At 51.1% G+C, this 71,331-nt stretch overlaps 1 protein-coding gene and 1 pseudogene across 1 annotated transcript; one reads left to right on the forward strand and one right to left on the reverse strand.

Annotated features, from left to right (window-relative positions):
- Positions 1–20,175: 20,175 nt before the first annotated feature.
- Positions 20,176–47,498, forward strand: GRAP2 (GRB2 related adaptor protein 2). The gene is made up of 7 exons (XM_075552674.1): positions 20,176–20,259; positions 28,594–28,685; positions 31,533–31,652; positions 40,876–41,044; positions 43,651–43,869; positions 46,554–46,676; positions 47,319–47,498. The coding sequence occupies exons 1-7, from the start codon at positions 20,182–20,184 to the stop codon at positions 47,496–47,498; spliced, it is 981 nt and encodes a 326-aa protein (XP_075408789.1). The 5' UTR covers positions 20,176–20,181.
- Positions 34,608–35,020, reverse strand: LOC142450701 (RNA guanine-N7 methyltransferase activating subunit pseudogene; annotated as a pseudogene).
- Positions 47,499–71,331: the final 23,833 nt, after the last annotated feature.

Here is a 71,331-nt window from a genome sequence, read left to right on the forward strand (position 1 = left end):
GACTAGACAGAGGAACGGAAAGTCTCACTTTCTCACTCTTCACGCAAACACCAGGAGGCACTGCCAGTCTGCCTGTTTTAAAGGTGAGGAAACTGAAGCTCAGAGAGGTTATCTCACTTGTTCAGGATCACCCAGGGAACCAGGGGCAGAGCTAGGATTAGAACCCTCCCACCCCTAGCCTGATTCCAAGGCCCATGTCCTTGCCCTTTATTCAACATGGTGTCAGTGCCACGCAAGGGATGGAGACTCCTTAGGCTCCATCATAAGGAATGAGGAAGAACTAGAACAAAGGGCATGGCAGGCCGGCCCTGAGCAACACCTTGGAGGCTCTGCGGCGTCTGACTAGGTACTTCCATTTAAGCAAGGAAAATGTGTCCTTAACCCTTGGCAGATGCAGCCCAACACTAGCGGGGCTCACAGTGGATTAGCAAAGGGTTGGATTGTATCCCCCGCCACAGCCTCCTGCAGGGGTCCTTAGAGAGTGAATGCCCTGCACACCTGTGCACAGCAGCCTGAATTAAACAGGCAACGCTGTAGATGGGGCTGTGCGGGGAGCAACGAGAACCATTTGGTACAGCTTGTTAGTAAGGGGCACGTGGTGCTCGCAAGTCGATGTGAAAGATTGTGGAGGGCGATGAAAGACCAGCGAGGCCTGGGTGGATGGGGTGAGTTAAGCAGACATAACATCATTGGTAAATTTCAGAATAGGAAAATGACCCTCAGCAGGTGTGTGTCTCGAAGCTTCTGCAGGGGCCTCTGTTCCGTCCAGCAGGGAGGCCGGAGTGGAGGGAAAACAGGGCAAGGCAGGCAAAGGGACAGCAACCTGAGAAAAAGACAGAGCAAAAGGGACACGACGGACTGGATGTGGTGACAAGGCAGAAGGAGCCGCAAAGACAATAGAGAGAGAATAAGTTAAGGAGATGAATTTCTTCCACTTTAGCCTGGCCCCAGGCCTGACTCTGGAGGAAGAGGTGACCCTGTAGTGTTTTCTTTTCTTGTCCTGTGGAGTGACGAGGCTGGCGTATCTGGAAAGGGTCCCTGACGCCGCACTGTTCGATTCCAGCCAAGCACGTGGTTACAGTTCTCATGATACCGTAGAACCGCCGGGAGAGGCTCCAGCTTATTGGTAACCACTTAACCCGGTGGTGTTGTAGTTAGTGCTGAATGGGTGGAGGCCAATCTGGAGGGAGTTCTGAGATCAAGAACCTGAGTTCAGAGATACTCAATTTGCATAAAGTCACACTGGGCCTGAGGGAGCCAGGATTGGAATCCAGCTCTGCCTGACTCCAAAGGCCGTGCTCCACTTCTGACGGGATAAAGACCACAAAGGGCTTCCGTTGGCTTAGGAATGAAGAGCTGAGAGGGCTGACCAGAGGTCCGGGTTCAAATCCATCCTCAGATGGATTATGCTGGACTAAAGGAATTGCCCAGAGCAAGAGGGTGGAGAGCAGACACGGGAGGAAGGTTAGCCAGGAAGCCTTGTGTTTGGGTTCCCAGACGTCCGCTGCAGAAGTGAAGCGGCCTGGCTTTAACCACCACCTGTCAGGAAATGTTTGGGTTCTGGTGTTTGGCTCGCCAACAGTCAGCCATGAAGCCTAAGTATAAAAATCTAGTGTACAGAGCACCAGTGTACAGAGCACCAGTGTACAGAGCACTGTGCAGTCGATGGCTCAGGTGTGTTAGGGTAGTACTGTGCTCCTGGGGGCTTGCACTGGACGATTTTGAAAAAGTAAACCACCAGGTCTTTCTTCCGGGAAACCTCGGAATAGACCTGGCCCACCAACCTCTGAGCTAGTAGCCGATTACTTAACGATTCGTGTCACCCAGGAACTTCGGTGTGCAGATAAAGTACTTAAATGGTCGTATTCTACCCAGCTCAGCTCAGAGTCTGATGAGGATGCTGGCTTCCATTCTAGGTAGCCTATTTTAAGAAGAACATTGAAACCCAAAATCATGGCTTGAGACAAATGACCAGGAGAGAAAGGAGTCTGAAAACTTGGCGACACGTGGAGATAACAGAGGGCTCGGGAAGGATGTAAGCTTAGAAACAGGAACTTGGGACTTGTGATCTCCGTTTTCATATCTCTAAGTAATGTTTTCTTCTTAGGATCAAGACAAAATTATACAGAGTGCTTAGGGTTTCTATATAACTGATTCGCAAAGCTGCTCGCCCACTCCTTGCAATTCTGCTCCTTCCCCCTCTGCCCCTTTTCTATCAGCTCAATGAATTCAAGAAAGACTGGACTCCCCGGGTCACTTCCGGCATCACAAATCTAGGGTTTGGGGCCCTGCCTGATCAATTAAACTCCATAGCAAAACTATAATAAGTAACAGTAATAATAGAAGGATTTTGAGACTCAAGTGAATCCATGTGTGTAAAGTGTTCAAAAGAGAGTCTGGTATATAATAAATACTTGATAAGCTTCAATTCATGCTATTTTAAAAATTAGCAATAAAAAAAGAAAGAAAAGTATCTTAAATGAGGCAAAAGAGATGTACCTACCGGCATGAAGCAGGGAACCAAGAGTGACAGCAATCTCTCCCCGCAGAATTCATTTCAGAGGACAGCACTGAAGCGACGGCTCAGAGAGAGGGACATGTCTGATCAGAGCACACAGGAGCAAATGAAGGGAAAGGAAGAGAGTGGAACACATCCTGGCCCACCCAGCCTGAGGACAATACTCCCACTGAGAGCAGCCAAAGCACAGAGAGGAGGACCACATAGGGCCACCCCCTCCCCCACTACAAGACACAACGGCCCTCACTGACCCATAGTGCTACAGGGCACAACACTGGAGACACAGTGCAGGAATTGCCCCTAATCTGACCCCACCACACTGAGGCAAAACACTACGGTGTGCAACAGAACAGCAAGGGAAACAGAGCAATGAAGTCCCCAGGGAATACCAAAAATAGACTTCGGGGCACCCCATCAGACTCTACCAGAAAATACTCCTAAAGGTCAACAAACAGACCTTGAACGATTTATAGATTTTTCTTTTTTGGGGGGCCATTTTTGTTGTCATTGTTTTGTTGCTTTGTTTTGCTTTGCCTTGTTTTTGTGTGCATATTATTATCTCTGCAGATCTATCTAGATAAGATAGGTGGGATAAACAATCTGGAGGAGAAAACAACGGGACCGACGGTTCTGGGGGACATGCAAGAAGGGAAGGAAGGGGAAAGGAAGTGGTGCTAACAAACCCAGGGACAAGGGAACAAGTGATCCAAAATCGATGGCAGGGAGGGTGTAGGAGGCCTGGTAGGGCTTGATCAAAGGCAATGTAACCAAGAGGAATTACTGAAACCCAAATGAAAGCTGAGCATGACAGTGGGACCAGAGGAAAGCAAAAGGAAATAGAGGAAGGAACTAGGAGGCAAAGGATCTTTATAGAGGTCTAAATACAGGCATGTACATTTGTAAATATATTTAAATATGATGATGAGAAAATTGCTCTATGTGCATATATATATATATATATATATATATATATATTATCAAGGTAGCATATGGACATTAGGCCTCTACTCAAGTACTCCCTCAATGCAACAACATTTTGTTCTATTAAACTGGCATTCCATGATGCTCACCTTCCTGACACAATCACTGAAGACAAAGCGAGTGCATAAGAAAATGTGGTGAAGGAAGCTGATGGTGCCCGGCTGTCAAAAGATATAGCTTCTGAGGTCTTAAAGGCTTGAAGATAAACAAGTGGCCATCTAGCTGAGAAGCAAAAAAGCCCACATGGAACAAGCATAGGATCAGGTATCAGGCATCAAAGAACAAAAAATCATATCATTATGAATGAAGGGGAGTGTGGGGTGGAGATCCAAAGCCCATCTATAGGCAACTGAATATCCCCTTACAGAAGGGTTACAGGGAAGAGATGAGCCAGTCAGGGTACAGTATAGAAACTTACAACTTTCCTCTAGTCCTTTATTGCTCCACCCCCCACCCCCACTATCAAGATGCTAATCCTACCTTACAAATCCAGTTAGACCAGAGGAGGTACACTGGAACAGATAGGAGCTGGAAACACAGGGAATCCAGGAAAGATAAACCCCCTCAGGACCAATAATGAGAGTAGCGATACCAGGAGGGTAAGAGGAAGGTGGGGGAGAAAGGGGAACTGATCACAATGATCTACGTATAACCCACCCTGGGGGACAGACAACAGAAAAGTGTGTGAAGGGAGACATCAGACAGTGTAAGACATGAAAAAATAATAATTTATAAATTATCAAGGGTTCATGAGGGAGGGAAGGTGGGGGAGGGAGGGGAAAAATGAGGAGCCGATCCCAAGGGTTCAAGTAGAAAGAAAATGTTTTGAGAATGATGATGGCAACAAACGTACAAATGTGCTTGACACCATGGAAGTATGGATGGATTGTGATAAGACTTGTATGAGCCCCTAATAAAATGATTTTTTAAGGAGAGAGAGAGATGTACCTCAGTTTAAGCAAACTCAAATTATTAGACCCAACCTTTCCCCCAGCAACAAACACCCAAAGACTAATTGTGAGATCATCCTAATTAATCACTTGGTGGAAATAATTCCCAATACTGTCCCTTTGGTTGGCAAGCTTTCAAGTACCTTTACAGGGTGACTTGTTATCTAAAAATATAACCACCTCCAACCTCCAGATGTAATCAGGGATCCCACTGCCAGAAAAATCAATCCCGACTCACTGTAATTCTGAGACTATCAATCTTTACTGAAGCAGACAGTCTCATCTTTCTCCCACAGAGCAACTGGTAGACTTGAACCACCGACCTTGCATGCCAACATCTAACCCACATTGCCATTAGGGTTTCATTTTTCAGGGATAGACATAGTGAGTAAAGCAAGGTTCGCTGTTCTACAGGTTAATGTCTACTTTTTCTAACTTTAAAAAAAAGAACTGCATTCCAATAACAAACAGGGGGCCTGGGAATGTAAATAAAAGTGACCCCAAAATAGAAAAGCCATTGTGCTCACACAGCCCACTGCTCTCCACTCTGGTGATGTGCCCAAATAAGCATGAGGTGGCCCAGAGTCCCCACGGGGGGGAGGAGGGGAGGGGGGGAGAGCATGTTTTCACCATTCGTACACAGCGCTGCAGCCCTGCTGACTGTGGAGAGAGAAGATGGAGGCTTTCGAGCATAAGATAAATAGGCCAAGCGTTTAGAACCCAAATCCGTAAAAAGCTGACATGAAGTGAACAGAAGGGAAGCAAGAAGGAAAACTTGAACATGAAGGGATCATACAATCCCGGTAATATATTCGAGGGGAAATCATGATGTGAATAGAAAATGGGAAGTAGGAAAAAAAAAAAAAAGAAGAAGCCTGTGGATTCGTAAAATGTCTTCTCTGTCTGTCCGTCTGTCTCTTACTCTCTGCTCACGTCCATCCTTCCTGTCTCCCACCCTCCTTCCAAGGGCTCCTTCAAAGATTTCTGACTCTGGGTGAGTACTCGCCTTGCTTCATTTGTGGCAGGGATTGAGGTGTCTCTGTAAACAATTGGCATTGCTTTGGGAGACAACAGGGATCCAAAGAGGAAGCACAAAATGGCAAAGGGAGCGAACTGCCTCCTAGCGCAGCGGGCTAGGAGTGACCTCGCCAGGCAGACTGGTGGGCTTTGGTGGTGGTGGTAGTTGTCTTGGGTGGGTTTTTATGTGTGGGGGAAAGGAACCGGTTGTGAAAACCAACACGTGTGCAAAGGCTTTTTCTTACCAGCCCCATGGTGAGTTGGCTCGTGTTTCCGGGAGAAAAGGAGGGAAGCGGAATAGATCATCAGGAGAGTTTGGGACAGAAAGACACAGACATCTGCTGTAAGGGAGAGAGAGAGAGAGGGAAGAAAGGAGCAGAAAACAAGAAAGCAGCAGCTTGTGTCTTTGCTGAGATTGTTCCCGTTTCTGCGATGGCTGTAAGGCGCATGATTGCTCAGTTCAAGGGCAGCGGGTCTATTCCAGCCACTGCCTCTTTCACTCAGAAATAATGGCCTTGGATTTGGGGGGTCAGTGAGGACAGCTCAATTTCTTGAGCAGAAGGATGACACCCTGGAAGGTCCAACAACCTAAGCTAGTTAGGAACTCTGCCGAACTGACCACAGGGCTTGGATGCCGCTGCCAGGACCAACAGAGGTAATGCCGTGAAGTGAGAAGGCACGGCCTTCGGAGCCACCAGGCATCTCTTGCTTCGATCTCCCGTCTTAGAAGACGCAGGCACCTCAGGTCGTCAAAGACAGCTGCTGGCGCAGCACTACTGGTGCGTGACACCCAAACCCACCCCTGCGGTTCAAGGGTTGCTCGCGTTGACCCCAGCCACGGCCATCGCACGTAGTTCCGAGGCAAACTGGGGTTTCCTGGCTATAATCTTACAGAAGCAGATCATCAGCCCTGCTGGGTGGGTTTGAACCGGCAACCTTTTGGTGAGTAACCAACTGTTTTGCATGCTCCCACCCCCAACCCAGGAGCCTTGGTATATGATAACCCAAACTAAGCCCATTGCCCTTAGGTTGATTTCAACCTGTAGCCCGATAGGAACGCATAGACCTGCCCTCTATGGTTTCCCAGACTGTAGTGGTTACAGGGACAGGCGGCCACATCCTTCTCCCGCGGAGAAACTGGTTAGAGTCCAACCACCAACAGTTAGTAGCCAACTGCTTAAACATCGAGTCTCCCTAGGCTCCCTAGGCACTCGAGTCCCCCCCAAACCCAGACCTACTGCCATTGAGTCTATTCTGACTCAGAGTGACCTTCTATACGGGTTTTGAGACTGTAAATATTCATGGGAGCAGCTAGCCTCATCTTTGTCCCAAAGAGAGACTGGTGGGTTTGAACCGCCAACCCTCCCGTTAAGGGTCCAATGCTCCCCCAACAGCACCCCCAGGGCTCTTGGGCACTCGGTGGAGCCCATCAGTAAATAGAGCCTCTCGTGTTAGCAGACTCTTGGCGCTAGGTGCTGGGGAGGCTTGATGGCTGTGTCCTCCGCAGAGGGTTGTCCTTCACTTCCTGTTTAAGGCAGCGGAGCCCTGAGTGAGCCCTGGGCAGGGCTGCGAGGTTCGAGGTTCGGGGGCACCTCCGGTTTGTTTCTCTCGCACTTCCCCTCCACGTCCTGCGTTGTCCCGGTCGCCTTGTTTGCTACCTTCTAACTCCAGGACTCCAAAGTAAGGCAGGAGAAGCCAGCCGCGGCCTGGGAGGGGCTTTTCCCACTTTTGAAAAACACGCTTGAAACTCTTTCTCTGCCAGAAAAAAAAAGGCAAGCCTGCATTCGTGAGCGGGACATTAAATAGCTGAACAGCAGCAAAGGAGCCTGTGCTCTGCGTCTGCTTCGCTGTCATTCTATGGGCTGAGGGCGGGGACCTGGATTCCTGGGGAAGCCACTGAAGCACCGTGAGGTGAAGGGACTTCTCTGGTTACTTCTCTCCCAAGTAAACCACAGGCCTGAGATTTAACACCGGGCTCTCTGACATCCAAGTCCCACTGTGTGTGCTGCAGCCTCCCCTGGCTGCGTGCCATCGGTTAGGGCCCAAATTATTCCTTTGACTTGCATTTAAGGGAGCATATAGGGAGGTCTCTGGGTTGGGCAAACCCTGTGGTCAGTCAATAACCCATAAGTGGGTGGCGCTTGTCCCCCCAGGGCCACTGCGGCAGCAAGCCCTGGCAATCTGCCTCAGCAAAGACTGTTATCCAGAAACCTCTCGGGACCACCTGGGCGCGCCGTGAGCTGGGACTGAAGCGACAGCAAGGGGTGACATTTGTGTTTAATAGAACGTGTACGTTGCGCTTAAAGAAAGAGAGACTTCTTTTTTCCCCCAATTTGAGGACAAATGAAATTTTATGTAATGTGCTTGAACTAAAAAAACCTTGGATTATATAAACCAGACTGGTGATTAAAGAAGAGTGAGTGAATGAGGTAATAAATAATCAGGCGGGAGCAGAGCTAAGACCGGCTGCCTTCACCAACCCCCAATGTGCCCCTAAGGCAGAGGAGGGGAGGGTCTAGCCAGAGACAATCTCTGGACTTCTCTCTCCCTGCACCGACCGCCCCCTGGTCCCTGCACGAGAGAAAGAACAAAAAAAGCCTACGCAGGAAAAGAGGAGCTAATTTTAAGAAAGAAAAGCATCTTGGAGCCCAATAAAATCTCTATAATCCATAGTGACAGAAAGAGACCGGCAGAACAGCAATTTGATTAAATAAGGACAGAGGGGATTTTCAAGGGCTCCTCCAGTTGTGGAAAGTTTGCACGCTGTTGAAAAATCTTATATTGGTTTGGCTTCCAAACCTGAAAAGTGGGAGATGGCTCTCACTCGGTAGGGAGGAAGAAAGAGCAAGACCATGTCAAAGGGTCCAGGGGAGGCTGGAGATCCCAGGTGTGACTGGACCCTCAGGGGCGGACAGAGGGTCTCCAGCAGGTGCGTTGGTGAAGAAAGGCGTCGAAAGGTAAATGCAGATAATCCAAAGTAAAGCAACGGGTCTCTAGTTGCCGGATGCGGCAAAGGAAGAAAGAAGATGAGGATATGTATCCGATTGCCTCCAGGAACAACTAACTGCTTTCTTTTGCCATGAGACCAGAAGAACTAGATGGTGTACCGCTACCGATACTAACCATTTGGGTCACAAATTCTCTAGCAGAATCCTGATCAAAAGGAGAGGTGGAATAAGAAACAGCATTTCAAATACCCAAGGAATCCAAACTTCCTGGAGTCATTGAGGCCTGTGACTTACTCCCCCAAAACTACTGCTTGGAGAAAAACCTTTACTCTTGAACTGAAACTCTCCCCAGAAATTATCCGTGGACCAAACAGTAGTTTGGCTTAATGAGAAACTGATGCCTGCACAAAGCATCATACTCTTTCAAGTAGTTATCGCTATGTGATCAGTCTTTCAGGCCACAATAATGGGTCCATCAAACCATGACCCTGAATCACGAAGCCAAATCCCACCAGGAGTCTGCTTGTACCCGACCAGCTTCAGGAGCCCTGGGGGTGTCGCGGGCCACATGTCAGGCTGCTAGCCACCAGGTCAACAGCTCAAAATCACCAGTAGAAAGCGAAGGCTTTCCACTGCTGTACAGATTTCCAGTCTTGGAACCCCACGGGAACAGTTCCACTCTCCTAGAGGGTCACTCGCTGTGAGTCGGAATCAGCTCAGTGGCAGTGAGTTTGGTTTGGGAGTGGCCTTCCTTTGTGGCGGATTCCGTTTTAAAGCCAGCAGCTGCTTCTTACGTTGCTGGTGTTCTAAAATATCTATTAGGCAGCTCTTGTCAATTCAGCTTTTTACAGGGAGACAACCTTTCGACATCAGTTCTGCGCACTGGCGGTGCCATCCTCACTCAAGGAGAATTTTCGATCCCTACAAACAGAAAACTCTATCATCAAGTTGCTGCCCACAGCCACTCTGGGGGCTAGATGCGAAGCTTAAGGGGGGCGCAGTGGGACGGGCAATGAATCTGTGTTCATGATGGAGAAACCGTCTGGGAACGGTGGTTGAGGGAGGCGGCACAGCTGGGCTTATATAGCTAATGCCACTGGATTAGAGGAACTGTGGAAGTGTATCTTCACAAGGAGAGGAAGGTGAAAACAGGCGAAGGCAGTCTCAATTCCGGGTTTAGGCTGAGTCTGAGCCTATCCCAGACTGGGAGGAGAAAACAGCACAGTTGCCAGGCCCCCGGCTCAGTGTCTCCCCACAGCACCAGCCGCGCATTGAGGTACTTGTCATCAGAGGCAGCTCTGTTGGCCACCTCCAGCAGCGAGGATGAATTGCTGTGCAGAGAACACACCTGCGCACAGGACAGGAATGGATGGGAGGTGGGGAGCGTCCTGATGGCTCCTATTCAGAAGCCGTTTCCTTGTAGTCTCTAAGACTGGCGTCAGCAGATCAGCCTCCAGTGAATTGTTGTTCTCTGAAGAGCTGCCGAGAGCCCCCCCCCCCCCCCCGCCGCCAGTGCCTCCTGTTTGACCCTGCTGGTTATGCCGGGTGGCGGGGGGGGGGGTGTTTACCCTAGCCTGGGGCTTAAGAGAGGGGTGAGCATGAGGCACCTAAGGACAAGAGAAAAATAAGAGTGCCCGATATGTGCAAAATCATTTCAGATGAGAACTTTTAGCCAGGTAGCATAACATTTCAGCAAAAGGTGCCCCGGGGGATGGGGAGGGAAGGGGCAGTGCTTAAGTGCCCTACTCCTAGCCTAAGAGGTCAGTGGTTTAAACGCACCAGCCACTCCCCAGGAGGAAGTCGTGGCAGTAAAGGCGACAGTCCTGGAAACCCTACTTGGTCCCATGGGTTGAGTGTGAGTTGGAACTCAGTGGCAACCGCTTTCATGCTTTGGAAGAATTTTGCCAACTGGCCAGAAATGATTTACCCACTCATTGCCCTCAAGTCGATTCTGACTCATATAGACCCTCAATCGGGTTTCTGAGACAGTAGCTCCTTAAGAGAGTAGATGGGCTCATCTCTTTCCTGCCAAGTGTCTGGTGGGTTTGAACTGCCGACCTTGCATTCAGTAGCCCAACACCTGAGCCACCTCGCCAGCAGCGCTCCTGAAGAATGGTTCGGAGGAGTGTGTTTGCTTTTCTTTGTCAACTTTTGTTACAGTGACATTGGAAATGTTTCTGTGCTACATTGGGGGGTAGGGGGGGGGAGCTGGGGGCGCCACGTCTTCCCAAGAAGGCTGTCATTCCCGAAGGATGCTGAATCCAAAGAGCCACCGGTCTTCAAATGCCAATCGCTCCCACCTTCGTGGGTCTCTACAAGCCTGACCTGGTGAAGGCTGAGGGGGGGTGCACATGTCCCACATGGATTGGACAAAATTGCTATGAGCCCAACGCCCACTGCACCTTCTGCACCAGACCTCAGATCTGTCTCCAGGAAGAGAAGAGGTCGGATCCTACCAGCAAAGGAAATGAGGGCCTCTCTTTGAAAGGCCCCAGAGAATGAGTCTAACATCATTCAAGGGCAGGTGCAACAATGGAATTGTTTCAGATATTCAGTGAAGGAGCCCTCATGGCATAGTGGATTACACATTGGGCTGCGAACTGCGAGGCCAACGGTTTGACTCCACCAGCCGCTGTGAGGGAGAAGGTGGTGACCATCTCCTCCCATAAAGAACTACCATCTTAGAAACCCACCGGAGCTGGTCCACTCTGGCCTAGAGGGCCAGTGTGAGTCAGAATGGACCCAATGGCAGGGAGTTTGGTTTTGAGATTATGCCTTCCGTGAAGGAGCCCTGGTGGCCTATCAGCCTACCAACCAGAAAATCAGCTGTCCCCAACCCGCCAGCTGTGTGACTGTCCAACCTCACCAAGAGTCACGATGAGTCAGCATCTCCTCCAGGGCAGTAGGTTTGGTTTGGGTCTTGGTTGATACATCTGATGGGGAGGTGCACGTTTTCAACCTGGCCAACTGACCAAAGTGTTCCTGCCAAGGATGAAAACAGAGAAAAATGGTTGCAATCGAGAGCCGAAAATGTGACCAAGTGCCAATGCCTTGACCCTGTCCCATCTCTTCCTTCCAATCTCTCTCTCTCTCTCTCTCTCTCTCTCTCTCTCTCTCTCTCTCTCTCTCTCTCTCTCTCTCTCTCTCTCTCAACTGCGGTGAATACAACTGTGGGTTCAGGCATAAGAACAAGTGTGAGGGCAGCCCAGGAGCGGGCAGTGTTCCATTCTCTAGGTTCCCTTGTTACGCAGCCAGCACCTTTCCAGCCTCTTGACTAGCCCCGGCCTCTTTGAACTCTCTTCTCAGGATTTCTATGAGCAGGAACCGACTCGAAGGCGCCTAACAACCACAACCAACAGACACATACGAGAACGTTGGCCACCACTTTCCACAGGTGCCTTCGTGTCCGTGGCCTCAACCACGCTCGTCTTGTTACGCAGCCAGCACCTTTCCAGCCTCTTGACTAGCCCCGGGCTCTTGTGAACTCTCCAGATCACGTCGGCTTTGGGCTCTAGAAGAATATTTAGAAGAATACCAAAGCCTCTTAAATAAAAATGAAAGGATTCAGCAGCTGCTGGCACAAAACTAGAAAGTTCCATTCGCTGTCCATCCTCAGGTTAGGAAATGCTGAGAAGAACCGTCTGTAAGTCTCCCCAGTGGCCAGGGAAAGGAGACAGGCTCTGCCTACCACAGCTAGAAGGCCCGGATGAACAGACTGAACACGCAAAGCAGGGCCTCAGGAACCGAGAAGCCGTCAGAAGCAGACGTGAGGGACGAGGCGCTGTGAGAGGAGTAGGGACCGCCTTTCCAGGAAGCTCGGCAGGCATGTTGGCCGCAGTTGGCAGCTGGTGCATTAGTCCCCGACCCACGGCGAGCCCACACATGACTGAATGAAACACTGCCTGGTCCTGAGCCAGCCCCGCCATCAGCTGTACATCGGACTCTTGCATTCGGTCGGATTCTCGTTGCCCAGTTTTGCAGAAGTAGATCCGCAGTCCCTTGGCGAGCTTCAGAAACTATGTGGAAGAGATGACGTCTCCTTCTTTCCCATCTAAGCAATTCCGGATTTGATGGGTTTCAGTCTCCTTACGATGCGGATGTGTCTATGCCTTGAAACTCATCTGAGACGATGAAGACAGTCGCCGAACCTGTCTAGACGAAGGTTACGGGGACGCAAGAGGCAGCCGAGGCTGCACCAGGGAGCCGTGATTTGGGGAGCACCATTGCCCTCTATTGGATTAAACAAGGCAGGCCTCGGAGCGAGGCGGTGTGTTTCATGATTGCGGACCGTGTCTGCCAAGAAGTCAGGCCACCTTTGAGGGGGAAATTAATTAGTCCTTGTAAATGGGGCCTTCTATCTGCTGCCCCTTCCCGGAGGGAATCAATTACCGTCGTCACTTGGATGGCAGGTCGTTTATCATGTTTTCATCCATTCAGTAGTAACTGGGGGCCTTCTAAGCACTGGCGAGGCCCTGCGGGGACTCTCAGAACTAGCAATAACAACAGCGACCACCCTGCATTGGACACACACCCCCCTCATGGTGCCAGTTCTTGGTGCCCGTGAGCACACAGCAGGCCCCTACAGGAAGTGCGTGGCTCCCATCCAAGGGAGAGAAAGGCGGACGCTTTAAAAAAGTCAGTAGCCCATCTTGCAGGGTCAGCTCTTCCCCAAACCCAAACTCCATTCACTAAGCAACCCTTCTTGCCCTCATATTTACCTTCGGGGGGGCGGGCGATGACAACTCTGGGGAGCAAATAGTCGTAAGGGCTACACAACACGGTAAGCGCAATTGTACACCTGTAATTCATTAAAGTGGCATGTGTGTGAAAGTCACGCTAACAACAAAAAGCACATTGACAAACTAGCGGAGGAGCTCCAGCCCTACACCACGGCACAGAGTCCATGCCAGCTCCCAGTGACCCCAAAGGACAGCGTGGAACTGCCCCTGGGGGGAGCTTCCAGGACTTTAAATCTGGACGACAGCAGACGACCTCATCTTTCTCCCCCAGAGCAGCTGGTGGGTCTGAACCGCTGACTTTGGAATTGGCAACTCAGTGGTAACCCACTACAACACCAGGGCTCCTCATTAGAGGCGAGAGGGTATAGAGACAACCAATAGAAGGGGCTGGTGCACTAAGGTCTCGGGGTGGGGGTGGGGGTGGGGGGTGGATGTAGCCTGCCACCTGTTAGGGGATGATCTGCAAAGTTAAAATGGTGTTTGCGTTTTTAAGTGGCTGGAAACATGCAGAAAATGGAATCATGTTCTGTGACACGAAGGGGATATGAAATTCAAATTTCAGTGTCCCTAAATAAAGTTCCCTTTGGACCACAGCCAAGCCCACTGACTTACCGATGTCTGACGGCACTGTTGAGGAGTCTCAACAGAGACCACGGGCTCTGCGAAGCCACAGAAACGAGCTCTCAGGTCCTTTCCGGAGAGAGACCCTGGTGTGCACGTGGTTAAGCACTTACCGGTAACCGAGAGGTGGGTGGTTTGAATCCACCCAGAGGCACTTCAGAGAGAAAGCCTGACAAATGTACTTCTGAAAGGTCACAGGTCTACCTGACACACACAGGGGCATCACAGATTGGAAGCACGGACAACTGGTTTGATGTCATCTTTGATAGGGGGTGGGCGCCTTCAGAAAAAAAACTTGGCAGCCCTGGACTCCACTCCAAGGTAGAATGTTAAATCCCAGTACAGCCTCCAATCACTGCCTTAGGGTCCGTTCTGACTCAAGGTGACACTTTGAAAGAGGGTGGAACTGCTCCCTGGGGGTTCCAAGATTGGAACTCTGCAGGAGTAGAGAGCCTCGCGACTCTTGAGAAGCAGCAGCCAGGGGGTTCCAACTGCAGACCTTGACGTGAGCAGCCCCGTGCATAAGCACTACACCCCCGGGGCTCCTGAAGTGCCAATAGGTAATGTCATTTTGTCAATGTGTGCTTGAGAATATACGCAGCGAAACTTACGCCAACTCGGGGCTTTCAACATGTCCCAGGCTGACTTTGAGCGTCTTCTGGGAGGTAATGGAGCCCACCTCACCCGCCTCTTCAGAGTCATTCCTCCTCAGTAACATAAACGCGCTGCCCCTCAAGGTTCTGGGCTGATCTTGTGAGTTGCTGTCATCAATTTGGCCCCAGGTGGATAGATAGTCCTGAAAAGAGCACTGGATGCTCCAGGTGGATATTCCTGCCTAGTTAGGCTAAGCGACTCTGGTTTTGCAGATTTCAAGGGGAGGTTTTTGGTGGAAAGTTTAAAGGTGACCTCGGGGTCATTGTTTCAGGGTTCATCTGCCATCATGGCGCTAGGAAATCTGGAGCCCGTGAGAATCTGAAATTCTGTCCCAAATGTTCCCCCCTCTTGATCAGGAGTTTTCTATGGAATCTCTGATCCAAGTGTTCGGTAATGGCAACCGGGTTCCATCCAGGTCCTCTGGTCTGATGGCAAAGGAGAGAGTTGATCGTGGAGGGAGGGACTCACAGGTCCTAAGTCCTGACTCTCGGGAGGAGAGGGCTGTGAAAGGTTCTTGGGGAGTCTTAAGAAGAGGCAGAGCTGGTATCTGTTCAGCCCCCTCCCCCCATGTGTCACGCAGGTGGCGATATACAGGTGTGCTCTGTTTTAAGACTCAATGCATGAAAACCCAGACTTTAAAACAGATACATTAGGAGGTAGTTATTTGCATAACAAATTTTTCCCTTTTCATTTTATAAAGGTTGCACCGCGGGGTCTCTTTATAGACCCAGCCTCCGTAGCGCATGCTAATTTGTAGATTCCATTTACAAACACTCTCTTCATAATATCTTTTCAAGAACATACCTATTGTGTGCCGCAAGACTTAGCCAGAATCATTCTTTTCTTCTTTTCCTGGCTCTGTAAGGTTTCCAGCTTCTGGAAGGTAATTGAGCTGACCTTGTCAATACCGGGCGGGGAATGCTCCCTTCTCATTGTCTCCAAGAGGGGCTGTGCCCGGCGAGGACAAAGCCTGGGCAGTCTCCATCTGGGCATTATGTGAAGCGAGAGAGCTGGTATCATGTTGCATGTGTGGCTAAGCTCCTCTTGGTAGCTGCCGCAGAAGCCTTAAATGTAAGCTCACGATTCTAACCACTTATTTCAAAACAAACCGAAAGGAAGAAGCCCACTGCCTACTGTCAAGTCCATTCTAATGATGGCAACCTCACAGGCCACTGAGGACAACTGCTCCACCGTGTTTTCTTGACTGTCCGCTGGATAGGAGCAGGTTGCCAGGCCTTTCTTCCGACATTCAAACCACCCACACCTCGCTATTTATACAGCCAGCTTACGAAGGTCCTGGTGGACATGCCACAGGCAGTGCTTAGGAAGAGTTATTTTCCTCTCCTCACCTTGTCCCACGCCACACTCCCCACAACATGAGATGAACATTAGCAAGTCAGATACGTTTCGAACTGGAGCTCTCCCCAGGAACACCAGGAAAAGGTGTTCCTGACTCCATTCAGGTCCCATCTCCCTCTTTGGCTGTGTCCAGCACCTGACTCCTCCCACAGTGTCCCTGTATTATTACGAGCTGCCCCAGGCAGGAACTCTAGCCAGTCAGGGGCAGCTTCGGAGGATCAGAGATTGTTCGGGAAGCTGCTCACCCGGTGCCATGTGGCTGGCACCCCGGAGTCTCTGAACAAATCCGGTGTTGAGTGCTGCGTCACGTTCGAGAGATGCCGCGTGGCTTTTGCAGCCTCTGTGCTGACTCGGTGCGCACAGGAGCCCAGCCTTCCCTGCCCGCACTCTGCGTGTTTGTCCCGAATCCCCCGGGTGGGGACAGCAGCTTACAGAGGAAACTCATCCCTGGGAAAACCGTGTGGTGCCCGGTGCCCGGTGCCCAGGCAGGGCTGCGGTCGGGCTGCGGGAGGAGAGGCCCATGGAGGGAAAACACGGAGAGCTCCTGAGAAGCAGTGCGTCCCGGGCCAGCAGGCACCATAATGGCTGAGGGAAGCCGCTGACCGCTGTTGCTTTTCCCAGTGTCTGGCCTGCAGCTGCTCAGCCATGTCCAACAGTGGCCATTCTCACAGATGAGCACGGTTTGTCCATCGGGTGGGCTCTCTAAAGAGGTGGCTCTTCATTTGCCCCAGCAGTCAGACCCGCTGGAGTGTGGAGCCTTCTCTCCATCTCTCTCTCTCTCTCTCTCTCTCTCTCTCTCTCTCTCTCTCTCTCTCTCTCTCTCTCTCTCCATCTCTCTCTCTCTCTCTCTCTCCATCTCTCTCTTTCTCTCCATCTCTCTCTCTCTCTCTCTCTCCATCTCTCTCTCTCTCTCTCTCTCTCCATCTCTCTCTCTTTCTCTCCATCTCTCTCTCTCTCTCTCTCTCCATCTCTCTCTCTCTCTTTCTCTCCATCTCTCTCTCTCTTTCTCTCCATCTCTCTCTCTCTCTCCATATCTCTCTCTCTCCATCTCTCTCTCTCTCTCTTTCTCTCCATCTCTCTCTCTCTCTCTCTCTCTCTCTCTCTCCATCTCTCTCTCTCTTTCTCTCCATCTCTCTCTCTCTCCATATCTCTCTCTCTCTCTCTCTTTCTCTCCATCTCTCTCTCTCTCTCTCTCTCCATCTCTCTCTCTCTCTCTCTCTCTCTCTCTCTCTCTCTCTCTCTCTCTCTCTCTCTCCATCTCTCTCGATTCATATGTACGCTCCTTCTCTTCTCTCTGTGCCTGGGTTTTAGTTGGTTTCCACGGGGCACATGATGGCCACGGGTGCAGATTATAAAGCAAGCAGATGAACACTGTGTGTCCCGGGGGCCACGGTGGGTCAGAGGTAAAAGTCCCACCTCCCCTGCCTGAAAAACCCGGTTCAATTCCCAGCCAGTGCCCCTCATGTACTGCCGCCACCGCCACCTGTCTGCAATGAGGCTGGAGGGGTGCTGTGATGCTCAGCGGGTTTTTGAAGAGCTTCAGACTGAGGTGGACTAGGAAGAAAGGTCTAGCGATCTGCTCCCAAAACACGGCCAGTGAAAGCCCTCCAGGTCGTGAATGCCTCGTGGTCCCACGGCACCTGAAGTGGACCTGGGTGGGCAGGGCTGACAACCACAAACGCTAGAAAACTGGATTAAGTTTCATTTGGGATTCATTTGGCCTGCTTTGTCCCTGGTGGTAATTGAAAACACAAACTCATGGGATACAAGTGCAATGAGCTATCAAATATGCCTTTTTAGATCACACAGAAAGGTGAGCCCTGTGGGTGACGGGCTGGGGGGACATTTCCCATGCTCCACTTCTGGGGGCCATTCACAGGAAGAATTGGGGGAACTCTGTGATGGGGTGACACATTGAGCGCGCGCACACACACACGTACACACACACACAGCTCTTACATCTCTCTCCCTCCAAACGGCATCTGGACAGATTTTCACTTCACAAATGGAAATGGAATGAAAGCAAATCTTTTTTCTCTCAGCGGTTTTATGATACGTGGGCATGTGGATGGTAGAGTGGTAGGTGGGGGGAAGGCAGTGTGTGAGCTCAGATTAATCTGATCAGCTGGAAGCTCTGAGATGCACCCCTGTCCTGGGCTTGCCACGTGCCGCCTGCCTCCTGGGGGAAGTTCAGTGAGAAGCACCGCTATTTTACAATAATTAGAAACGCCACTTCCCATCCAAGTGACCCGCCGCTAGCCTGAGCCACGTTTCCAAACCTGATCTGAGGCCCCTGTGTGGTGTCCACAAGGCCGCTACCCCATGCTCATGGCTTCCCATCTCACATTTCTGTGGCTTCCTACAATGCTTGGCGATTACCCTCCCCCGTCTCCATTCTGCTTTTTAAGGTAAATTTTCATAGAAATCGGAACTTGGTTTCCAGGCCCATCCATCTGGCCCTTGACCTCTTGAGGTGGGCATGGTCAACTGCTGATCCCATAGGGGCGCCTAAGGCAGGCAGGCCTCCCATCAAGCTGGAGGCAAGGCCTTAATGAGGCTCTGCTTGGCATTTCTAAGGCTAGGGATGAATCAAGTCAGCACAGCCCGTTAGCATTAAGGAAGGGGAAGACAGCTTCCTGCTGAGTGGGTCATTCTGGGTCACAGCCCTTCGAATTGGCCTTCGATGGACAGACCTTGAAGTGTCTAAAAACTGGTCTTTCTGTTATTTGAAAAGAACTCCTGGCTCAGAAAGCTTAATGACAACATCTTACTTGACTCCTGACAATCCCCCCCTTCCCTTCCGATCTCTCTTTGTGGTTGGGGCGAGGCATCTCTGCAAATGCCCTGGAAAAGGCCCAGCCCAAGTGGAACATCAGAGATGAGGTCCTCCGTTTGGCATCACCTCCAAGGCAGTCCTTTTCAGCCCCTCATCTCCGCCCTCCGCCCCCCACGCCTTCCCCCAGACAGCCACCACCCTGCTCCGCCCTGCATCTCGTCTGTGCAGGCAGAAGTCACCACTGCTAGAATTGCTGTGTCCTCAGCTCGCTGGGGACTGGACGTCTCTTAGGCTTGAGGATTCCCTCTAAGCTCACCTCAAGGGCTTGGGACTTAAGCGCATTTTGAACAGCGTAAAAGGCCCAAGAGCATTTGACACGCACAACCAACTATATGTGTATGGGGGGAGGGGGGGAGTCCAGCCAGGCAGTCCTCCCAGCTGAGAACGGGAGGGTTAGAAGGTTACATTTGCAGGAGATGGGAGGGATCTGAAGAAGGTGCGGGCTGCTTTGGGCCCGGCTACCTTTGCTGGAAGGATCGTGTGCTCCACAAAACGATCTCTTTGGTTGCTTTGTTTGACTCCACAGCAGAGAAGGTCCACTTCCGTTAGCACGGTCTGGTGCTTTGCACTTTGCTTTGCTTATACTTCATTGACTCACAACCCCGGTGTTGACTATTGGGATCCGTGCCCTCTCCCAGATTCACCAGTGAGGAAACTGAGGCTCTAAGGGGTATAATCATTTGCCCACGATCTGTAGCACCTGGTGACAAAGCCAGCTCTCTCCCTGTTATTCCCCCCCACCCCACCCCATTCCCAGTTGACCCCAATTCAGGGAGACCCCACGTGTGTCGGACTAGGACTAGGTGCCATCTGGTTTTCAATGTGGAGGTTTTTGCATAAGGAGATGTCCAGGCCCTTCCAATGCGTCTCTGGGTGAACCTGAACCTGAACCTCCATCCTCTCAGTTAGACACCGGAATGACTGGTGTGCAGTGCCTCCTGAAAAAACAATACATCAATAAAAACTAACCCTTCTGTTCCATACCAACTAGAGGGTAGAGACAGCCTCGTTCTTTCAGGCACTCCCAGGTCTTTGAACTCAATCCAGAACTCTTCCAACTGAAATTCCCCCAAAGGTCCTTAGCTTTGCTATAAGAATAGAAATGAGGCCTCTGACCAGTTCAAGACTCCCAGCTCCAAGACCAGTATTCATTCTGCTCTCAAGCCAGGCAGAAGGACTGGCTGGGCTCCCCACTGGCCAGGGCTGTCTAATTCTCTTAAATGATTCAGATGTAAAAGAGAAAATGGCATCTGTTTAATTAGCACTGCCTGGTTAAATATAGCTGCCAGGGGACAGCTCCGGACACTGTTTACAGAAGAGTCTTTGCAGCCCCTCGGGCCTCAAGTGAGAGATGAGAGCTAGTCTTCCATCCTTATCAACCGGAAACAGATGCCCCCAAAAGAGAGCCAGGCCAGCCTAGGCCCCGGACATGAAAGGAGAAGAGAAAGGCTGGGGATTCAGAGGATGGCCCCTGGAACCAGAGCCTCCAGGCTCCCGCTGCCCTTCTACCGGCAGACACAATGACCGCATTCTTTCTCTCCCAGCTTCACCTTACAACATGGAAGCCGTTGCCAAGTTTGACTTCACTGCCTCCGGTGAGGACGAGCTGAGCTTTCACTCTGGAGATGTCCTGAAGGTAAGCGACATGAGGCCCAGTGGCTGGAGGGAGGGCACCACCGAGTTTGTCTAGCCATGGACGACACCATCGTCTCTTCCGAACCACACACGGTTCCTTGTCAGCCTTGGAGATGGGTCTGGTGGAGGTCCACGTCACCCAAAGGGCTCCTGGGTAGCAGACAGGTGGGGCTGGGGAGTGGAAATGCAAACACAAGGAAGCCACCATTCTTCTCTCCAGATGTTTGTGACCGGGAGGGGAGGTGGACGGGGAACAACTTCAGGCCAAGGACTGTTAGCCGGGCACTGCCCAGGGGAGGGAGACGGAGGTCCCCCACCATCACCACTAAATGTGGAACCAGGTCAATGTCAGCAAGTGCAAAGAAGGGTGCTGGGGCTTTTCCAATGAACTCAGCGTGCAGACGGAGAAAGGGCCTGCGGGATTGAGGTCATGAGGTGCAGCATGGCACCACCTGGAGAGGGCAGCTGGAGGACAAGTGGCCCCACCAAGACTATGCATTCTCAAGCAGCTTAAACTTGCACTTGGGTTATAGTGGCCACTCGTTGAGCTGAAGAGGGCTTGTCCTCCTCCCTTGGCTCATGCAGCACCCTGATACTTTGCACCTCCACCCTTACATTTTTCAAAAGAGCAAAGGCCCTTCAAGAAACTATCAGGGAGCACGGGGGTGCCCTGCTCCCTGTTCTCAGCAGCCCAGCTGGGCCTTCTCAGACTGCCCAGGGGTCCTGAGACCACCAAGGGCTCATCATGCAAAGTTCCACTTGCCACAGAAAGAACCTTCTTGGCCTGAGCCAAGACAACTCAGGAAGTGTCTGAACAACCTGTTTCAGACGGAGACCAGCCTGGCCTTGAAGCTTCGAGCGCTTCTCAACCTGCAAAACCTACTGAGGGGGTTGCCAAGGGCTGGCCTTCACTGGGGAAGCTTCACAAGGTCAAAAGATTCATCAGGTTACTGACAACCCACCCAGAAAAAGCGGCTTAGTGCCTTGGGATCTTACCAAGGTCACAGAGTGAAGGGCCCCGACTGGGACATCCCTTCCTTCTCTGCAGGGTCCTGTGACCATTTGATGGGTTAGCACCCCCACTGGGGCATCTTCTGCTCAGGAGAGGCTGGGCCAATCCCGATCCTTATCTTCCATTGCAAACAGAATCTCTTATCTCCTGGTGTTTTTTTCCTACTCTCTAGAAAAAGGAAAGAAAGGGGGGGGAGGATGCGTTCACCTCTAGTTCCCTGCCAGTTCTTAACATCTGGTCTCACCTTCAGGGCCAATGTTGAGAAGACTCCTAGACACCATGTCCTCCACCTCCTTCCTGCCTTCCCGCTCTTCTCCGCTAGACGCTGCCTCTTGTCCCCAACATTCTCACACTGTCCACCCGAGAGCTCCCTACTTCGAAAGACACTGCCCCTTGTCTTCTTCCGACTCAAGTGCCTGCCGGATTTGGCACCCTGGACGGCTCCTCGCTGCTCCTCGAAGGTTTTGCTCGCTTGCTTGGGCAGTGCTACAACGTTGGTTCTCTTCCTCCTTCGTGAAGACACCTCCACCTCTTCTGAGAGCGCTTCCCGCCCTCTTTCTATCCCGACACACTGAGCTGCGCTGCAGACACTGCCCTCGGCTTCCTGACGTTCCCTCTCTCGGAGCCAGCCACATCTCCGGCTTCCCCTCTTAGCTTTATACCAAACGGAGGCCCTCCAGTCTGTGGTTCTTGCTCAGCTCTGACCCATCTCTCTTGAACCCCAGACTCACACCCTTTTGAACAGTCTGCTGCGTGTCACGATGTGAACCCCCACTGCCGTAGACTCAATTCTGACTCAGAGTCATCCTCCCGAGGGGTTCTGAGATTGTAGATCTTTAAGGGATTCGAGACCCTCAACTTCCTCCCATGGAGCACCTGATGGGTTTGAACGCCCAACCAACCTTGCAATGAGCCCGTCTAATGCTTACCAGTCAGTGCCACCAGGGCCCCCTCACCGTGTGGACACGAGCTCCTAACTCAGGCTGCCCAGATCAAAATCAATCTCCCGGATGCCTGCGCAAATGCCATTGGAAAAATAAGGTCATGCCTCCACGACCTCAGGGAAGCCCCTTCGTCTGTACAGATCGGTGGTTTGAGGTCTGCAGGAGGGAGACTTAGAGATCTGCTCCAACCGAGAGGATGGGACGATTCTACTCTGTCACCTAGAGTTGATGTGAGTCGAAAATCAAGTCAACAGCATTTAACAACTGTGTGTGTGTGTGTGTGTGTTCCTCTTCTTCCCTACCAAACAGCATAGTGCAGTGAAAAAGAGCAAGCGGGGGAGCCAGAAAGACTGACAGTCCTCCCAAATCCCTGCTTCTTGGTTGTGTGGCCTTGGGCCAGTCACGTGGCCATCCCTGAGCTTCGGTGGCTTCCTTTCTGCACGGTGTAGACCAGGGATCCTCAAACTATGGTCCGCGGGCCACATGCGGCCTGCTGAGGGTATTTATCTAGGCCGCTGGGTGTTTTTGCCCCATTTTGTTTTTTACTTCAAAATGAGATGTGTGCAGTGTGCATAGCAATTTATTCATAGTTTTTTTTTTAAACTATAGCCCAGCCCTTCAGCGGGTCTGAGGGACAGGGAACTGGCCCCTGTTTAAAAAGTTTGAGGAGCCCTGAGGTAGACTCTGTCTGGCAGGCTGTGGGAAGGATTGGAGGTAATTGGCTTGGCCCAGTGTTAGGGCCGAATCCTGCTCACCATGTTACCAGCATTACCCATCCTGCTGCCTCTGACAGTGCAGACGGCTGCCACAGCCCTTAACTGACCTCTCTGCTTCCTGTCTCTTCCTTCTTCTGCGTACTAGTCCCAGGGGGAATCCTTCTGGCAGGCAGGTCTGATTGTATCACCTCCTTTGCTCAAAAGCATTCTTTGTGTCCCTATACCAATCGCTTGAAACCTAAACCATCTGACCCCGACTCCGCGTCCAACTTATTCTTTACAGGTGCGTGTGATCTCTCTCTCTCTCTCTCTCTCTCTCTCTCTCTCTCTCTCTCACACACACACACACACACACACACACACACACACACACACTCCTTTACCTTTGTGTACCAAAATGCCCCTGGTTCACACTGTGATATACACACTGCATACATGATCTGTTCCAGCCTCTGCCCTACACTCCAAATGTACACACACACACACACACACACACACACACACATCAGCCATGAAACCTTCACTGATCCTCCCCACTTCCTACCACCCCCACCCCATCACTTCCTCGTCAGCCCTCACCGCGGGTCACAGCCACCTCATTCAGGACACTTGGGGTCTTCCTTCAGTGACAGCATTCATGGGCATTGGGCAGCTCCCTGCCCCCATGCTCCCTGCCCACCCATCCCCCATCCTGCCCTTACCCTGAGATCCTAACTGCCATTCACACTGGCTATTCTCCTAGCCAACGCTCTGGAAGGGCAGAGGGTGAGTCTGCCTCAGTGTCTCGGTACATCCCAGGTATTTGATAGGAAGGAAGGAAGGAAGGAAGGAAGGAAGGAAGGAAGGAAGGAAGGAAGGAAGGAAGGAAGGATTCTGCCACTTGTCTGTAAGCTCTTTGGGAGCAGAGTCATTCTGGCTTCATCTTAGCAGAGAAACTGCATGACTCATGGACCCACATACATGCTCAGTTCATAGCTCCCGAGCTGTTCAGCCGCAACTCTGCGTGTTTAGTTAGACTTCTCTCGGTGAGCCAAATGGCACCTTTTCTCCTTCTTCTTCTTCTTCTTCCTCTTCTAATTCTGCCCATGGCAGCTGGAGCAGCAATAAGGAGAAACATGGAGGGCGGCTTGATGGTGGAACGCTCCAGAGGTGGCCAGTGTCCCCTGCCTGTGGTTCTGTGTGTGTCCCTGGATGTCTGTCCCTGTCCTCTAGCGATGGGTGACATGGCCCAGGATCCATGCGGTTGTTCTTGAAGGCCAGCTCCGGGCTCCCCCGGCTATTGCTCTTCTCTCTTGTCTGTCCTTCGAGGCTATGGAGTCAACAGAGACGTTCATTAGCAGGTGAAAAAAAAAAAGTCTGGCTAGCTGGCCAGCCACCCCCTTCCCCATCAGATTGTAAGGTCCCTACTCACATATTCATCTCCATGTCCCCAGCCCATAAATGCCACCAGCAGGTGCTCACACAGGGAAGAATAAAAAGATGGCCGCCTGTGAGATGTGACGTATGTGGGTTACCATCTCCACACCTGCAATCGCACACAAGCCCATGGTGCCCATTGCCCGGTTGAATTTGCCGGTTGTTCTGAAAAATGCCTCTTGCCCCAGTCCGTTTCGCTGGGCTTCTGTAACAAACGGGACCAGCCTGACCCCCATTTCCTTCTGCTCCAACAGTGCCCTCCAAGCTCTAATTGCTAATCCTACATAATTAGCTTCTGCCGTGCTTCCAATTTCTACTCGGCCTCCACGAGCTCTAATTCCATCCAATTTGAAAATTCTTCCAACCGAACACTTGGCCCTTTCTCTGCCCATGCTTCACTGATCCCCAGAGACCCTGTTCCCCAGGAAATGATTCTCTTCATCCACAGGGAAGAACAGAGGCCCAGCGAATTTCAGGACAAAGCCTGGTGGGTCTATGCTGTCCTTGGCTGTACTCGAGGCTCACAGAGATCTCGGGGAGCAAGGAGGTAGAGAGATGGGAAGAGCAGGAAGTTCAGGGCCCTGGGCCAACCACGGCAGAAAGAAACCTCATGTGTCCCACCCTCCAATAACGTTTCTTTCCAGAAGATGTGATTTAAAAAACAAAAACACTTGCTTTCTCTACGCCATCAAACGCCTCTACATCTCACTGCCTGGAAACAATCTCAGCTGCAGGCTGACCACTGGGTGGTGGCGTGAAGGGGCTGAGGTTGAAGGGTCATCGTGCCCTTGCTGGAGAAGGTGGATGGGTGAGAGCTTTTGTGCTGACAATGACAGCTGGCTGCAGGTCAGGACGCTGAAGGCGCAGGGCAGTCGGTACCCTGAGGAGCCAATTTCCAAGTGCTTTTTGTTTTTGTTTTTGTCCTACCTGGTTCAGCCTCACTTCCATACATGCCATCTTCTGCCCTGGCAAAACACCCGCGGCCCCAGGTGATAGGAAAATGGAATTGCAAGGTCATCCGTCCGGGAGAGATGGCAGAGGGGAACGTCACTGAGTGCCTTCTAGGAGTACACAGCCCCAGTCCTGTGTTTCCTGATTCTGCTTTTGACCTAGATTCTCGGCTTCCCTCTCCACCCCCAGTACCCAGCCCCACACGCCCTCAGCAATACCAACAGTCACAGTTGATGTTAGAAACGACACCATTCTCTGTTCTGAGAATTTCTAGAACTTGAATATGGGGTGCACATTTATTTCCGCTTCAGAACCAATGATGAAACTGCAGACACACACCTCCCGTGCCTTTCAGAGCTCGAGTCCTTCCTTGTAAGAACACCCCTTCTACAGAATTATCTAGCCTCCGTGTGAAGAAAGAGCAGACCCTTGCTAAAGGACTTGCTCCTGCCAGGGCTGGTGTGATGCTCAGCTCCATCCGCTGGGTGAGGTGCTAGGGATTATTACGATCCCATATTTCAGATGGTTGCTCAGGGTCACACAGCTAATGAGTGTCGAGCTAGAAAGCTGGCCTCCTGGTTCCCAATGCCTAGCCCTGTCCCATTCTTCCCCTTGGGAGTGATATTCAAAATAGGTCATCATTGCCTCTCCAGCTGTTCACAGGAAAGGTCAACAGTTTGAGCCCATCGGCCGCTCCACGGGAGAAGATGTGGCAGTCGGCGTCCACAGAGATGATAGCCATCAAGATTCCACCAGAAAGAAGCCCCACAGAGCACCGCGACTCTGTCCTATAGGGTGGGCTGTGAGTCAAAATCGACACGATGGCCAGGAGGCTCAATTACTTCGCTCTCTGCACTCCTCTTGCTAGCCTCTCTCCAGCAGAGAGAAACTGTGAATCCCGGGATCCTCAGCTCTACCTACGCTTGGATGACTCCCAAATCCCAAGCTCCAGTCAGACCTCCCGAGTCTAGACACACGTTGGGCATTGGGTCTTAACACAGGCCCCCGGGCAGCTCAAACTCACCCACGTACCATCAGAAGTCCCCAAGTTCTCCTTCAGAACTGTGCCTCTTCCTGGGTTTTCTATTTCAGTCAAAGGGAGCAGCACCACCCACTCAAGCTCCCGCAAGATCCAGAGTCTTCCCAGAATCCCCTTCTCCCTTAGCCCCCACTGACAAGCCCCGAATCCTGTGTCGTTATCACGTAGGCTCCTCATTGGTGGATTTGGGATGTCTGTCTTTCTAGTGTGTCTTTTTGTCTGGACGCTCCACTGAGGCTTGTTCCACTTCAGAGCAATGCACCACCCTCCACGGACAGCCGGGCTGTGGCTATGCGTGAGGTATATTGGCCGCATGAGGGGAGAAGTCTACCACTGAATGCCCCTGCCACCCACCCAACTCCTCTGAACTACATCCTTGGCTCTTCTCAGCCCAGCCCCCGTCGTTTCGTGCCTGGGTGACTGCACTCGGGCCCCTCCCTTTTCTACCCCAGTTTCATCCCTCCAAGCCACCTTCTTGCTCTGATACAGTCCCACCTCTTAAATCGCATTCTTCTGGAAGACCTCAGAGTCTTGAGTCCAGGAGGCCAAGCACCCATCTCATTCTTGTCTACTGAAAAAGCCTTTATGGATTACCAATTTTTCAGCATGAACCACGAGGTTCTGAGACTCTAGACTGCCCTTTCTCTTCTGCTGGATTCCCGGTCAGACCTCCAGCCAGCCTGAATGTCCCACGCTGTCTGAGAGCCTAGCAGTAACTCTTTTTGTCAGCAGACTTCATCTGGGAAACGCCTTGCCCTGCTTGGACAATTCAACCCACCTGGCCTTCCCTCCAGCTCACAGTAGGCTGACCCTGTAACCCAATCCAAAGGACTTGGGCTCTAAGGAACAGGTGCTTGTGCTCATACAGCGTCCAGAAGGAGCCTGGCTCCTAGGGGGCTGAATTCAGTGGCTCAGGGACCTGCCTCATCAAGGTCCTGCCCATCTCCTCTGCTCGGCCATCCTCATTTCCAACTGTCGTTTGTGGCTCTGACACATACTCTAGAGACTTCCTTGGGGTGGGGGAGATGGTACGTGTGTCTTTTAAGGGTGAACCTCGTTTTCTGAAGGGACACCTGGTGAGGAACATGAGCCATCCAGGTATGTCACAGCCAATGGGGCACCATGGGCCTCATTCAAGACTGACTTTCCAGGGTTGCTTGTGAGCTGACTCTTTAGCAAACTGGAAGAAGCACTCCCGCGTATCTCCAGCTACATCCAGACTGTTTGAGAACCCCCTAGAGTGTGGATCCCAAGAGTTCCGAAGCCAGCTTCCGCTTACATGTTTGAGGCACTGACCTGCTGGTTTTCACATATTTAAAACCATGATAATAACCCCTTTTCGCATTTCCTGGCTCCCTGGTGGAGAAGGAAAGACCCCTGAGAGAGCACTCTTTCTTCCCAGATACAGGTCCTATGGGGCTGGGATCCAGGGCCCATGACTTGCCAAGAGGAGGAAAGGGTTCCGGGCGATCCCTATGTCTCAAGTCTAGGAGACCAAGTCACAGGTTGCAGGACAGATGGACAGAAAAACCTTGGGGTCAAGCGAAGTCGGACTCCACAGATAAATCTGCTGCCTAGCTAGAGCTGGGCTGGCCCCTGGAGCTGTCTTGGCGGTTCCTTGAGCTGGTTCCCTCCACGTGCAGACACACCAGGGCACACCTGTTCCCTCCACGTGCAGACACACCAGGGCACACCTGTTCCCTGCACGCACAGACACACCGGGGCACACCTGTTCCCTCCACGCGCAGACCATCAGGGCACACCTGTTCCCTCCACGTGCAGACGCACCAGGGCACACCTGTTCCCTCCATGCGCAGACGCACCAGGGCACACCTGTTCCCTCCATGCGCAGACGCACCAGGGCACACCTGTTCCCTCCACGTGCAGACCACCAGGGCACACCTGTTCCCTGCACACACAGACGCACCATGGCACACCTGTTCCCTCCACATGCAGATGCACCAGGGCACACCTGTTCCCTGCACGCACAGACACACCAGGGCACACCTGTTCCCTCCACGCGCAGACCACCAGGGCACACCTGTTCCCTCCACACGCAGACGCACCAGGGCACACCTGTTCCCTCCACGTGCAGACACACCAGGGCACACCTGTTCCCTCCACGTGCAGACCACCAGGGCACACCTGTTCCCTCCACACGCAGACGCACCAGGGCACACCTGACCCTGAAGCCTCCTTCCCTGGTTTTGTGGCCGTCCCCTCATGGTGTCTTTGTCCTGCATCCTCTTCCTCATAGATCTTGAGCAACCAGGAGGAGTGGTTCAAGGCGGAGCTGGGGAGCCAAGAAGGATACGTGCCCAAGAATTTTATAGCCATCCAGTTTCCCGAGTAAGTACTTCCTGCCTGCCGAGCTGGGCCTACCCACACACTCGCCCCTGCCTTTTGGTCATAGCTAAAATTATCGATGCCGACACAAGACACCATCAAAAAGGGCTGTCTCTAGAGAGGAGAGCGTGAAGCTGAAGGCCAGTGATGGAGGGGCGGGGTGTGGGGGGGTGGGGGGCTAAGACTTGCAAGTCACTGTGTTCTCTTCTGAATTGGAGACCATGCTGTGGGTTTTTATAAAATACGCAAATGTACCAAACGCATCGATAACGCTCACAATCCAAGAGTTTCCAAGAATTCTGAAGCTCCTTGGAGATTTCAGTGCGCCCCCCTCCCTCCACTCCCCTTTCCACCCCTCCACACCTTCCCTCCTCCTAACCAGGGGCCCCAGACAAAGCTGTGAATCCAGCGTGTGTGAACGCCCCCTGCCGTAGGCACAGATGAACTCTGTGCCAGAGAAGTCAGAGGCAGGGGAAAGGGGAAATTCCCTTGCTAAGGAGGAAATGAATATTTGAGATTGGGCCTCCTTTGTCTCAAGAACTGACCACAAGGGTGAGATAGCAATCTGACCTCCGCTCAGAGGGCAGGCAGGTTTGTTAGAAAGCCAATGGCTGGCTGCTGCCTGCCTGCCTTGTGAGACAGCCAGCACTGACCTTGGCCAGGATTGACCACTGACCTTGGATGGGGGCTGGTGGCCGCCTGGCAATCCTGCCTGTCTGCTTGTCCCGCGGAAGAGCAGCTCCCCACTGCCTCTAGACCTCAGCCCACTGGCTCCCCAACCCCCATTCTCAGCTGCTGGCCTAGCTTCCAGGTTCACTGGAACAAAGGAAGCCACAGAAGAAAGGCTCCCCTCTTCCCCGCCACTCACTGCATCCACCCACCTCCCGCAACTGTGCTCAGATCCGCTGCCGCCTTCCCTGCAGCTGTTTGGAGGAGTTGTCTGTGCTCCTAGCAGAAATTCTCTCTCCCTCCTGCTCATCAACTTCATTCCCCAGTTCTCCTGGGTCATCTTTTCTCCTACCTCACCAGAGACACCAGAGAAACCTCCTGGTGCCAAATCCCCTCCTCAAAAGAATCCTCGCACTCACCATCTCCAGCTCCTCTCTTCCCCATCTTTTGAACCCCGCCCCCTGCCACTCCCCCAGAACTTTCAGGGTCCAAGTCCCCAAGTCTCAGCAGGAGTCCACCAGGAGGTTGTCTCCCTGAGTGCGACACACTTTCTTCCTTTGACTTCCTGGACCCCTCTCCCTCCTCATTCCCATGCTGGTCTCCTCTCCTCTCCCCCTTCCTGGAGGTTAGAACATCCCTCCTAGGTGAGGCCTTGCCTGGCACTGTATGTTAAACCCCCCTCCCCCCTCTCCTTCCTGTCCCTCCTCTTCTTCTGCGTGTTCTGCGCGGCACCCAGCATCCCGACAGTCTCTGCACTTGAAGTCTTTTGTGGTTTATTGTCTGTCTCCCCACTAGAAGGGAGGTTGCTTGAGGGAAGGTTCTCCAGCCCTTCTGCACACCCTGAGTCCCCAGAGCCGATAAAGGAGCCCAGCACGTGGTCCGCTGCCACTGGGCTGCCCCTGGCTCAGGGCAGCCGTGCTGTTATTGGGAAGTACCCATAGCAACCTGGCAACCCACAGAATGAAACACTGCCAGTCTTCGAGCCCACTGATGTAGGCAAGGTATCCATCCATCTCCTCGAGGACCATCCTCTCCTTTACTGCCCCTCCACTTTGCCAAACAGGATGTCCTGCTCCAGGGACTGGGCTCTCTGGACAACCTGTCCAAAGTATGTGAGCTAAAGTCTCGCCATCCTTGCCCCGAAGGAGCACTCTGGCTGTATTTCTGACAAGACTGACAGCAAAACAAGACACTGCCCAGACCTGACCTGTCCTGACTCTCATCGGCAAGGTCAAGTCCATTGTCGTGGTTCTTGTCACTGAGAGTCCTCCGTGCCCTCGTTGGCCTGCTCCAGCAGTGGCCCTTCTGATGGTGTGTCCACAGCAACTAAGTCAGACAAGTATTTTGTTTGGCTCCATGAGATGATGTTCCAGAAACAGCCTTGGAATGAATGCATGCCTTTTGAATGGCAGGGGGTATTCAGACCCTGGCCTCGTAGTGGGTGGAAATCTGTGCATGTCTTAAAAAGAGTCACTTATCCAATTCCCATTGGAGGGTGTCTTAGACCCGGATGACTAGAGAAACAAATCCAGAGGCATTCATATGTGTGGGAAGCACCCCAGAAAGTCAGGCATCAAATCTACCAGCCGACCTTCGGGAACATAGTGAGGCAGTCTGCTCCCATAGACTCCAAAGACACTCACTGCCATCGAGTCAACGTCAACACCTAGCGACCCTGTAGGGCAGAGGAGAGCTGTCCCAGTGGGTTCTGGGATGGTTACAGGAGCAGAAAGCTGCATCTGTCTCCGGAGGAGCAGCTAGTCATTTTGAACGGCTGGCCTTGCGGTTCACAACCCGACAACACATAAGCCACGGCTCCACCAGAGCTCCTCCTGGGAAACCCACTGGGGCAGTTCTCCTCTGCCCTGCAGGGCTGCCGTGGGTCAGCATCAACTGAATGGCCTCCAGTCACAACCATGGCACCCAAACAAGATGACAGGTGGACGATGCCCCCAAAATGATTGGGGGTTCAAGTCCACCCAGAGGGTCCTCGGAAGGCCTGGTGATCACCTTCTAAAAACTCAGCCCTGGACCACCCTCCCACGCACTGCTGTGTCGTGACACACAGGGGCCACCATGAGTCAAATCTGCTGGTTCGGGTGTGTTTGGTTTTGTGTGTTGTGTTGTGTTGGATCACTCATGCATCTCACTAAGTTCCTATGCTTCCCTCCCCTTCGACAGGTGGTTCCACGAAGGCCTCTCGAGACACCAGGCAGAGAACTTACTCATGGGCAAGGAGGTCGGCTTCTTCATCATCCGAGCCAGCCAGAGCTCCCCCGGAGACTTCTCCATTTCTGTCAGGTACCCACCCATCCTGACCCGGGGCTGACCTGCTCAGTCTCTAACTGCCCAGACTGAGCGGTCCATGGGATGTTCCAATGTGACCAAATGACCCAAAACACGGGAGACCAAGACACCAGGTGTGCCACCAACGAAGACACATTTCCTTTCTCTGCCACGTGTCCTTCCTGCATGGTTGGCGTTCAGAAGTCTCCCTGCGCTCTGCCCCTGCCCAGTAGCCCCGGTGCTTCTGGAAGGGCAGGTGTTGATCAAGGTCAGCTTCGTGCCTTTGAATACAGGACATGCTCAGTGTGCACTTGTGGAAGGAAGTGGGATGGGAAGGACTCCCACATGCAGTCCTCCCTCGGGGTTTCCGCTTATTTCAGTCCTACTGATGATTTAAAAAAAACAACTCTCTGCCATCTCATTGAAGCCAACTCACTGTTGGGTGGGGTAGAGCTGCCCCTGTGGGTTTCTAAGAATCTAACTCTTCACAGGAGTAGAGAGCCCTACCTTTCTCCCAAGAAGCAGCTGGTGGTTTTGAAATGCTGACTTTTTAGATCACAGTCCAACTCGTAACCACTACACTACCAGGGCTCCTACTGATGGGTGCCCAGGTTGGGGGGGTTGGGGGAATGGTCCTAGACAAATGGGTATTCCAAGTTGTCATTTTGCACGTATTAGTGGCTGAATGAACGGCAGAGCTGGAGAGCTGGCCGGACAAGGTGCAAGGCAGGAAAACCGAGAACAGCTGGTGAAGGGGGAAGGGGGGTCTGCTCAAAGCCAGTCCTATGACTATGCATCAGCCAGCAGGAAGTGACTCAGGCCAGGCATTGACATGACACAAGCCCACACTCAGAAGCCCCACATCTGAGCACCCTCGGCCTGTGGTCAGCATGTCAGAGTGGGCAGGTCTTGGTGACCACATTGGAGACTGCAGGAAACAATGCCGACAGCAATGGAACAGAGCGAGTGACAGCACCGTCAGGCCTCACTGTCAAGCTCGGGGACAGGTAGCCCTGGTCTGGAGGCTTCCAGATTCTGAAAGGCACGCCTCGGCTCTGTTGTTCTAAGTACCTAAATCCAATCAGGAGCGGCGGGTGAATGGCCGTGCAGAGAGAATAGACAGTGGGCAAAGCTTAGCTTACATGCACAGCTGTTTGTAGGTACCTGGGAGCGCCTGGTTGGCACTTGACTACCACCCGAAGCTTTGGTGGTTTGAACCTGCCCAGAGTGCCTCTGAAGAAAGGCCTGGTGATCTCCCGCCAACAAGTCAGTCTTGAAATCTGTCAGCAGCACAGTTCTGCCCTGCGTACAAGGGTCACCCTGAAAAGCAACTGCTTAAGGGCGGCTGGTCTGGTTCCATCTGGTTTGAGGTGCCTTTAAAATGCTTGAAAACCATCTATAGTCTTTTTAGCACCTTGCAATTTTGCTGAAACTCTTAATTATCCTTAAAGAAAACTTTCATTTTCACACGTTGGGCAATGGTAAACTTTATTTAGCTCTGGCCAATATTGATGTATCACAGCTTCTAAACGTGTTATGTATTCATAAATGAAATCTTACTCTGCGAAGAAATCATCCAAGTCAAATCTATTTCTTAAGGACCTAGAATTTAGAGCCCCTAAACCAAAAACAACCTTTGACCTCAAGTCGATTCCAACTCATAGTGAGACCCGGTAGAATGTTCTGGAGTCTACAAAGCGCTATAGAAGCGGTTCTCAACCTGTGGGCTGTGACCCCTTTGGGGGTCAAACTACCCTTCCACAGGGGTCACCCGATTCAAAACAGTAGCAAAATTACAGTGAGGAAGTAGCAACGGAAACAATTTTAGGGGGGGGGTCACCAAAACATGAAGGACTGCATTAAAGGGTCACGGCATGAGGAAGGTTGACAAACACTGCTTTCTAGGAACAGATAACTTCATCTTTCTCCCTCAGAGCAGCTGGTGAGTTTGAACCACTGACCTTGTGAGGGCAGCCCAAGGATTACCCAACAGCACCGCCCGGGTCCTTGACCGTAGCGCACACAGGCAAACCTTTTGAAGAGCCTTTCTTCGGGCCTCTGGTTTGTGTGGCTTAAACCCTGACTTTTTCAGCGAGGAATTCTGATTTAGATTTCCTTGCTTAAAGTGAATTCTATGAAACAGCCCATTTTGATTTCTGCCCAAATCTTCCCCTGGCATTGAGGTAATGCCACTTCTTCCTAAGGTAATCATGACCGTAAGCATCATTACATCTTCTGCAGAAATGCAGTATAATGCATTCCAAAGCAAAGCCATTCGTTATTTATTTGTACATCTGCTTTCTATCGTGAGCACAGATCATTAAAAGCTAATTGTCGTTCCATCACTTTGCATCCGTGAGACAATGGACCGGAGCAACAAGACCCCCGCGTTATAACACCCTCTCTCTGCTCCACGCAGGACTCGAGACAATGGTCAAGCCTTTCTCTCTCTGTAGGTCCATATGGCCTGCTGGCCCCTGGTGTCCATCCTGGCATCTTCAGAAAGTGAGCAAGTTAACGTTTCTCTCTCTGGCTTCTTTGACTAAAAGGCAGGGGTGAATAATTATAATAACTTAAAATTAGTCTCTCCTCCTCACCCAGATGTGAGGAGTATTAATGCTAGATGGAGCCACGTGATCTAAGAGTGAAGAAGCCAAAATCCCTGGGAATATTATACAGAGATGGCAATATGTCAGCTACTGCCCCAAAACAGTCTGGCTGGAGCTTATGACGCCTTTGGCTTCACCTGGCTGTACGCGAAGCCCAGCCCACAATTATGAGATGACTGAAGTTGGGAATTTCTATCCCCTTCTGAACTCAGACCACTAAATCCATCCCTTAGACACCTCCTCTGGTCTTCGAAATGATCTTTATTCTCCAAAACTAAGAAACCAGACTCACGGCCATTAAGTAGATGCCAACTCATAGCCACCCTGTAGGACAAGGCAGAGCTGTCCCTGATTGTAACTCTTTTTTTTTTTTCACGTCAACAAGGAGCACGGTTTTATTAAAAGCTGCTGACGTCCCTGTCAGTAGTAGACATAAGGAGGCCGTTGGTTGTAAGCAGATTGTCCATACTGATGGCCGTAATAAGGTCTGTGCTGCTGTCCATGCCACTGATTGGACCGGTTGTCACTTGGCCATCCTCGTCTGTTATCCCTGCCTCTGAACTGCCGGTTATCTTGCAACCAGTTGCCTCTGTTCCTCTGGTTCCCCGCAGCTCTGCTGTTCCACTCCTCCACGATTGGTGGGGCCGCAGGAGGGCGCTTCAGGTATTCCTGATATTCTTTGTCACCTTCTGTGAATCTACTGGCAAACATTTCTTCAAAATTCGAAATGACTTCAGAAGTGTCTGTGTCAGTCATTCTGAAACCCCGCCGGGCGGCGGCGAGCAACTGTTCGCGGAGCTCAGGCCGCTTCCGCTCGCCCAAGGAACGGAGCCCTGGTGACACAAGGCAGCGACCACCTCTGATTGTAACTCTTAATAAGAGTAGAAAGTATTGTCTTTCTCCTGAGGAGCAGATGGTGGTTTCAAATTGCTGACCTTGCCATTAGCAGCCCAATGCATACCCACTATGCCACCAAGGCTCTGTGTTTAGAACCACTAGTGGGGCTCAAACTGCAGACCTTGCAGTTAGCAGCTGAGAGCTTAACCACCAACGCCACCAGGACTCCTCCTTAGTGCTACTTCACGGACTTAGGAAGATGTTGCTGCTGCTGTTGTTGTTGTTGTTAGGTGCTATGTTGGGCAGGGCTCTCTAGAGAAATAAAACCAGGACACATGATGATAAATAGATACGTTTATACAGCACGAAGGAATATAGCAGCTAATTAGTCCACACAGCAGTACAGAGGGCTCAGGTCAACAGTTAATATACTGGAAGTCCTTCAACTCACAAGGGCTCCTGAGTCCAAGGTCAAGGAAACAGACAGCTGAGTCTTCCCTTGGGCAATGCAGGCAGAGTTCACCCATCGCAGGGGGGTCACCAACAGTCAGCAACTCAGGATCTTAGCGAATCAGGGATGGGATGTTGAACTCAAGCAGTGCAAGATGACAGGATCCACCAGCCTCAAGCTCAAGCAATGTACACACCAATAGCATGGCGAAGCAGGTTTTGAAGGAACCTCAATCTCTAGCAACATGATCCACAGGTTGGCTTGTGCTACTGGTAGTGTAGCTCACAGATTGAGACAGAGAACTAGCTAAAGCAGCTGCACACTTATCCGATCACCAGAGAGCGAGAGAGGGGCAAGCCTTGCCGAGCCATTATGTTTGCCTTCCAATCAAACTGCGACCTGATCAATCCCACATGTTCCTATTGGCCATATTGGCACAGTAAAACTACCTATAACACGTGCCGTGGAGTTGTCTCTGACCCAGAGTGACCCTGTGCACAACAGAATAAAACAATGCTCAATCCTGCACCATCCTCACAGTGGTTCCTATGCCGGTACACACTGATACCGCTGCTGTGTCAATCCATTTCACCGAGGACCTTCCTCTTTTCGCCACCTCTCCACTTTACCAAACATGATAAAGTCCTTCTTGAGGGACTGGTCTCTCCTGACAGCATGCCCAAAGTCTGTAAGGTGAAGTCTTGCCATCCTTGCCTCCAAGGAGCACTCTGGCTCAACTTCTTCCAAGCAGATGGGTTTGTCCTTTTGGCCCTCCACGGAAAATGCAATCTTCGTCTCCAACACCACAGTTCAAATGCATCAAAATTCCTCTGTGGTCCTCCTTATTCCTTAGCCCAGCTAGACCAGAGAAACAAACCCAGGAGACTTGCACGTGTATAAGAAAGAGTTTTATATAAAAGAGCAATTGCACATTAAGAAAACATCCCAGCCCGGTCCAGAGAAAGTCCATAAGTCCGATATTAGCCCATATGTTTGATACCAGTCTATAATTTCCTCTTCAGACTCACTCAACACATGCAATGATGCCGAATGCAGGAAGATCACAGGCCAGTGGGTGCAAAGTCTTGTGGATGCAGCGGTGGGAGCACCTTAGCGCTGGTCTGGGTCTCCACGTGGCTCCTCCAGCTCCAAGGCTCTGGTTCTATCAGTGTAGTTCCATGTGGCTTTCAACAGGAATGTCTTGCCGGGAGTGTAGGTGTCTGGCCTCCAGTGAGCTATTTCTATCTGTTGTACCTCCAAATGAGGTCATCAAGCTGCGATCTGATTGACAGGCTAGACTCCAGCCCTTTACTCTTAATAGTCTCAAATTGACACCAGATGATGTAACTACCACAGTGTCCAACTTGCGTATGCATATGATGTAATGAAGAATATCATGGTTTGGGTCAGGCTTACCTTAGGCCTCAAAGTAACATCCTTGCTCTTCAATACTCTAATGAGAGAGGTCTTGTGCAGCAAATTACCTAATGCAGCAAATTACCTAATGCAATACACTTTTTGATCTCTTGATTGATGCTTCAATGAACATTGATTGTGGATCCAAGGAAGACAAAAATCTTTGACAACATCAACCATTTCTCTATTTATCATGATGTTACCTATCGGTCCTGTGGTGAGGACTTGGGTCTTCCTTACATTGAGTTGTCATCCATAGCGAAGGCTACAGTCCTTGATCTTCATCAGCAAGGGCTTCAAGTCTTCCTCACTTTCAGCAAGCAGTGCTGTGTCATTTGCATACCACAGATTGTTAATGAGCCTTCTTCCAGTCCTGATGTCACCCTCTTCTTCAGATAATCCAGCTTCGCTGATGATTTTCTCAGCACGGAGACTGAACAAGTTGTGGTGAGAGGATACAAGCCTGATGCTCACCCTTTCTGATCTGAAACCAAGCCGATCCCCTTGTTCTGCAGTTGTACACGGCCTCTTGATGGGTGCGCAAGCTTTGAATGAGAACAATGAAGTCTTCTGGAAGTCCTATTCTTCTCAAGGTTATCCACATTTGTTTTAGGATCCACACAGTCGAATGCCTTTGTACAATGAAACACAAGTAAACCTCGTCCTGGTGTTCTCTGCTTTGAGCCAAGATCTATCTGACATCACCAATGATACCCCTTGTTCCACAACCTCTTCTGAATCAGGCCTGAACCCTGTCCATGTGCTGCCGCAACAGTTTTTAGATGATTTAAGCAAATTTTACCTGCACGTGTGAGATAGTTACAGTTTATGGTGCCAACCTGGCCGATAAACACATGTGGGGTTAATTGAAGGGCGGAGAGGTAAATGGCTCGGTGAGCCTCGCCTTTCTAGTTCTCAGGTCTCTTGCTTTGTGATGATTGGACTGGGATGCAGCTGCCTTAGCCAGTTCCCTGCTTCAGCTGGCAAGGCTCACTTCCTGCAAGTTATCCCTGAGGAGAAGTCACATGGACCTACCCCGATGCAGCCCTGGGTGCTGGAGCAGCCCTGGGTGGAGACCCCTGCCAGCGCTGAGATGTTTACACACTCACCGATTCAGCTTTCCTTCTGCAGTCGGCGTCATGGCGTGTGTTTTGTGAGATGGAGGAGGACTTTGTGGATTGGTGTTGATCATATGGGTTAATGTTGGATTTGTGGGCTTGGGCAGCACTGGGTTGGGATGTTTTCTTGATGTGCACTTACCCTTTATATAAAACTCTCTCTTTTACATGAGTTTCCATGGATTTGTTTCTCTAAAGTACCCAGACTGACACAGTGTGATAGCAATGATTTCATTCTACAGCGTGAGCATTCTGTTGGGTCACTTGTCTTCAAAGCAGGCACACACACTCGAGTCTCTTCCAGTCAGGTGACCGAGTAGCTGTCTTCCAGATGTCCTGGCACAGAGGAGTGCATGCTTCCAGTGCTTATTCGGCTGTCTGAAACCTTTCCGTCGATACCCTGTCGGTTCCCGGAGCCTTGTTGTTGGTGAACGCAGTCGGTGCCGTTTGAACTTCTTCCTTTGGCACCATTGGCTGTTGGTCGTGTGTTACCCCCTGAAAGCGTGAACGATAAATTCGTTGTTTGGGGTACAGTGACTCTGTAGATTCTTTCCCTCTTCTTTACATACTCCCTGCATCATTCAATATTTTGCCCACAGAAGCTTTCAAAATTGCAGTCCGAGGCTTGCATCTTTCCTGAGCTCTTTCCGTTTCGGAGATGCCGAGTGTGTTCTTCCCGTTTGGTTTTCAATTCTAGGTCTTTGCACATTTGTTATAATGTCTGACTTGGGCTTCCCGTGCTGCCCGTTGGAATGTTCCAGGAGGAACGGCTCTAAGTATTTCTGAGAACAGAACAATAATAAGGTCTGGCAACCCCCTTTCCTCTGAGTCTGAGTCACTGGCATACGACAAGCTTCACCAGGGCAGTTGCCAATGCTTCACATCAAAGGTCCTTAACCTCTTAGCCCTTAAAATAAAAAATTAAAACCCCATAGGATTCTCTTGGCTGCAATCTTTACAGACACAGACTGCCAGGCCTTGCTTCTGCAGCACTTTATTTAGATTCTTGCCACTACAGGCTTTTCTTAGCCCTTAAGGTATTGGAACCTTTCATTCCTGTGAGAGGCTGGCTCTCAGCTCCTAGACAGATTCCATAAACATTCCCTCTAGAGAAGAAGCAGATGACTGCTGTCCCAAAGGCATGGGGTTGGTGGGCATTGAACTTTAGTTAGGATCGCTTGCTTTGAGGGTGCCCCTGAAGGGTAGCCCGAGACTACCATACAATTACTATTTGGATGCTCACCTTGCTTTCTTATGACACGAATTAGACTGGAAGGCATGGCTCGGCCTCTGTGAATTAGTGTTATGGAAAGTTTCGCCCTGTCACCAGCCCCCACTGTGCGTGTAACCAGTGTCCCGTCACTTAAGACTTTGACTTGTGCAAGTCAACGATTCATGTATTGCAGTCTGAAGCCAGCCTATATTTGTATAATTTCCTTTTCTCAATAGTGTTTTAAATGCTATGCCATTGCCTGAATTAAGGATGCTAACAATAGAATTACCTTATGCCCCAGGGGGTGATTTATCATCTTCTCTATCATAAAATGATAATGATGTCTCTAAGGTGAATGAGAGAGAGAGAAACCATAGCTACATGAATGGATTTGGCACTCACACTTAATTCCAGTTTTAATTCTAGGTTGTAAGTCTAAAATCTAAGAGTAATTAGTTCTTCGGACAGGACCTTACTGCATACTATCCCTCATGAAGGGATCACTGAAGATACGGGGGCTACAGCAAAGTGAGGTCAGGAAAATTGGTGCCCAGCTATCAGAAATAATAGCGTCTGGGGTCTTCATGGCCTGTCTTAAAACAAACAGCCATCTAAATGAGGCATCAACTAAGTCCACATGGAGGGAGCACACTAACCTGTGTGGGCCAAGGACTGTGAATAATAAAATCCAAATCCAAAAGAGGGAACAGTATCAGAGGTCAAACTGTGAACACCTGGTTTGCAGAAGGCTATGGATGACAATGGAACCCAAAATCCACTTGCAGGGTCCCCACATGGATTAAGCCGCTGGTGAATCTGCTCTGACCCTAGTCCAAGGGTGTGAACAGTCTTGCTGTCAGACAGACAGCACTGTCAAGTCAAGTGTGGCCGATGGAGTTAGGTTAAAATGCAATATCCTATCATTTGATCTCCCTTTTGGCCCATTTTAACGTTGATCCACTTGTTAAAAGTTTCTGCTTTCTTTCCTATTGAGGTTTTTCTGTATTGTCTAGCCATTGTTGTTGGGGTTTTTTTTTGTTGCTGTTGTTCACTTCCCGTTTGCGTTTTGTATGATTTTCTGTACATGAAATCCAAGATAGGTAAATGGCTTAATAACGACCTCGGAACAAGGCAAGGGAGGATGGGGGACATGGGGAGCTAACAACAGTGAGAAGGAAATGTTCTGAAATTGATTGTGGTTCGGGACTGCACAAATCTTCATATGACTGAACGGTCACATGTATAATAAGTGACCTATATGCAAATAAGACTACCGTTTTACATCCCCTCTAGAATAATCTGAAGGAGCTCTGGTGGCACAGTGGTTAAGCGCCTGACTGCTAACCGCAAGGCCAGTGGTCCAACCCACCAGCCGCTCATTCCACAGAAAGATGTCACAGGCTTGTTCCATAGCAAGGACAGCCTTGGAAACTCCCCGGGGCAGTTCAACTTCATCCTACTGACTAGCTATGAGCTGAGATTAACCTTTTTCCTCAGCGATCCCTCCCACCAACTTTCTACGAACACTGGACTAGCCCCGGAGGCAGGGCCTGCTTGCAGGGCATGCTGTGATGTGGATCTGCTTGCTCTCCAGGCACGAGGATGACGTCCAGCACTTCAAGGTCATGCGGGACAACAAAGGCAACTACTTCCTATGGACTGAGAAGTTTCCCTCCCTGAACAAGCTGGTGGACTTCTACAGGACGACGTCCATCTCCAAGCAGAAGCAGATCTACCTAAGGGACAGAAGCCGAGAGGACCAGGTACGCTGCTGGATAGCTCCCCGACAGGTCACTAAGAGAGTTCACGGGAGGGGCAGGTCCTCCAGGGATTCTGAAAGGCAAAATTGCTCAAGTCAGGGGGATCTCCGCTGATCCATTAGCTTCACACTTCCAAGCTATGGGACTCAATCTCCCTACTCTACAACTTCCTCGTCCGTAACAGGAATAGTGATAATAAAGTGTCCATCTCGCAGAGAGGCTGCGAAGCTTAGAGATGATGTCTTCCAACCCGTGGCATTCCTCCTAATCCTACTTTCCGCACCCCGTACATGAACTCTCATGCGGACGCTCTTATTTTGTCCAGAAAACCCGGTGGTGCAGTGGGTCAAGCTCTTGACTGCTCACCACGAAGCTATAGGTTCCAACCCACCAGCACCTCCACGAGATAAAGGACTTGGCAACCCGCTCCTATCAAGAGCATTGGTGTCATCGAGCTCTCCACAAGGTTGTTGGTTTGGACCCACCTGCCACTCCTCAGGAGAAAGATGAGGCTGTCTTCTCCTGTAAAGATCTAAAGTCCCAGAAACCCAAATGGACAGTCCCACCCTGTCCTATAGGGTTGCTATCAATCAGAATCAACCCCGTGGGAGTGAGTTTGGGTCTTCTCCCTTCAAGATTACACAAACCAGTTGCTGTCCAGTTGATTTCTATTCCTAGCCACCCTGTGGGCAGCAGAGAACTGTCCCAGAGGGTCTGCCACGCCTTTCTCCAGCTGTGTTGGTACCTGCCCGGTGTTTGACCCACTGTGCCAGGGTTTCTTCTTGTAAAGATGACAGCAATTCATCTACTCCATGGGGTCATTGTGAGCCCGAATCAACTCCCTGGTCCACATGTAACCACTCTGGTTGTATGTTCAATTCAGCCTAGATTCAGGAGCTGCCATGGACGAATGACTGGGGGAGGAAGGGGGAGGGGAATGGGAGTTAGCAGACAGATATGAGACAGTAGCCTGGAGTCCAAGCAGACAGTGGAGGAGCAAATTCAACCTGGAATGCTTGTTCTTAGATCTATCTAGAACATAGATGATTGTTGTCATAGAAAATGTCTAGTATTCGCATGACGTGGGTCTGATCTTGAATCCGGATATCATGTCTACAGGCCCATCTTCCCTGGCCAAATTTCAAAACCTTTCTGAGAATCGTGTTCTCCTCTGTGGAGTGGGGCTTATAATAAGGCCTCCTTCCTGGGCTGTTGTGAGAGTGGAATGACATCACCCACTGACCGCAATGGACACAGGGTCTGAGCCTCAAGAGTTGGCCTTCAAACCCTGGTGACCCCAGTCCTGAGCTGTTGAGTGGACCCTGTGATCCTTAGGCTGTTGTCATCGATGGCCGGTCCGTCTTCGTCCGGAAGCAGCAGGGTCACGGCAGCACGCCCATCTCCGCAGACAGAGGCTGTGCATGACGGGCAGCAGTGGGGCAGCTGACCCAAATGGAAGCATCTGAATCGCCAATGTCCTCCCCGGCTCACGGTCCAAGGGCCATTGAGGATGGGTCAGCGTGCCTCCTATAAGTAAATCCACGCACACACTTGAGAACACATCTTCACAGGAAACACCATGACTGCGGAGGGACAGGTTATCCTAAAAGTCGTTTTTTGGAAGCAACGCATGTGTTAAGGAAATGAAGACCCCTTCGCTGATTGAAGCCTGAGGCAATAGAACCGAAGGAGAACAAAGTGTTCCGCCCGGTGCACACACCAGTGCAGGAAGGAAAACCAAGTCACCACAGGCCTGTGGCGAGATGTGGGCTTGGGCAATATGAGAGCAGTGGCTACTGCCTTGCACAGGATTCTGAAAAAAGAAACAAAACTATACAAAGTCATTGCCCTTGGGTCAATTCTGACTCACTGTGACCCCGCCTCATGGATTTCCAAGACTGTAATGCAGTACAGGGGTAGAAAGCTTCCTCTCTCTCCAGCACTTGGTGGTTTCGAACTGCTGACCGTGGGGGTTAGCAGTTTAACTAAACACGGAATTCACTGACCTACCGGAGCTCCTTAAACCGGATTACGTGACGTAATGCTTCCTGCACTCAGGACAGTGCCTGGCACAGGGGAGGCCCAGGGCCTGTGAGTGCTTGTACAACAAAAACAACCGTAACGCCTTCGCCAGTGTGAAGCGGAAAGGCCTTGTTCTTTCCCAGCATGCCCCAAGGCAGGCCTGGTTTCCATGGCGCCCCGGGTAGGCAGCTGTGGGGGTCTCTATCACCCAGCACTAAATGACACTTTGCAGTCATGCAAAGGCAATAGCCAGGCTTATCGGGAAGGTGGGGTGTCAGGCGGGGTGGCGACATGCGATAAGAAGGGGGTGGCATTGTGTCCGGGAAATGGCACATATTCAAGCTTGGTTACACAGAGAACAACAAGCCTATTCGGGTAGAACTAAGTGATCGCTTGAGAACCTGGACTCCCCAAACTGGGAGGGAGGCGCAGGGCAGGCAGAGTCCTCGTGGGAAGATGGGTCTGACCCCTCCACTCTCCTGCACTGCACACATACACACACACACACACACACACACACACACCAAGCTACGGTGCCAGGAGATCTGGGATAGACAGATTCTAATCATCTTGGCTCCTTTTCCCAGGGTCGCCGGGGCAACAGCCTGGACCGGAGGCTCCAGGGCGGCTCACACCTCAGTGGGGCAGAGGGAGAAGAAATCCGGCCCTCCATGAGCCACAAGCTGTCGGATCAGCCGCCTTCCCTGCCCCCACAGTACCCGCAGCAGCAGCAGCCTCCCCAGCAGTATCCCCAGGCGTCGCAGCCCCCGCAGCAGCGCTATTTCCAGCACCACCATTTCCACCAGGTACCTCCAGAGGAGGAGGAGGTGGGGCACCATGGAGAGGAGAAGGGACCCCCCATGCCACTTAGTGTTCAAAGACATCCCCCAAAGTTGCAAAGAACTCTTAGGGTCTGTTATAATCCAGGGCTGTTGGAGGGCTGGGGTGAGGACAGCTGGTGTCTTGTCTAGTCTGGTCACTTACGGAATTCACCACGAAGACCTCCCAGCCCCCACCATGGCAGATCTGTGGACGCTGCTCTTGGCAAAGAAACCTCTGCATCTGAAGGCTGCCTTTCTGAAAACACACACACACACACACACACACACACACACACACACACACACACTTACCCCTAAGACTCGGAGAGCCATTTGTTTCCCGAACAGCACAATTCCAAATCTCTGCATGCCCCTTAACCTGTCTGGCTGTGGCGAGCCAGAAGAGAAAAGCATTAACACGCGCCGTGGAGGCCAGCTTATTTATTTATCCCCTGCCTGTTCCAGAAGGGATTGTAGGCGGCTTACGGAGATGGACAATGTAGCCAGATAACATCATTCCTAAGTTCCTTAGCAGGGCAAACAGAACCCCTGGTGAACTCGCTCCGCAGCCTCCTCGCCTGCTCATGCCACTTCTCGGACACAAGGACACCTTCAAGCCACAACGGGCCACTGTCAGCTACCTCAGCAGCCCAGGCTTCTGGGACTTTTCATATACCTGTGCCTTTTGCCTGGAATGCCCTTGCCTGACTCTTCCTACAAGTACCACCTCCTCTGTGAAGGCTTCCCAGGTTACCCAGGCTGGCAACTCCCCACTACAACACTGCTCTCTCTCTCTCTCTCTCTCTCTCTCTCTCTCTCTCTCTCTCTCTCTCTCTCTCTCTCTCTCTCTCTCTCTCACACACACACACACACACACACACACACACACACACACACACACACACACACACACCCTGACCCCCTGGGGGTTTCTGAGACTGTCATTGTTAACAGGAGTAGAAAGCCCAGTCTTTCTCCCACGGAGCTGCTGGTGATTCTGAACTGCCGACCATGCGGATCGCAGCCCCCCTTGTAACCACTACCCCAGCAGGGCTCCCTCCGATACCTCCACTTTATCCTGGATTATGGACTAGAGTACAAACGTTTTTAAATGCCAGAAGGACATTTGAACTAAGTTTGGGAACCTGTGCTAGGCAGCTGTCAGGTCCCCTCGCAGCCACCCCACGGACAACAGAACCAACACTCACAAGCCTGCCTGAGCCTGTGGTCGCAGCCATCCATTGTCATCCACCTGGCTGAGGGTCTTTCTCACCCACCTGTTGCCTTGACCAAGCACACTGTCCTTCTCTAGGGCCTGGGTCCCTCCTGAGAACACGTCTGAAGTCTGTGAGATGAACTTTGCTTATAAGGAGCACTCTGACTGTACTTCTTTCAAGAGAGCTTTGTTTGTCCTTCTGGCAGCCCACACGACTTTTGACATTCTTAGTCAACACCATCATTCAAATGCTTCAGTGAATTCTTCTCCAGCTTTCATTATTTATTGTCCAGCTTTTACACACCTAGGAGGTCATTGCAAGTCCTGTGGCTCAGGGAAGGTACACCTGAGGCTTCAAAGCTCTTCAAAGAGGTCCGGTTTGCCTAGTGTGAGACGTCATTTGATTGGTTGGACTGCTGCTTCCGTGAATGTTGAGTGTGGATCCAAATGAGATGAACTCTTAGATGACGTCGGTCTTGCCTCTGTTTGTCATGGCGTTGTCCATGAGTCCAGTTGTGAGGAATTGGCTTTTCTTTACAACGAGCTGCAGCCTTTCCTCTTCATGAGCAAGTGCTGATGAAGCCAGAGACGGTCTCTTCTCAGAAACAAATGCCCGGATCCGGACCGGTGCATGATCAGTCATTCTTGGCTGAACAAGTGAAGCCTGCCATCAATCAATTTTGCTTTCAAAATCAAAGGTCCCTTTGCCTCTCGCCCTTGTTTTTCGTATAAGTTTACATGGAGTCAGCCCCCCACCCCAACTCAGGACGACGGGACCCACACACAATGCCCCGTCCCTGGGAGCATTTGAGATATAGATCCTTTTATTCAAATCTAGAAAAACACAGCACTGGCTAATGTTTCAAGTGGACAGTTAGTTCCATGAGGGCTGTCATTAGCTGGGTTTTGTTCTTGTTGTTGTTTCAGAAGTACATCAGGCCTTTGGTCTCAGTCTGCCTTTCAGGCCTTTAGTCTAGAAGTGCTGTTGAAACCTACTCATCACCATAGGCTCGCCCCAGGCTCCACTGGCAGGCGGGTGCACTGGCCGGGACTGGAGCCCAGGGCTCCCTTACTGAGGGTGAAAAGTCTATCACTAAACCGCCTGTGCACTCCACGTTGTGGTTGTCAAGTGCCCTGGAGACCACGCCACCATCTAGTAGCCTTATCGGTTGAGTCGAACTGGCCCAGGTGGGGTTTCCTATGCCGTCATCACCATGGAAACAGGTTGTCAGGCCTCGTCTCCCATAGAGACGCTGGCGGGTTCGCACCACAACCCTTTCCAGTCAGCAACCTAGTGCATCACCCTTGTGCACCCAAGGCCTCCTACTCTCTGCTACCCGGGGTTGATGGTCACCACATCAATAGGTAGTCCCCGGACTTCCAAGCAAAGCTCTAGGGGGGATGCCAGATGCTTCTGACTGTGTGACGGGTGCGGCCCGCCCTCTGTTTGCAGGATCGCCGCGGTGGCAGCCTCGACATCAACGACGGGCACTGCGGCTTGGGCATAGGCAGCGAGATGAGTGCTGCCTTCATGCAGAGGAGACACACGGATCCCGTACAACTCCAAGTGGCAGGGGTATGTGAGCGCCCACCCCCACCCCCGCCTCCTTGGGGCTCTCTGGGGATTGGAGAACCGGATGGTGTCCCAGGAGAGGCTTCAAACTATGCTGAGATCAAAAGAGATGGGGTGGAAGAGAGGTAGGGAACCAGGCTGCCCTCTGCCTGCCACCTTCCAGTCTGTTCTCACTTTGCTTGTGGGGCCTGGCCCTGCTGTCACATCTCGTGGTGAGAGAAAGCGGTTGCTTTGTAGCGCGGGCCACCTCCATTCAGTCGTGCTATCACCAACGCCTGTTTATCAGGCACGGTGCCAGCCTGTCACACGAAGAAAATTTAAAATGCCATATATTGATATAGAGAGTAGACCTACAGAATATGCTGGAGGCCTTAGAGAATCTTAGCATCTCTGATCGCCAAAGGTCCTGAGCCTCAAACATGGCTCAGGTGAGTTCTGGGCACTTTGTTCTCAGGGCCGAGCATCCTGGCTCTGCTTTAAGCTGGGAGCGTGGTCACATGTCAGCCTCCTTCAGGGAAGGTTGCCCTGGGAGGACTTGATACATGGGGCAAGCCACCAGGAGGTTCTGACTCTGTGTGCTGGGGGCCTTCCCAGCCAGCCAGCCTGCCCATGGCTCAGGCAAACATGTGTCTTCCCCTCCCGCAGCGCGTGCGGTGGGCCCGGGCCCTGTACGACTTCAAAGCCCTGGAGGACGATGAGCTGGGATTCCGCAGCGGAGAGGTGGTTGAAGTCCTGGACAGCTCCAACCCATCCTGGTGGACGGGCCGCCTGCACAACAAGCTGGGCCTCTTTCCTGCCAACTACGTGGCCCCCGTGATACGTTGAGGCCTGCCCGGAAGGGTCAGAGGCTTTGGACCCAAAGCTGCCGGCAAGACGTGGGAGCAAGGACAGAGGCTGGACTAGATACATTCATCCATGTAGACACACGACGTTCTAGGATAGTAATTTATTGGTAATTTTGTTGATTGATTCCTATTTCTACTCCCCATGTGAGTGTGCAGGAGGCAGTGGGGGGTGGCTAGGAAGGATGAGGGCAGGGGAACGAAACCCTAATTCTCCCTGTCCCTAAGATCTCACCGTTTCTTCCCTGCCCTGGGAGAGCCCCAGCCCCAGCGTTGGACGCAGAACAGCAGGGCAGGGCGGGGCTGGGTTGGGCATGTTTTCGCTTACCTGCAAGCCCCAGTCACCTAGAGACTTTGCAGGCCAGCTTCCCTCCTCTTCTGTAAAGGTGGGCACTGCTGGGTTGAACATGAAGGTGCCAGAGGCTAGCTAGCAAATTCGGACTCGGGGGCAGGGAGGGGTGTGGAGGCAAAGGCGGGAGACACGGCTATCCCAAGGCCTGTGGGGGAGGCCCTGGCAGAAACCTTCATCTCCTCTGTGGCATGGTTCTTGGGTAAGCCTCACCTCTCCCCACCGGCTGGCATGCGAGTGTGGCTCCCAGTGAGGAAACTTCCATGTGACAAGGAGCCCTGTCTGAGAAGCCCCAGGACATTTCAGAGCTCCTCCCGGTGACTGACCTGAGAGAGCTGCTGTGTCCCGGCTCTGAGGAGCGCAGCATCCCAGCACGCGGCTGCGAAGGCTGGATTGGGAGATGGTGTCAGTGGGTGCCACACGGGTGTCTCCTGAGGACACGGTTGACCTTCCTGCCTAATAGGCTGCCTTCGGAAGATGCCTTGCCCACTGGCCCAACGAGAAGGCCACTTTCACAAGGGCATCAGCTGGGGCTTTGTTGGGGCTCCACGTGGCAGCTGACTGTGCGGTGAATGTCCCGTTTGATCTGACTGACTGATCCCAGCTAGCAGCCCTGGGCAAGAGGGAACCCCACTGTCACTGGCTCTCCCCGTCTCCTCCAACTAGAACTGCTTTTCCTAGGGCCTCCCCCATGCCCCCACCCCCAGAGGACCCAGCAGCCACCAGTGCGGAGCTGTGAGCACTTAGAAGGTGTTTAGCTGCCAACCCCACGTGGGGCAGGGGAGCGTGTGCAGCGCTGAAACACAATAGAAAGAGTGGGAGTGTTGGCGAGGGAGCCCTCATTTCTCTGCCCAGCCCTTCCTGCTCCATGAGGGACAGGGCAGCCACTGTGGGAGGAGCTATGAGCAGGAGGAAGCTCAGAACCCCTAAGTCGTGTCCACCATCTGGACTCTCTGATCCCCACGCTTCCTTTGGAGAACAAGGGAGAAGGAAGGTGGTGGGTCTTGGGAGGGTTGAGAACATAGCCTGGAAGAGGGAGGGGGGAGTCGAGGGGGAGTGAGGCGGGGTTATGAGTCTTTGGAAGGGAATGCCCGGGAAAGAGGCAATGGGAGCATTTCAAAGAAGCAAGGAGAGGGAGGGAACCAGAGGTTAAGTGGCCCAGTGAGGAAGACAGAGTAAGGAGTGAATGGTCAGACAGAGGGAGGAGAGGAGGGCCAGGGAGGGAGAAGGAAGACTGCAGAAGGCAAGAAGCCACCACGAAGAAAGACAAAAGAACGGGGGCTGGTGGGGGCCGAGGCGAAGACCTAATAAGCTATTTCGGTGCTAGGTAATGTGAAAATGGTACAGCTAATAAAAGCCCAAAGTAATCGCTGCGTCTTCAGTGTTTACATGCCAGATGCTTTAAACAGCCCGCCAACTCCATCCATTTGTCTGAGTCCGTGGGAGGACCAGGCCCTGCCAAGACACAAGGGCTGATGTAGGCCCCCTGCCGACTCGGGGCAGCAGGGAGACACGTGCACTTGTTTGGCCGGGTGGTGTCCGCTGTCTGGCACACCCATGCAGGTGGCAAGGGCATGGGAGGGCTCTCAGAGATCCTGGGACTGGGCGTCCTGTCCTACCCAGGCCTTTTGCGGGCATCTTTATTGCGAGGCTAAAAAGCACCTTGTTCCTGCTAATCGGGGTGTCTGCAGGACACAAGGGAGTTACCCAAGCCACCCATGAGAACAAGGGCTCCTGGAACCAGGACCATGCTGTGGAGGGGCAGAGAACCCCACCCTACTGGCCACCGGGCTGCCGAGTGCGGGAGCACCCAGAGAGCTGTCCCGCCCCACCCGGGATTCCAGCAGACTGCACGTTGACAACTCTCCCCAGCCAAACGCTCAGCATGCCTTGAGAAAAGGACCTCCCACAGAAAAGCTAGGTCCTGTTGGACCAGCTGAGCTTTCGGAGCCACTTGCCAGGGCTCGCTGCCGTTCGAGCTTCTGGCACCTGCCACTGTGCACCCACTCTCAGATCACCTTGAGGTGACCCTAAAACCGAAGTGCTTCTCGCCATATAAAGTGCCCGTGAATCACCGGGGCTCCTTCGTTGCCCACGCGGGTTCCGAGTCCATCCTGCAGTTCTAACTCACTAGCTCCAGATGATGTTGCTGGTCCACGGTCCACACTTGGAGTAGCCGGGGAAGGATCCTGGCAGTGAGCTAAACCTCCTGCAAAATTGGAATGGGCTTTCTTGTCTGGAGATAGTCGGGCATTTTGTTGTTGTTCTTGTTGTTAACAAAGCTACTTGGGTTCTATCTGGTTATCTCAGCATCTTCATTGCCATCTGGGATCAAACAGCCTCAGCGTGAGAGGTGTTCAGGTGAGCTAGACACAGCAAATTCCTGACCAACTCACCTCCCTCGCTGCCACTCATAGCCACTCTACAGCGCCGGTTGGAAATGCTCCTGTGAGTTTCCAAGACCGGAACTGTGGACAGGAGTAGAAAGCCCTGCCTTTCTCCCAAGGAAGCTGCTGGTTGTGAACTGCCAACCTTGAGCTTAGCAGCCCGGCGCGTAACTGCCATGCGACCAGGGCACCCGAGTTCCTGAAGGTAGTATTTTTCAACAGGAGCAGAGGCTACAGAAGAGGTGGGGGAAGCTTTCTCCTGAAAGCTCTAAACGTCTCATGGACGTTGTAACATTAAATGCATAAATCTGATCCCATCGCTGTCCTACTCCTTCATACGCCAGTCCAAGTCCCAAGCCATCACATGACCCTGTGAGTTCCAGTCTGTCCCCTTCTCCAGCCTCCTCTTCCGCCTCTCTCCCCCTTGGTCCTGACCCCCTGACCTTCTTCCAGTCTCCAGAAGGCCAACGACTGGCCTCCAAACCCTTCACCCTGCTGTCCCCTCTGAACGCACACCTGCCAAGCCCCGTCGTCTCCAGGTCTCTGTTTAGTGCCACCTTCTCAAAGACACTGGTCCCTGAGCCCTAATAGGAAATCATTTTCCTATCAGTTTCACTCCTGGCTCCCTTTACTTCCTCGGAATGGCATGTACGCGGGTGATGACACTAGACTGGCTTGTGGGATGTTCAACGGTAAGCTCCATGAGAAACTGAAACCTGCTGTGTGGTATCAATTCATTCATTCTGTAACCCAAATGCCCCGGCCTTATAGACGCAGAGGTGCAAAGAAGTTGATTTTAACACGATGCCCGAGTGACCGTCGCTTTAAGCCATCTCCTCGAGTTACTTCGGAGAGCCTGCGGGAGGGAGGCTGGGCTTACCTGTGTTTGGGCACCAGCCAGCCCATCTTCTCTGCCTTTACTGTCACCAGCACGAGCCTTCTGCTGACAATACCTTCCCTCTGCTGTGAATTCCCTCTGAGCCTATTTCTCTGCTGGTGGTGGCCTGATAAGAAGAGTCGCCCAGAAGCTGAGTCTACCCTGCAGCCTATGTGGCAAGGGGTTGAGGGAAGAGATGGGAAGGTGTCTCAACTCTGTGTAGCCCAGACTTCCATGGGCACAGCTTGTTCCCAGCTTCTCAAGCCCCCTTTTTATCAACAGGGCAGAATGCCATCCTGCCCCTCCACCTCTTTCCTCCTTTTCCCTGTTGTGCCTTTCTTCCTTGACTGAAAATGGCATGACACCTTCCTGCTTGTAGAATAGACCCAGCAAACGGGCCCTGTAGCTACGCACCCAGAGACACGATCTGGGTTTAGTAATATTTCCCTCATTCCACCAACAAACACGTTCAAAGCACCGTCCAGGGGTCAGGTACAACCAGTCTCTGGTCCTTCGTCTCTCTTGACTCTGTCCTCCCTGTGTCCCAAAGCCCTTGTCACGACCTGAATTCAAACTCTCACTGGTTTCAAACTCAAAACTGGTTTCTCAGAGGCAGGCATACCGGCTGGCTGCCAGAGAGGTCTTATTAAAATGCAAAGCGGATGACATCAGGCTCCTAATCCAAATCCTTCGGGAGATCCCCAGCGCTTCCGGCTTTCCGGCTATTGTTGAAACTCCTTCGCTGAGCACCAAAGATGTTTTGCGATGGGATAGCTGTCCGTTTGTCAGAGACAGGACCCATTCCCACACATCCTTTTAGTCCCCAGAGTAAATCAAACTGTCTCAGGCCAACACCATTTGTCCTTCTGTTTGTAATTGCCTTTATGCCACTTCCGCTCCCTTCAAGACCAACACTGCCCAACAGGACTTTCTGAAACGATGGAACTGTTTCCATCTGTCCAGCAGGGTAACCTCTCGCCTCAGGTGGCTCTTGAGTGCTTGAAATGTGGCTAGTGCAAGGAAAGAAGAGGATTTTTAAAATTTTGGTTTCATCTTCATTCCTTCACATTTAAATATCCGCATGTGGCAAGGGGCCACCTAATTGGATGATGGTCCTGGTGCAGACAGCTAACTTTGAGGGACTCTCCTCAAGGCTCAGAGCCCCCCCCCCCCTTGAAGTCATCCTGTCCCCCTGGCTGAATGTAAATGTTCCCCTTGTGTGTTCCCATGGCTCCCTTGTCCTGCCTTTCCCTGAGGATCAGAACACTGTGCTGTAGTCAGTGACTCACTGGCCTGCCGCCTACACCCGTCGGATCTTTCTTGAGGAAAAGGAAGAGAAACTCCACCAATAAACAGTTGATAAATGAGTGCCATGGGGCGCTGGTAAATGTTCACCCACCAGCTCTCTGAGAAGCAAGTCCTGAATTGTTGTAGCATTTGTCAATGTCCACGGTGTCAATAACCCCACCATGGCTGATCCCAACGCGCTCAAAGTTGGAAAGAAATGTGTGCACATGGCTCTCCCGGGCAAGTAAAAGCCAGCTCCAGCGCGCCACGGCAGGACGGAATGAAGTGCACCGGGCGTGGAATTCAAAAGAAGTCTTCAGGCGACGGAGAGAGATGTCTATGCAGGCCTGCCAGAGGGTGGCATGCACCTGCAGGTCCGATTTCAGCTCCTAACTCAGGAGACACAGACCATGGGTCCAATTTTTTTTTTTTTTTTTTTACTTTTCCAGGAAAAGGAATTTTGTTCTCTTTGGATCCTTTACCATTTGTGGTGAAATGATTTTCTTTGTGGGGCCTTTTGCGTTGGTTCTCTGGAAAAGCAGTGTGATAGATCCCCCCCCCCCCCCAGGCCCTGAGGGGTTACCCTAATTTTCTACGTCAGAGGGCGATTTTTTCTGACCAGGTTGATTGACATTTCCTGGGTGGCTGTAAATAACTTGTCTCCCTGCCTCTCCCCAATCCCCACCCCAGGCTGCAGCCTGACCTGTGATACATCTGTTTGCTCTAGACCAGCAGTTTTCAACCTGTGGGTCGAGACCCCTTTAGGAGTCGAAGGACCGTTTAACAGGGGGCCCCTGATTCATCGCAGTAGCAAATGACAGTGATGAAGTAGCAGCAGAAGTAACTTTATACTACAAGTAAGGTCTGCACAGTCTGAGTGGCCCCTGCAATGGATTGTAGCCAATAGAGAAGTAGAGAGGACCAGGGGGAGGACAGTTGGTGTCAAAATTGTTGGACAGTTGAAGGAATGCCTGACCACCACCTCATAGAAATCAGCTTTAGATTGATATTGGTAACTCTTCCTCCTCTTCCCAAAGCTGGAGAAATTCCAAACAAAAACAAACTCGCTGCCATTGAGTTGATGCTGATTCATAGCGACCCTACAGGACAGGGTAGAACTGCCCATGTGAGTTTCTGAGGTGATAACTTTTTAAGAGGAGAAAGTCTCCTCTTTCTCCCAAGGAGCAGCTGGTGATTTTGAACTGTGGATCTTGAGGACCAAAGCTCAACTCATAACCACTACACCACTGGGGCTACAGTACTCCATTGGGGCTACAGTACTCCCAAAACCCTGTCACTTTTAATACCAAGTCTCGTCTACGCGTCTACTAAACACTCCACTCAGACTTATGGGAAGCGAGTGATGCTGAGCCTATAAAGGGGTTAGGAAGCTTCCACCAGACAGACAATGGAACCCTAACCCAAAGTGCCTGAAACAACAAACAGCTTGGGACTTAAGTGCTTCCTCCCCCCACTCCCACCCCCACTATCATGATCCCAGTTCTACCTTGGAAGTCTGGCTAGATCAGAGGATGTACACTGGTACAGATAGGAACTGGAAACACAGGGAATCCAGGGTGGATGACCCCTTCAGGACCAGTGATGTGAGTAGTGATACCTGGAGGGTGGAGGGAGGGTGGGTTGGAAAGGGGGGAACCTATTACAAGGATCTACATGTGACCTCCTCCCTGGGGGACGGACAACAGAAAAGTGAGTGAAGGGAGATGTCAGACAGGGCAAGATATGACAAGCTAATAATTTATAAATTATCAAGGGTTCATGAGGGAGGGGAGAGCGGGGAGGGAGGGTAAAAATGAGGACCTGATGCCAGAGGCTTAAGTGGAGAGCAAATGCTTTGAGAATGATGAGGGCAATGAATGTACAGATGTGCTTCACACAATTGATATATGTATGGATTATGGTAAGAGTTGTATGAGCCCCTAATAAAATGATTAAAAAATTTAAAGAAAAAAAAAAGGAGGGCCGTTCTGGCTTACTCAACTCCGTGGCTCAACCGTGCCGTTCTCTGAGCACTGATGTGTCTCCTCTCCCTGTCAAGACATGGGTGTCTCAATCCCAGACATCACATGTAGACATGACAACATCTGATGAAGAGGAGCGACATTCCTTCCCTTTTTTAATTAGCGATGAGCCTTCTCCTGGAAGTCGCTCAGCAGCCAGGCTCTCAGATCCCACGGGCAACGATTGGACCGCATGTGATTCCTAAACCAATTAGTGGCAAAAGATGGATGGCACCGCGATGGATGGTTGCTTAGGCCAATGGGTACAAGTTCTGGGGCTGTCTGCTCTAACTGCAGGACTCCACAGGAGGCAAAGCCTGGGAACCCGAGTAACTCTGCCCACCAAGAAGATGTGGTTGATGTCGCTCTCTACCAATGGTTGATCCTCCAATGTGTAGCAACCCCACGCACCACCGAATAGAATGCTACCCAGCCCTATACCAGCTCCATGATTGGGTGCAAAGGAGACATGATCAGATGTGATCCACATGGCTTTTCATTGGTTGATTCTTGGAAGTGGATCACCAGGCCTTTCTTTCTAGTCCATCTTCATCGGAAAACCCCACTGAAACCTGCTTAGTGACGTGCCCGCTGCAGAACTCCACTAGCCAATGGTCGGTGGTTGCACATGAAGTGCATGGGCTGGAAATCAAACCCAGGTCTCCCACACAGAAGGCAGGGAGGATGGAAGATGACTGTTGAGACCCGATCTACAGGGTGTGCTACCTCTTTTATGAGCAGGTCCTTCCCCGAGATGTTTCTCTTGGCAGATCAGGCAGCGTGAGGAAGCACAGCTGCCCAGCCTGTCCCCTTTGAGCAGAAATGCCTGGGTGGACATGCATACATGTTCCTCTACACATAAGCACACATGCACATGCAGGCAGCTGCCCTTCAGTCCTTCTCTCTGGGCTGCTACATCCAGCCGAAGTCGGTGAGGCAATGGGGCCGGGTCTTGTGCTAGTCAAACAAATGAGAGCAAAATAGAGTGAGATTTGCTTTTACTACTGGAATGGAGGTGCCATTGTCCAAGCCACTCGCTAAGCCTGGCAGGAGAGGCTCTCATAAAAGTGTTCCTAAGTGCAGCTCTCCTGGGTTCATTTACGGCCACACTCTGACGTGCACATCTCTTCTCTGCACATCTTAGTTCCCTCGAGCAGGCAGCGCCTGCTGGCGCGTGGCGCCTCGCTCCCCCTGCTCTGACCTGGTTATGGAGAGTTGCTAGGTAACGGAGACACAGCCTCTGCATCCCATGCTGGAGAAGACTAGGTTACCATGGCAAGCCCAGAGGGGCTGGTGGGCGCAGAGGAAGGGAACATTGGTCTGGGAGTCAGCAACCTGGACTTCCGCCAGAAGTCTCTTAATGTCACTGGACCTCCATTTCCACATCAGTAAAGCAAGACAGGCTGAACCTTTTCTTGTTCCAAATCTGTGATGCCTGCAAATGGCATAGACTAAATAAACACTGATCCTCAGTCCCTGGCCCTGCCCCCTTCAGTATGGAATGACTCAAGACAGGTGTGATAAAGGAAGGGATTGAGACATTCATCTTAAAACAGAGAGAGAGAGAGACTAGCAAACCTATGTCTCCACTTACCAGTTGATTCCAATTCATGGTCTACTGTGTTACGGAATAGAACTGCTTCCTAGAGTTCTCAAGGCTGTGACCTTTGGAAAGCAGGTTACCAGAGCTTTCCTCCAAGGTACCTCTAGGTGACCTGAACCACCAATATTGCCATGAAGAGTTGAGCACTTAACTGTGCCAAAATGAAAGTTGCTGAAATTCTCCCTTCCGTTGGCACCAATTGTGATTCTGGAGTCGATATTCACAAGCTCCCAGGGCTCTCTTGGTCCTTCTCTGAATCTAGACTCCCTAAGGATAAACTATAGTGTGGGCCCCTACCCACCCAGCTTGCTGCCCCTCCCAACACCCCCCCCCCCCATGGAGCCACGTCCCAGGCCAGTCTACCCTGGGCCCTCTAGGCCAACCTGACTCTTAGAGCCGCCCAGGTCTCAGATCAACTCCTGATCCTGCCTTGGTTCTGAGACTCAGCCCCTATCTGCTCTGCTGTTTCCTGAGAGAGGATCCTCGTCTCGGCTCAGATCCTAGAGCATCTCGGTCCCTGCTTCCTTCCCACCTTGTTTTAGCCAAACCCCTTCGCAGAATCCAGAGCCCTGCTCCAGAAGTTCCCAATCCCCGGCTGCCCCTCTGAATCTCCATGCTTGAGTCTAGCCTCCCTCGTGTGCTCTTCTTCCCGGAGCCCCTGCATGCAGCCTTGCTGGGGCACCTGATGCTGCCTGCCATACAACATCAGCACCAGAACGATGCCCACCATCACAGATGGTTCCTAGGACCACCTCCGGGCTGAACTACATCCCAGCGCCAGCACCTGGTCTGTCTTCCCCTTCCTCTTTAGATCTACTACTAAGGCTTGGCCATTCCTGGGTCCTCCCCAACACCATGGATACACAGCTCACAGGGGGTTGTATCTACGTGTGCATTAGGATGTTGAAGTCACCATGTTGTTGTTGTTGTTAAGTGCCATCGAGTTGGCTCTGACTCAGTGCAACCCCATGTGCAGCAGAACAAAACCCCACTCAGTCTGGCCTCTTCTGATAACATGTTTAAAGTACTGAGACAAAGTCCATGCTGGCATCTAAGGAGCATTCTGGCTGTATTTCTTCCAACACAGATTGGCTTGCTCATCTGACAGCCCAAATGATATTGATATTCTTCACCAGAACCATTATCCAAATACATCAGTCATCTGGTCTTCCTTACCCAATGTGCAACTTCCCCATCCATACGATGTCACTGAAAACACCCCAGTTTGGATCGGGGGTACCTTAGTCCTCAAAGAGACATGTTTGTTCTTCAGCACTTGAGTCTTGTGCAGCAGAGTTGCCAAGTGCAGTTAATATGTCTTTTGATTTCCTGGCTGCTGCTTCTGTAAGCATTGATGGTGAATCATGGAAAGATGAAATCCTGGACAACATCGATCTTTTTTCCACTTGTCATGATGGTACCTCTTGGTCCCCACTGCTTGTCTGTCAGTTTGTCTAACCGTGGTGGCTGATGCATTGCTGTGGTGCTAGAAGCTATGTCACCGGCGCTTCCAATACCAGCAGGGTCACCCAAATTGAGCAGCTTCAACACAGCATCCAGACTAAGGGCAGACGATGAAGACGGAGTAGACGTCCACTTCAGAGGGGTTAGCCACCGAACACACTGTATAGGATTGACCGTGGTCAGTTACTGAAAACCCAATGAACAGAAGGATAACATTGTCAGTGATCGTGCCAGAGAATAAGCCTCTCAGATTAGAAAGCACTCAACATGGGACTGAGGAAGAGCCACCTTCTCAACGTAGACGGGAATGCAGTAAAAACTGTGGGAGAAATGCCTTCGGGACTTCATTTGTTGATACAGCATGACTCGAATGGGGAAGAACTAGCTGCAAACACCAATTAATGATTGGGACTTGGAATATACAAAGTATGAATCCAGGAAAATTGGAAGTCATCAAAAAGGAAACACACAAACATCAATATTCTAGGTCTCAGTGAGCTGAAACGGACTGGGATTGGCCATGTCGAATCAGAAAAGCATGTGGTTTCATATACCCGGAAGGACAGGTTCAAGAGGGAGGGCATCGCATTTGTCATCAAAAAGGATATTTCGATATCTACCTTGAAGTACAATGCTGTTTATGATAGGATAATGTTTATCCACATACAAAAATATCCAGTCAATACAACTATTATTCAAACATCTGCATCCGTCACTAAAGCTCATGATGAAGCAATTGAAGAACTTTACCAACATCGTCGGTCTAAAATTGATCAAACATGCAATCAAGATGTGCTGATAATTATTAGTGATTGGAATACAAAAGATGGAAATAAAGAAGGTACAGTAAGAGGAAAATATGGTCTTGATGGTAGAAACAATGCTGGGCATTTTGCAAGAATAATGATTTCTTTATCAAGAATACCTTTTTCAGCAACACAAACTGACTATTCACATGGGCTTCTGCAGATGGAATACACAAAAATCAAATTGATTACATCTGTGGGAAAAGATGATGGAGAAACCTGACATAAGCAGCTGAAACCTGGACAGGGGCCAACTGTGGAACAGACCATCAATTACTATTATGTAAGTTCAGGATGACATTAAAGCAAATGTTTAAAGTTCATGAGAGAAAAAAATAGGACCTTAAATATATCACATCCGAATTTCAAAAACATCTCAAGAACAGATTTGACACATTGAAGACTAATGACAGAAGACCTGAAGACAGAAGACATCAAGAACATCATACATGAAGAAAGCAAAAGATCATTAAAAGACACGAAAGAAAGAAAAGACCAAAGTGGACATCAGAAGAGACTCTGAACCTTGCTCGTAATCAGAGAGTAGTTATGGCAAATGGTAGAAACAATGGAGTAAAAGAGAAGAACAGAAATTTTCAAAGGGCAATTCAAGAAGACACAGTCAAATATTATCATGAAATGTGCAACGACCTAGAGTTAGGAAACCAAAAAACGAAGTACGTGCTCAACATACCTTAAACTGAAGGCACTCAAGAAAACATTCAAGCCTTCAGGTGCTCTGTTGAGATTCTATGGACAACGTATTGAATGAGACCAGAAGCATCAAAAGAGGATGGAAAGGATACACACAATCATTGTACCAGAAAGAACTAGCCACATTCCACCATTTCTAGAGCAGCATGTGAGCAAGAACCGATGGCACTGAAGGAAGAAGCTCAGGGCGCACTGAAAGCATCAGCCAAAAGCAAGGCTCCAGGAATTGATGGAACACCAACCTAAGTGTTTCAATAAACTGATAACACACTAGAAATGCTCACTTGTTTATGCCAAGAAATTCGAAAGACGGCTACTTGGCCAACTGGCTGGAAGACACATTTGTATACATTCCAAAGAAAAGTGACTCAACAGAATGCCCAGATTATAGAGCAATGTCATTGGTATCACAAACAAGTAAAGTTTTCCTGAAGATCATGCAGCAACAATTGCAGCAGTACTTGAACAGGGAGCTGCCAGAGGTTCAGGCCAGATTCAGAAAAGGATGTTGAACAAAGGACATCACTGCTGGCATTAGATGGATCTTGGCTAAAAGCAAAGAACACCAGAGAGATGTTTACCTGAATTTCATTGACTACGCAAAGGCATATGACTGCATGGATCCTAATAAGCTATGGATCACCTTGAGAAGAGTGGGAATTCCAGAACGCTTCATTATGCTCATGAGTAACTTGTACGTGAATCACAAAGCAATGTGCAAACATACTACATGGTTTAAAACCAGGAAAGGTATGTATCAGGCTTGTATCCTCTCACCAAATTTACTCGATCTGTGTGCTGAACCAATAATCAGAGAAGCTGGATTCTGTGAAGAAGAGTGTGGCATCAGTGCCCGAGGAAGGCACGTTAACAAGCCGCGAGGTGAAAGATGACACCCCCTTGCTGGCTGAAAGTGAGCAGCACTTAAAGCACTTGCAGATGAAGATCAAGGACTACAGTCTTCAGTATGAAGAAGTATAAAGAAGCCCCAAATCCTCACAACTGGACCAACGGGTAACATCATGGTAAGTGGAGAAAAGATTGAAGTTGTCCAGGATTTCTTCTTGCTTAGTTCGACAATCAATGCTCATGGAAGCAGCAGTCAAGCGATCAAAAGCTACGTTGCATTGGGCAAATGAGTGGCACAAGATGTCTTTAAAGTGTTGAGCTGCAAGGATGCTATTTTAAGGACTGAAGTGCGCCTGACCCAAGTCATGGTCTTCTCAATGGGCTCATATGTGTGTGAAAGTTGGTCGTTGAATAAAGAAGACCACAGAAAAATCGATGCATCTGAGCGATGGTGCTGGTGAGGAGTTTTGAAAGTACGCTGAACCGCCCAAAGAACAAGCAACTCTGTCTTGGAAGAAGTACGATCAGAATGCTCTTCAGAGTCAAGGATGGCAATACGTAGTCCCAGGTACTGTGAACATGTTATCAGGAGAGACCAGGAAAAAGAGGAAGGCCTTCGATGCGTGGCTCAAGCATAAGAACAACTGTGAGGATGTTACAAGACCGGCAGCCAGCATCTGTTTCTGTGTCCACAGGGTCACCATGAGTCAGAAGTGACCCGAGGACACCTAGCAGCAATAATCTTTCTGTTCCGTCAGTTGTGAGATTTGGGTTTTCATTACATGGAGCTGTCATCATATTGAAGACTGAAGGTTTTTGAATGTTCATCAGTAAGTTCTTCAAGTCCTCCTCACTTTCAGCAAGCATGGGTGTGTCATCTGCATATCGCAGGTTGTTAATAAGTCTTCCTCCGATCCTGATGCCAAGTTCTTTTTCATATAGTCCAGCTTCTAAGATCATTTATTTAGCATACAGATTGGAAAAGTATGGTGAAAGGCTACAACCCTGAAAAATACTTTTCTTGATGTTACACCAGGCAGTATTTCTTTGTACGACTGCCTCGTGGCCCATGTGCAGATTCTTCATGAGCATAAGCAGTGTTCTGGAATGCCCACCCTATGGATAACATCCAAAAAAAGTCACCATTTGAGGGAGGCGTTGTCCAGCCCACTCTACAGCCACATTCCACTGGTAGGAAACGGAAGGTAGAATCCATACCTCCTGCGCAGTATCACTTGGATCTGCAATCAACGCCCATGGAAGCAGCAGACAAGGAATCCAGTGATGGGTTACATTGGGCAAATGTGTTGCACAAGACCTCTTTAAAGTGCCAAAGAGCAAAAATGTCGGTTGGTGGGCTACGGGGAGACTCGACCCTGGCCGTGGTCTTTTCAACCACATCCACCCGTATGTGAGAGCTGGGAAATGAATAAGGAAGACTAAAGAAGAATTGACACCTTTGACTTATGGTGTGGGTAAAGAATATTGACTACACGATGCCCTGTCTGGGGAATGAACACAACTGTCTAGAAAGAAGTATAGCCAAAACGTCCCTTAGAAGCCAGGATGGCTAGACTGCCTCGCAGACTTTGGACAAGGTGTCAGGAGGGACCCATCCCTGGAGGGTAACATCATGCTTGGTCAAGCAGAGGGTCAGTGAAACAAAGGGAAACCTTTCATGAGCTGGATCGGCACAGTGGCTACAACAACACGTCCAAACGTAGCATCAATGGTGAGGATTGTGCAGGACTGGGCCATAGTTTGTCCTGGTGTACATAGGGTTGCTATGAGTCAGAATCAACTGACTAGCACCTAACAACAGAAGGAGTATAGGGACCTGGGTATTCAGTGGTTGGATTCTCATGCATCGCTGCTGCAGTGGGGCAACATAAACTTATGGATTGTTCAGAGACTGGCAGGCTTCAGTGGTGCTTCCAGACTAAGACAGACAAGGAAGAAAGTCCTGGTGATCTACTTCTAAAAATCAGCCAATGGAAACCGTATGGTACAGCACTTCGTCTGCTGTGCATGGGCTCTCCATGAGGTGGGGCCCAATCAAGAGTAACTCAGTGCAACAACATAGGGAGTGAGAACCGATGCGGTATCCAGGCAAGTACTCTCAGCTTCCAGCTGTGGTTATTCTAGAACCTCCCAGTCTTGTAGAGAAAACCCATCCTTGACTTAGTGCCCATTTCACCCCGCTATTGAAAGGCAGCTAGATTCAGGGACAAAGATTGTGGGGGGGTCTCCCTGTATTAGTTTGGGTAGACTAGAGAAACAAATTCATAGAGACACATATGTGTATAAAAGAGAGTTTTATATAAAGGGTAACTGTACATGAGAATGTATGTACCCAATCCAGATCAAGTCCATAAGTCTGATATTAGCCCATATGTCTGATACCAATCTATAAAGTCGTCTTCACACTCACAAAACACATGCAATGACGCCGAATGCAGGAAGATCACGGGCCAGTGGGTTTAAAGCCTTCTGGGTCCAGTGGCATTGTAAGCATCTCAGCGTTGGCAGGGGTATCAACGTGGCTTCTCCAGTTCCCAGGGTTGCATCAGTATAGGTCATGTGGCTTCTCCTCAGGGATGTCTCACAAGAAGTCAGCCTTATCAGTAGAATGTCTCCCACCTCCAAGGAGGAAATACCAGAGTCTTCCCAGAATCCTCAGGGGAAGGCCATGCCCACAGAGACCTCATTGACTGTGACCTGATTGACAGACTAGACTCTATCCCTTCACTCTTAATCCTCAAATTGACAAATGATTATATAACAACCACACCCCGCCCCCCCCATGCCTGCAAAGGACCCCAATACCGGGGTTGGAAAGAGATCAGGCACACTAATTGGCCACCTGTGGGAAAATCTGGAACTGGGCATGTGCAAACTAAGCCCCCTAGCTCAGGTGAAACCTAAAACCTAGCCTCGATCTAGGGCCAAGACATCACACAGGCGGGCCTACATGCAGCCAATGGAGTCAAGCAATACCTTCACCCACACATCCCCAGCTAGAGATGTTAAATACCCCAGCTCTGGGACGGCCAGCTCTCTTTTACTCTGCCCTTGCTCTAGTGCAGGGGTTCTCAGCCTTCCTACTGCCACCACCCTCAAACACAGTTCCTCATGTGCTGGTGACCCCCAACCATAAAATCATTGCCACTTCATAACCGTAATTTTGCTACTGTTCTGAACTGTCATGTAAATATCTGATATACAGGATGCATTTTCATTATTACAAATTGAACATAATTAAATATAGTGATTCATCACAAAAACAATATGTAATTGTACATTGTGAAACATTATTTCTAATGGCAAGTACGTGACATTTTGTCTTGAAGCATGGTGTAGCATGGATACCAGTCTTCACGCAGGTACTCATGTGTGGGAGTATCTGCATATGGGCGGACCCACCTGGAGCCGGATAGAGGAACGGTGTCTCGGTTCCTAAGACCATTGTTTTCCAATGGTCTTAGGCGACCCCTGTGAAAGGATGGTTTGACCCCCAAAGGGGTCAAGACCCACAGGTTAAGAACCACTGCTCTAGTGCATGCTGCTGGCATAGGCTGGGGGTGGGGGTCTCTCCCAGGGTGGTCTTTCCCACATGTGTGGTGTGTAAGCCCCTATGGGCCCTCTGGAGACCCCACACCCACTCTTGGCCTCTGGGGATTCCCCAGTTCTATGCATGTGGATTTCACATTCCTGTTGTGTGTGTGTGTGTGTGTGTGTGTGTGTGTGTGTGTGTGTGTGTCCAGTTGTGAACCCCAGCACAGTTTCCAGGCAGCCAGGCACACTTTCCAGAAATAGTGTGTACCCTTTGAGACTAAAACCCAAAACTTTTCCATTCCTTCATTAAAACGTCCTTGGATTACAAAGTGCTTCTGCGGCATGAATGCTTTCAGCATCATGTACCAAGAAGGAAGGTGTATCCCACTCCAGAAACCTAACACCGTCTCCGACTTTTCCCTCCAGGTAATGTAGGAAGATAAAACCCCACAAACTGAGTCGAGGGAGTCTGGGCCCTTGTCCCAGCCCTGCCAATTACTATGTGTGAGGTCAAATTACTTGACCTCGCTGAGCAAGTCCAAAGAACTAGGGATGGTAGCATTGAGTTGTCAGAAGTAACAAAAATTAAAGGAACTACTAAGATGCAGGAGAAAGGTGAGATTTACTACTCCCCTAAAGAGTTAACGTCTAGGAAACCCACAGGGAAAGTTCTACCCCGTCCAATAGGGCCACTGTGTGCCAGGAGCAACTCAATGGCACTGAGATTCAGACCTGCCAGGAGCCGAGTGTGTGCTGAGTGCGGATGAAATGCTTGCTGCCGTCCCTCCTCCAACTTTATGTCCCAGGCCAAGTATCAGCTCACCATGTCTATCCTGCACCTACAGAAGATCCCCTGTCGCTCTCTGGGGCCCCCAATCTCTTCTGTTGCCTCTGGGCCTCTCATGAGTCGTGCCTTCCCTGGCCAGGCCCTCCCCATCCCCCAGCACACCTCCCAACTTGGCAGAGACAGCCCTGCTCTCCACCTCACCCCCAGTAGCAGCATGTTGCGGCAAAGGATTCAGCTGGCTGCTCAGGAAACTTGCCTGTCCTGTATTCAGCCGCCCCCCTTCCACCCCCTAGGGTGAAGCCATCTGTACCTAACCAACATGCTGAGGTCCTAAAATCAACCACCCCAAGTACAACCAAGTATGAGACCTTGCTTGGCCTTGTTCATACTTTTCCCGCGACATCTGCCCTTTATCGGTAAGCCTGCAAAGAATGAACTGCCGAATGTGTTGCCAAAGAACAGAACAATTCTGTATGCTCTTTGTTTTCTGGGGTTTGGTTTTGTTTGTTTGTTATCTTTTCCGACGAGGTGAAGTTCACCGAACATAAAATTAGCTATTTTAATTCGGGGTTGTGTAAAACATTCAGGATGATCAAAGACTCCAGGCCACCATCAGTACCAAGGATAAGTGGACCACACGAACCACCACCTCCCCTGGCCTGAGACCAGAAGCTCGAGATGGTGCCCAGTGCCCATCCCTGACAGCTCTGATCAGGATCGCACTAGAAGGTCAAAGCAAATTATAGAACATGCGGAACAAACTCAGAATCATCAGACAGGCTGGACTTCCTGGGCTGGTCGAGACTGGTGGCAGCCCTCAGGCTGGCCCTTCGTGACGCCCCGCGGAGCAGCTTCCAGACAAGCAACAGACAGGCCTGCAAACTGAACCACTGCACCAGTGAAGCATGCACCCTCAGACCACGAGGGCTGCATTTCCCCACAAACACGGGAAAGAAGGACAGATGGAAACAAGGGAGCCAGGGAGCAAGTGGGAAGAAGGCTGTCTGTCCCACGGAGGGGACTGCCATCAATGTCACCAAAAAATGAGGCTAAATCGTTCAGTGAAAACTAACGTGCTTTGTCAGCTTTCACCCAAACGATCATCTTAACAATAACACTAAACCATCTGTGATGGGCGGCCACCACCTCCATCTGGAACATTCTACCCCCAAAGACTACCCTGTCCCCACCAGCAGTCACTGCTCATCCACCCTCCTCTCAGCCCCTGGCTGCCACCCATTAGCCATGGTCTCTATGGCTAGACCTCTGCTGGATATTCCACCGGACTGAAATCGTAAGAAAGTGTGTCTGACTTCTCTCACTTGGGTTTTCAAGTTCATCCACATTGTACTATACATCAGCTCTCCGGTCCTTCTTATGGTGAAGGGTAATATGGATACACTGGGAATTGCCTCTCCAGCCGTCTGTGGCCAGTGTGATTCCTAGGAGAGAATGCCAGGGCAGCTAGGGGGTGCCAACAGCATCCTTGGGCCACCTTGCATTCTTGGGTGGGTCTTCCTGCCTCCAGACTCCACTGCTTTGCATATGACCCCACCCTGACAGGGTACTTTCTCCACAGGAAGTCTTCCTCCTTGCTTCTCTCCGTGGGGTTCAGCTGCCTTCTGGAGATGACGGGGTGGAGTGGAGGCAGGAAATTGGGGGTATTCTCCACCCCAGGCCTTCACCATGTGTTCTCCTTAAACGACGACTTTGATCATGCAGGTCCCTCCACTGGACATCACTGCCATTTACCTTCCAGCCACCCTTCAGGACTGGAGAAAACGCCACCTCCTTCACAAGGTCATCTCTGAGCCCCCTATCAGCTTTAGGACCCCCCTCTGCCTACGGAACCTTCCCTTGAGGTGCACATTCAGGAGTGCTCTCAGGTGTGTGTGTGTGCACGCGCGCGCACGCACTCAAGTATATGTGTATACTCAGGTATGTGTGTACACTCCAGGGGGGCAGTGCACTCGGGTGTTTGTGTCTGTACACTCAGGTGTGTGAGCTCAGGGGAGTATGAGTTCAGGGCTTGTGCTCTGTCGGGTTCAGGTTCTCCCCCCACCCCCACTGCCACACCTGCCTCCGTGGGACAGGGAAGGGCAGAGAGTGATTAGACATGATGACCCAGGTCCCTCAGTTGGTTGGGTCCAGAGCTATTTCTATGTGCCTGAATTAGTTAGTTTGTGCCAACCTGGCCGATAAACACATGTGAGGTTAATTGAAGGGCAGAGGAATAAATGGCTCTGCTTGGTAAGTCTTGCCTTTCTAGTTCTCAGGTTTCTTGCTTTGTGATGGTCGCACCAGGGTGCAGCTGCCTTAGCAGTTCCCTGCTTCAGCTTGCAAGGCTGACTTCTTGCAAGACATCCCCAAGGAGAAGTCACATGGACCTACCCTGTTGCAGACTTGGTTGCTGGAGCAGCTGTGTAGAGACCCCTGCCAGCCCTGAGATGCTTACACATTCACTGACTCGGCTTTCCTCCTGCAGTCGGCGTCATTGCGTCTGTTTTGCGAGATGGAGGAGGACTTTGTGGATTGGTGTTGGACATATGGGTTAATGGGTTAATGTTGAACTTATGGGCTTGGGCAGCACTGGGTTGGGATGTTTTCTTTGTGCACACTTAACCTTTATATAAAACTCTCTCTTATATATGAGTTTCTGTGGATTTGTTTCTCTAAAGTACTCAGACTAATACAGTGCCTAAACCTGTTTCCACCACGCCCAGTTCCCGGCACTGCAGACTTTGTGCAGTCCCAGCAGTTCCAGCGAGTCAGCAGCACACTGCCCTGCAGGCAGCACCGCACTGAGCACCGGGTAGCTGCTGGGAGGAAATGAGGGGTGACTTCATCCTGCCTCCCAGCAGCTCGCCCTCGCCCGCTTGCACTAAACGGTGTCTGATCCCACCTGGGGCCCTCCCTGCCTCCGGCCCAGCTTGCACTCGCTGCCAAGTGCATCCATCTGATGCGCCATCTCATCAAGTCATGTTCCAGCTCACACATCTTCCATGGCTCCCAACTGCCAACACGGGTCAATTCCAACTCAGACTGAAGCTCGGGGATTCCAGAACTTCCATGCTGCAGTCGATATTCCCGCCCAGGGCCCTTTCCCTCTGCATACACCTACATGGCCACACATGCGCGCACACACACACCCACACACATCAGCACCACAGCCACAATCATGGGCTCGCTGGCACAGGATGAGACAGCATTTCCTCCTGTGCTATGTGAGTTTGCCATGAGGGTTGAAGCTGACTCAAGGGCAGCCAATGATGCTCATGCACATACATACACACAAATGCACACTCATACACTCATATGTACACACACATACGCACATGTCATGGCCCAAACTAATATGCTGATTTAGACCTATAGCTGCCTTGAGTTTTAATTCACTTGCCTGTCCCTCTGCCCGTCCATCCATCCATCCATCCTGCCCATCTTAGAGCAGGAAATGCAAATGTGACGGGCCCAAGTTCCCAGCATCCGCCTGTCTAGAATGCCTTCCCCCAGCCTTTCTGCATCTCTAAGACGTACAAGGCCTGCGTGAGATCATAAAGCACCTACAGCCCGGTGCTGTGTGTGTTTGCTGATGGACTGATGGCTCTCACTAAAACAATACTCCAAATTCAGTCTGATAAATATTTACTGAGTATACTCACCATGGGTGGGAAGCAAAGACGCATAAAAGCAAACAACCTGTCTAGTCCCTAGCCCTGGGGAATTGGATCCTAACGTGGGGCAGGAACACTGATGAGTGTACTGCCTTGGGACTCTGGGGGTGAAGTCCCTGGAATGGAGCAGTGAGGGACCAGACAGATGAACCCCTGATTTGGAAAACCTGAAATGAAGTTAGTCTGTTGGTGGTCCCATCTGCCCAGAAATGCCCTGGAAGAAAGGCCTGGTGATCCGGTGGCAAGAGAGCCCAGTCCTTGAAAGCCTGGTTCGTGGAGCAAACAGAAAGTCTCCGTGAGTCTCCCTCAACTCGATGACAGTGGTTTGATGTTTTGTTTTGTGTTTAAGCTACTTCATCAGTAGGAACCTCCGCCTGAGCGTAAACCACCAGCAGCAGCAATCAAAGCAGGAGGCAGTGACCAGAGGGCAGAACAAGGCCACAGTCAGAGTCACCTCTTCAGGGACCAGCTCCTGCTCCAGTTCTCGGCACCTCAGGGAATGCAATGGCTGGACTCTGATAAATGATCCCTGGGGCCCTGTCAGATGGTGATTGGAAGGATGGCTGGGAAAAGAGTCGACAGGCAGGGGGTGGTGCAAACACCCTGGCCCTCTTCCTATGCGGACCTTGGAGTGAACTCTGTCCCCATTCTCTTCCTGCCCCTGTCCCTGCCTCCTGCCCCCATCAGAACACTGCTAGTGGGTGTGGACACCCTAATCCTTCTTTATCTTGGAACATGCCCATCATGTTTCCTACCACCCATACGACTCTCTCTCTCTCACACACACACACACACACACACACACACACACACACACACACACACACAGTCATACTGTATAATCGAATTAACAAATGAAATGTTCACAGAACTGAGTTGGTGGTAGAGCAGTTACTTGTTAGTCTGTTAACAGCAAGATCCCAGTTCGAAACCACCAGCCGCTCTGTGAAAGACAAATGAGGCTTTCTATTCCTGTGAAGAGTGACACTCTCAGAAACACACAGTGGCAGCTCTGCTCTGTCTGGTAGGGTCACCACAAGTCAGAGCCAAGCGGTGGCAGTGAGTTTCGTTTTTTGTGTCTGTTACCCCCACCCCCACCCCTCCAGCATTCTAGGTTCTCCTGATGATGATCCAGGAGCCCTGGTGGTCCAGTGAGTAAGAACCCTGCTGCTAACCAAAAGTCCAGTGGTTCAAGCCCACCAGGGAGAAAAATGGGACAGTCTACTTCCATAGAGATTGACAGCTGTGGAAGCCCATTGGGGAGTTCTGCTGCAGGGGTGGGGGGGGGGAGGACACAAAAACAAACAACCTGTCTAGTCCCTAGCCCTGGGAACTGGATCCTAACGTGGGGCAGGAACACTAATGAGTGTACTGCCTTGGGACTCTGGCAGTGAAGTCCCTGGAATGGAGCAGTGAGGGATACACAAGCAGGGAGGACTCTTAGCATCTTACTGAACACTGGGCGGGAAGAGAGAGTTTGTTTGCTTTTTTTTTAAAGGAATCCCTGGTCCGTTTGAAGGAAAGCACTAGCTAGAAAGCTCAGCGGTTAGAAACATCACGCAGTAACTGACATAATTCCGTCCACAGTCCGAATCGACTGGAAGGCAGTGAGTTTGTCCTTTTCCTGTTGAGTTTCTGCCCTCAAGGAACAGGGGCCTGGGGAGAGAGGCCTGGCGGTCTGCTTCCATCAGGATTGCAGACAGGAGAACCCAGAGCTGGGGTCTGCTCTGTATCACATGGGTCCGGTCCCCAGGAAGCCAAATTGACACAGCTGCAGGGCGTTCGGTTGAGACCCTTGGATGTCACAGCCGCTGGGGGCGGCGAGTCATACACACAGAGGAGGGGTTAAGCATTAACCGAGGGCAGCCAGTCCAGGCTTGGAGAGCCAGCAAAGCCTCCAGAGAGCAGGAAGCCACCGAGCTACAAACAGAAGGCCCAGAGGAGTGAGAGGCAAACCAGGAAGTAAAGCATTGCAGAAGCAGGAGCGCCCTAAGCAAGGAGACAGGACCCAGGGCACACAGGCTGGGGGCCATCAGTGGCCTGCAGGGGCTTGGACTTCAGGTCAGGGGCCAAGGGGATCCTTGGGAGCATCTTAAACAGGGAAGTGGTCCAGCTATGTATTGGGGAGGAGATAGAAGGCTTGTGCTGGAGACCAGCTGGGAGGTGCCTGCAGCGATGGAGGGTAGAGATGAGGGGAAGCAGGAGGTGGCAGCAGGTGGAACTGTTGTTGTCCTGGGCCTCAAGTGGCCCCAGCCTCATGGAGGGGGCCCCATGCACAAGGGAAGGAAACGCTTGCTGATCCAGCACCAACCCCACAGTCACAACCATTTGACCGCGAGGGTTTTTCAGACCGTCTTAGTGACATGCCATTCACATATCACATATCATACAATTCATATATCATACAATCCAATAGTTCCATCATACTGATAGGGTTTTCATCATTGATTTTTGGAAACAGTTCACCCAGGTCTTTCTTCCTAGTCCGTCTTAGCCTGGAAGCTCCACTGAAACCTTTTCATCGGCCTCCATCACTCAAGCCTCCACTGACAGATGGAAGTGCATTGGCCAAGAATCGAACTCACGTCTTTGGCACGGAGGCAGGGCTCCCAGATACCGCAGAATCAGCTCTGGAACTTCTGTGGAACAAGAAAACCAAACTAAACCAAATTCACAAGTGTGGTGTCAATGCCGACTCCTAGCGACCCTATAGGACAGGGTAAAACTGCCCCTGTGAGTTTCCAAGACTGACTCTTCAGGGAGTAGAAAGCCCCGTCTTTCTCCCAAGGAGCAGCTGGTGGCTTCGAACAGCTGGCCTTGTGGTTAGCAGCCCTACTTGTAACCCCTAGGCTACCAGAGTTCCTCTTCTCAAGAGACAACCTCTAAATAATGGCTAGGCCACAAGCTGGTTCCTTTCCCTAGGCCAGCAGCCCCTCACATGGCACCCTCTCTAACCACACCCCATGATCCTTTCACCTTCTCCCAGGCGAAAAGCAAAAAAGCTCCTGAAGTATCCGAGAGCCCTACAGTTTTATAACAAGAGCCCATGACACAAATTGCTACAGAGTGGGGAGAAGTCAGCCCTGGGACAGTTATTTAAGAATACATCAGGAGGTGGGTTATTTAGGGACTCAAATTACACAGGAGGGCCTGAACAAGCCGACGTGTGCACAGCTACAATTAACACTAACTATAAGGTGTCATTTCTGTCCCGAACACGCAGCCTACAGCTCGTAGCGGCAGCCAGGGGAAGGGGAACTGGAGCCAAGGCCCCGGGAGGAAGCAGAAGAGGGGAGGAGACACTGGGTGGCCTCGGAAATGGCAAAGGTAACCTGGGTGCTCCGCCCACCTCCTGGAAACTCCAGACCAGGATCAGGGGAACCAGTGGAGGGACTGGGGTTTTCCTGGAGTGTTAACTTCTCGTGGAGTATTCCGCCCCCCCT

Source organism: Tenrec ecaudatus, chromosome 6, assembly GCF_050624435.1.
Source record: "Tenrec ecaudatus isolate mTenEca1 chromosome 6, mTenEca1.hap1, whole genome shotgun sequence".
Classification (NCBI taxonomy): domain Eukaryota; kingdom Metazoa; phylum Chordata; class Mammalia; order Afrosoricida; family Tenrecidae; genus Tenrec; species Tenrec ecaudatus.

Excerpts from the sequence above, each read along its gene's own strand:
- GRAP2 (XM_075552674.1), top strand. The coding sequence starts at position 20,182 with ATGGAAGCCGTTGCCAAGTTTGACTTCACTGCCTCCGGTGAGGACGAG. Across the intron at positions 28,686-31,532 it reads ATAGCCATCCAGTTTCCCGA|GTGGTTCCACGAAGGCCTCT; the intron begins GTAAGTACTTCC and ends CCCCTTCGACAG. Across the intron at positions 31,653-40,875 it reads GACTTCTCCATTTCTGTCAG|GCACGAGGATGACGTCCAGC; the intron begins GTACCCACCCAT and ends CTTGCTCTCCAG.